General features: G+C 35.6%; 1 protein-coding gene across 1 annotated transcript; it reads left to right on the top strand.

The window, feature by feature from the left end:
- The first annotated feature begins 16,676 nt into the window (after positions 1 to 16,676).
- Positions 16,677 to 69,581, top strand: LOC149782074 (neprilysin-1-like). Its single transcript, XM_089935059.1, has 19 exons — positions 16,677 to 16,713; positions 23,314 to 23,475; positions 25,542 to 25,625; positions 28,144 to 28,358; positions 31,942 to 32,121; positions 32,427 to 32,542; positions 38,927 to 39,104; positions 41,464 to 41,592; positions 42,972 to 43,070; positions 46,441 to 46,518; positions 49,314 to 49,417; positions 57,733 to 57,791; positions 58,892 to 58,943; positions 60,434 to 60,501; positions 61,542 to 61,672; positions 64,003 to 64,068; positions 64,408 to 64,506; positions 68,368 to 68,444; positions 69,410 to 69,581. Exons 1-19 carry the CDS (start codon positions 16,677 to 16,679, stop codon positions 69,507 to 69,509), a joined length of 2,034 nt encoding a protein of 677 aa, XP_089791185.1. The 3' UTR covers positions 69,510 to 69,581.
- Positions 69,582 to 72,089: the final 2,508 nt, after the last annotated feature.

Below are 72,089 nucleotides of genomic sequence, written 5' to 3'. Positions count from 1 at the left end.
ACAAATATTTGTTTTGTGTCATCGACGTCTTTTGCAAATTTGCCTGGGTCGTGCCTTTGACTTCCAAATCGAGCAGCGAGTTAGTGCGAGCCCTGCAACGGGTGTTGAAACAAAGCGGCCGTCGCCCTCTTCGATGGCAAACGGACAAAGGCACCGAATTTCTGAACCAAGCTTTCCAAAAAGAATTAAAGAAACGTGACATTCATTTTTTTACCACCGAAAATCCCGAAACCAAAGCCAGCATCGTGGAACGTTTTCAACGCACTTTGAAAGAACGCATGTGGAAATATTTTACGCATCACCACACTCTGAAGTACATCGACATCTTACCGCACCTGGTGCAAGCGTACAACCAATCTTACCATCGAAGCATCGGACGTGCCCCGCAAGACGTGACCCCCGAGAACGAAGTGTTGGTGTTTGAGCGCCTGTTCGGTACGTCCCCGACGAGGGCTGTCCCCAAGAAAAGTGGAGAGTTGGCCGTAGGAGATTGGGTGCGCATTGGTAAAACCAAACGCACTTTCGACAAAGGTTACTTACCTAACTGGACGACCGAATTGTTTCGCGTCACTGGACGAGTGCATGGCCGTCATCCTACCGTCTATAAATTGGAAGACATGAACGGAGAAGTACTCAAAGGAACGTTTTATTTGCCCGAGTTACAACGTGTCACCAAAAAAGAAGACGACGTGTACGACATCGAAAGCATTCTCGAACGCAGAACCCGTAAAGTGGGCAAACGACGTGTCAAAGAAGTCAAAGTACGTTGGAAAGGATATCCACCCAGTTTCGATTCTTGGATCGACGCTTCGCAAGTCATCGACTATAAAAAGAAGAAGTGACCATCATGCCCTTTCAAACATCAGACGCAGCTACGTCGACCACTCCTTCTTCCCCTAGTTCTTCTGTGCAAGATTTACAAAAACAACCCTTGTGGGTGTGGTGTGGAGAACGTGTGCCTAAAACGCAAATCGTCTTTTTCTGCCAAATCTTCGTGGTGTATTGTGTCATCGGGGCAGCCATCGCCAATTTGAGTTTGCAACAAGGAGACAAACAATTGTGGACCATTTTGTTGAGCAGTTGCATCGGTTACCTGCTTCCCAACCCCTCCCTGAAATTCTCCTCGAACGGGAACGTTGTGTCCAGTGCCAGTGCCAGTTACCACTCCAACAACAACCACAACCAGAACCCCATTTTGGGCGGAGACACACCTCTGACGTCCAGTAATATCCCCTCGGACAGCCACAGAACTCTAGAATTATGAGTCACCAAAACCAATTTTACTTAACCTTACCCAGTGACAGTTCCATGGAGGTGTTTCCCAACAACACGTTGTGCTGTTACACGGCCAAATTACCTCAAGCCATCCCCTTAGATCACGAAGCCCATTGGGAAGTGGCTTTAGTGGAAATGATTCACCCGACCCAAGTCCTCAATGTCCTTCCCAATCAAAATACTTTTACGGTGGAAGTTTATGACGAGCCATTGCAACAATGGATGGATACCAATAGCAAATATAAGCATAAAATCCCTAACACAAAAAATCCAAAGTGGACCGACTATCACTTGTTCATTCCCCCAGGTTATTATTTTAGTGGCCAACATTTGGTCAACACCATAGCCACCAGGTTTAATGGTGTGTTTGGGAAAGCTTTTGACATTGTCAAGAACAAAAGTGTCACCCTAGAATACCACAAAACAGCTCGTCGCTTCCTGATGAAATTTCCTGAGGGGGATAAAATCATGGGTTTCTATTTCTGTGATGAATTGTTTGACATGTTGGGCGGTAACATGAAGATGAGGAAGAAAATAGAACAAGAAAAAAAGGAATTATCAGTCATTTACAACAACGAGTCTTTTGGCCAGTATTTTCATACCCCGGTAGAACTGAACCAAGGACTGAATTTGATGTTTGTGTATTCCGATGTGGTGGAATACAACGTGGTGGGACACACCTCCGTGCCGTTACTGCGTGTCATTCCTTTCAAAGTGGATTCTGCCGCAAACGCTGACGAGGAAGGTGGAAACACTTACCACGTCCACCGCGAATTTGTCCATCCTCACTATTTACCTGTCAGCAAGTCGTATTTGGACACGGTCAACATTACTATAAAAGGAGATTTGGGACAAAATATTCCATTCACCAAAGGAAAAGTCACGGTGAAACTCCATTTTCGAAAACGGTTCTCTCACGATTCGTAAGTAAGTCATGTATCCAGTGTACCGAGGGGTGGCTCGACAGCGAGGACACGGTTTAGGAGACATGCTGAAATCGGCCTTTCGTTCGGTGGCTCCGGTGTTGAAACCGATGGTGACACGCGGATTGCACGCCTTGAAAGATGCGGCACTGACGCAAGGCAAAGAATTTCTCCAAAATGTCATCATCTACAAACAAAACCCTAAAGAAGCCTTCATGAGGGCAGGCAAAAATGTCTTGCTGCAAACGGGTAAAGACATTTTGGGCCGACGAGACACACCTATAAATGCCCTGCACGCTACCGAATCAGGCATTCAGCAAGGACAAGGCAGAAAGAGACGACGAAGAAAACACCCTTTCACCAGACTTCAAGCGAGAAAGGCCAAGAAAAGAAAAACCGTTCGAGACTTAGACGTTTTCGATTATTGAGGAAGAACAAAAAATGATGCACCGAGAGTCTTGTGCTTGTTCCAAGACGGAACTGGATATGTTTGCCATGCCCCCCACCATGATGACGATGCAAGAATCCCAGTGGGTGGAATTTCATCCCGTCTCCTCATTGACGGAATCAGCTCCCATCGAGTTTGAAATCAAAGGACAGCCCGAAGATTACATCGATCTGAATAGCAGTTACCTGTATTTGAAAGTGAAAGTGATCAAAGCGGCGGACAACAGCAATCCCGGAGCCAATGATAGGGTAGCGCCCGTCAACAATTTCATGCATTCCTTGTTCAGCGAAGTGGACTTGTACTTGAATAACAAACTGGTCAGTAGCAGCATGGATACTTACCCGTATCGCGCCTACCTGGAAAATCTCTTGACGTACGGAAAAGAAGCCAAGAACACTCATCTGGATGCTTGCGTGGTATGGAAACCTGACACGGCCGGTGCAAACACGTTTACCGACACAGCCCTGACAGAAGATGGCAATCTTCACAATGTGGGGTTTAACACACGTAGAACTAAAATTCTGCAAGGGCGAAGTTTAGAACTGATGGATCGTTTGCATTTGGACATGTGGTTACAAGAAAAGTATTTGCTGAACGGGGTGGATGTCCGCCTGAGACTGAATCGTAGCAGTGCCGCTTTCCATTTGATGGCCCATAACAATAAATACAAAACTGTTATCCAAGAAGCCAAGCTCTACGTGCGTCGCGTAGAAGTGTTACCTAAAGTGGGAAACGATATCAGTCAAACGTTAAGCAGAACAACCGCCAAGTATCCCATACGACGCGTAGAAGTAAAAACCTTCACCATTCCTGCTGGACAGCGATCCATGATCGAAGATCATCTGTTCCAAGGACAGTTACCCAAGCGTTTGATTGTTGGTATCGTCAAGAATACAGCCTTCAACGGAGTCCACAACGAAAATCCTTTTGAGTTTAAGCATTACAATGTGTCCAAGATCGAAGTCAGTCGCGATGGCAAGACCTTGTGTACCCGACCTTTCGAGCCTAACTTTGCCCAGAAGAATTACTTGAGATCGTACTTGTCCCTGTACGAAGCCACCGGCCAGTTAGGAACCAACACCAGTCACGGCATTGAGTACGACGATTATGACGGAGGCTATGCTTTGTGGGCTTTCGATTTCACTCCAGACCAAGGCAGCGACGAGGGACATTTCCACCCTATAAAATCTGGCCAGATTCGTGTGGAAATTCAGTTTGCGAGTCCACTGGATGCAGGGAACACAGTGAACGTCATCCTGTACGCCGAATTCGATAATACGATAGAAATCAACAGTTTAAGAGAAGTCATCCTAGATTACTAGAAGCCATGGAAGACTGTTATCCCTCTTTAGCTAGTGGAGAAACTTTGGAGATGGAATGTAAGGAGACCGTGGAAAAAGAAGAAGAAGTGATCATGATGAAATCGAGATGGCCAGAACAAGAAGCCCATTTAGTCTCCTGTTTTGCCAAACATTTGGTCGACAAAATGACGGAATTGATCAAGAAAAATTGTTATGGATGTCAAAACGATCATCCCAGTCAAATTCAACACGATAAATGCCTGATGTTAAGTCAAGAAGAAAAATTGGACGAGTATCTGGACGAAGCTTGGAGTCTCATCTCGAACAAAGACGTGTTGCACCAGTGGTATAAAGACTTGCGTGAACATTCTTGTCCACCATTAACCACTCAAGAGATCCATCGTATCGAAGCTCTCCTGAATCAGAGTGAGGAAACAGAACGAATAACCGTTTATTCGTCAGACATTTTCAAGCAAAAAGTCAGGATCGAATTGACGACTTATTATTACCTGTGAAGAAGAAAAAAACACACAAAACAATGGATACCTGGGAACTTTATTACCTTTTGAACCACAGTTCGTATACAGCTTCTTGGAATCCCGTCGTCTGTGCTAAAGATGAACTCCCTCATCGTAAACCTAAAGACCATCAAGCTTACGTGATCAACACGGACGACAGTCATCTCCCAGGAACCCACTGGGTAGCCGTCTACTTTCCTCAAGAAGGATGTGTGGAATACTTTGATTCGTATGGATTGCCCCCTTTGGAAGACGATATCATCGACTTTATGAGAAGAAATGCTCAGACCACCCGATTCAATAATGTGAAATTACAAGGCACAGATTCCTTGGTGTGTGGACAATATTGTGTGTATTTTCTGCATCATCGCAGCCTGGGCTATTCCTTAGAACATTTAGTGACTCATTTCGATCCTCGTTCTTCTGCTAGAAATGATGTGAAAGTAGATCGATGGTTCTGTGACCATTATGCTTATCTTTTGTCTCAAGCTAGGAAACGTAGTGTCCATCAATGGCCTAATGATTTCCAACAGTGGAAATCACAATTTCATTCACAACGTTGTCAGCCTTGTTTAAAGTAGATTGTATTTGAAGAAAAAAATTGTTTGTGATTTGAAGAAAAAAAATTGTTTGATGTTATAATGTTGGATTATTGTTAAAAATGTTGATGTTTAGTGTTAAGTGATTTTTTGAATAAAAAATGTTGTGTTTAGAAAAAAATGACTTTGTTTATTTTGTTTAGGTATAAGAATGTTGGATTGATGCTCTTTCATTTCTTACTATCCCTCTCATGAACGTTGCGGCTCGAAAACCGTGTGGGGGATGTTTTCCTTCACGTCCGCGCTTTCACTTTAAGAACCGGGTTGTTCCCAGTCTAGCCATCCATTGTCGACTCATCCTCCTAAGAAGATGTGCTCCAAACTAGCTAAGCTCAACGAAGCCTACGTGAATCTGCATAGGGTCAGACACAGTCTGATACCGAAACCAGAAGAAATAGAGAATGTGAGAATGTTAAAAATCACTGAAGACCTGATAGAAGAGCTCTTCAGAGAAGAAATGAACAGGGAGAAAGAAGAATGGACAGAGAAGTACAGACTTCAGAGACAGCAGCAACATCAGCAACAGCAGCAGCAACAACAGCAACAGCAGCAGCAACCTGAAGCTGACAGAGGCTTTGTCGATTGTCGTATCGACACCAAAGAATTCTTCTTCTCTTTCCGAAGAAGCAGACCTATCGCCAGAAAGTCTATCCTCAGAGGACATCGCATTCTTAGAAACTAAAAAAGAATGCCATAGCAAAACAAAAAACAGCCCTTTTCAGGGCTACCCAATACTCTAGAAAAGAAATAACTATTAATTTGCCAATGTGTGTAGGTAGAGTAGTGTGAAAATAAACACTAACTCTTTCTTTAAAAAATGTGAGGGTATGAGTTAGTGTGATTGTGTTAGTAAGTGATAAAGTAGGTTGGTGTGGATAGTAGATTAAAATGATGTTTGTTTTTTGGGCTGTTTGAGGTGTATATTTTGGGTTAGATTGGATTGCTTTGCGTATGTGGATAGTCTATTGAAGTGATGGGTAGCATAAAAAAGTGAGCGAGTGTTTCTTTTAGGTCCGCGCGTTGTTGTTGTTGTTTTTAGGTCATGATCTAGGTAAGATGAATTTTATGTTTTTAGGGGATGTTTTCCTTCACGTCCGCGCTTTCAGTATAAATTGAAACTCGTTCGGTAGTCCAGCTACCCTTGTTGATTGATCAACAGTAAAAAATGAGCAGAAGACTGACTAAATTGATGGAACTTCAGATGCATCTGGAGTATGCCAGATACCTACTGAACGAGCTGACTGCGGAGGCCCTTGTGGAAGAAGTGAGAATAGAACAGGAGGAGAAGGAGAGAAAAATGAAAGAAGAGAATGAAAGAAAGAGAGCTGAACCACAATCACAACAAAGACAAAGAAGACAGAGGGAAGAAGAAGTGTTCACTATTCCGCAAACGGAGGAGTGGGATAGTGAAGCCACTCACCCGCCGTCTGCTCTTCAAACAAGTCATGTGAATTGGACTAATGATTGGAGTAAACGTTGTGTCTGTGGTGCCAGACCCGGAAGGTGCCACCATTAACCAGGGTCTCTGAAGTTTTTTTAAAAAAACAGCCCTTTTCAGGGCTACCCAATACTCCAGAAAAGAAATAACTATTAATTTGCCAATGTGTGTAGGTAGAGTAGTGTGAAAATAAACACTAACTCTTTATTAATAGTGGAAGTGTATGTGATTGTGTGTTTGTGTTTGTGTTTGTGTTTGTAAGTGATAAGGTAAGTTTGTGTGAATAGTAGATTATGGGTTTCTTTATTGTTTCTTAGCGTATGTGGAGAGTATAGTTTGGGTTTGATTATATGAAATGAGAAAGTAGGGGATGTTTTCCTTCACGTCCGCGCGATGTTTGGTCATGATCTAGGTAAGATCCATTTTATGTTTTAGGGGGATGTTTTCCTTCACGTCCGCGCTTTTCGTATAAGAACCCACAGTATTAGTTGTTCAAACCATTCTGCAAAGAATAAAAAGAAGATGGCATCAAACCACCTTAACAAAATGGAAAAATTGCAAAACGTCATGGACAATTTAGGAATGTTTGAGCAAATGTTGGTTAACCTAAACGAGGATCACTACTCATATAGTCCCCATAGAGTGAAGATGGAGATAAACAATTTACGAAAAATGAAGGTAATCATTAGTGATCTGTTGAAAGAAATAAAGGAGGAAAAGGAGGATGAAGAGGAAAGGATAAGGATGAGAACATGGAATGAAAAAATTGAAAAAGAAGAAGAAAATGAAAAGAGGAAGAAAGAAGAGGAGGAAGAGAAGAAGAAAGAAGAGGAGAAGAAAAAAAAGAAAGAGAAGAAGAGTGTAGGAGATAAAATAAGAACTTGGTGGAGGAAAAGAAGAAATTAGAAGAAGAAGAAGAAGAAAACCCAAAGGCCCTTTTCAGGGCCAGCCATATTTCTCGAAAAGAGATAGTCTTTGAATTGCCTACCCCTTTTTTAAATTTAAATTTAAATTTAAATTTTAAAAAAACTTTTTTAAAAAAAAAAAAAATCCCATGTTCAATTCCCCTTGTACGTAAAGTGTCCCACGATTTTTCTCCATGTTCAATTCCCCTTGTACGTAAAGGGTCCCACGATTTTCTCCATGTTAATTCCCCTTATACGTAAAGTGTCCCACGATTTTTCTCCATGTTAAATTTCCCTTATACGTAAAGTGTCCCAAGGGTGTTTTTAATGCTAATTCCCATTATACGTAAAGTGTCCCCCTTCACTACTTGTGTGTGTGTGTCTGTGTGTGTGATTTGGAATTTTAATGTAGCTTTAAAATCATATCATATATATATATATATATATATATATATATATATATATATATATATATATATATATATATATATATATATATATATATATATCGGGAAATATCTTTCTTTGTTTCGGTTTCATTTCTTTTGTCGACTATATCAAGAAACATTCCATCACCAATTTATAGACGTTTACTGTGGTCGGTAAGAAAATTCGTCATCACACAAATATGAGGTATATTTACTGTGTCATTTGTGTTTAATTATGTAACTATCCAGCCCAAGGAAACGAGTGGTTTAAAAGAAAACGTGTTTAGCAAGTATTACACTAAATTAATTAATTATTAGAAACCTCATTGTAATCCGTTATAAGATCTTTGAAGCGCTTTGGCAAGTTAGAATCTCTGCTTTGCATTATTCTCCACACCAGGTAGTTAGCAATCGTCCTGAAAGTGAATTGTATACATTAGTTAGAAATTGTTCTAAATATGTAATTACATAAAGTAGTTAGTCGTCTTAATGACAGTTTACCCCCTCATTCCACCAGACGTCTGGCTCTGTATGCAAATTTATGAATTAATATCTCTCTTCCCTTGCATTTATCGCCATACATGTTAGTGTCTTAAATTATTTATTTGACCGTGAAAACTGTCATGACTACTCCTAGAATCATATCCTAAAGCTATTTTTTGTGGATATAAGTACACTAGATAAACTAGATTTTAATCATTTTATAAATTGAAACACGCGATAACATTCCGAAGCATCTCTGGATGTTTTAGCAGGGAAAATGGTTTCAGCATCCAAGTCAGTAGAGCTTGGTACCACGAAAACTTTTGTTCTGCGGTAAACAGCTGCATTTAAGAACGTACTGCAATACAAACCACGTTATTAGTGGCAGAAATATTGCCACCGGAGAAGCCATAATTGGGCATTAACACAGTTTTTGGTCAAATTATCCTGTTATTAAGTTGGCGTAAACAAATGTATATTAAACTTTCACTTTACATAAATTGGCTTATTTCTCGCCCTAAGACTGTGGATTTATGATTATGTTAACATATTTGAAAGAACACGTCGGTTTATTTAAGTTAATAAGTGTCAAATGGTTGGCAGAAATCTGTCACCATAAACGGAATTGTTCTAGCACTCTTCATACGCTGTGGAAACACCGCTCGGCATTTTCTGTCAAGTCGATAAATTTCCTCGAATACACTTGTAGGAATGGGTTTGGTAATTCATCCCCGGCGGAGTGCACCCCATTATTCTGACAGAAAATGGTCGACGTTGTTGAGATTGTAGCTTTGTCTCTTTTCGCTGCCATGTTGTACCATATAAATGAAAGTAGTTCCAAATATAGTACTCCCTGATGGCTAATTACATTCAATATGTATTTCTCGACGGAAAAGACAGAGGATCTTCCTTTTGTGTCAAACCTGACAATGTTGTGATATTATGACTGCGCCAGACATTGTTTGTTCGCGGTAAATAGTCGTATTTTTAAAAGGGTCATGGGAATGCACTGTTGGATAAAATCCTGCGTCCTCTGCCAAAAATGGCAGAAAGAGGAACACAATACAACATTATTTATTTCTTTATATGTACGTTTGTCACTAATTGTAGGTCGAGAGCTTAAGTTATGATCATTCAATCAAATGATTTAAAAAATATATATTTCACTCCAGTCTAAATACATATAACAATCAGACCTAGAAATTTCATTCACCATCTTGTTATTTATTTGGTCTAGTGGTAATATGACCACCTGTACTCACATCGCCATTTTATTTCCCATTGTCCCTATATTTTGTTTATCAGTATTGAACCTTTTAGAGCGTACACATCAAAGGTGAATCTAAGGTGAGTCTAAAGTATTTTCAAAGATGAACTCATGGTGAAGTTCTTGTCATAGGTTATCGGGACAATTTTAGTGTGGCATTATTATAAACAAATCAACGTACCATTGGGCAACGATTTCACTTTCGGGCACGCATCAGTGCCTCATTACTCACTGTGTCGGCAACACACACACACACACACACACACACACACACACACTATGCCATTTTCCTAAAGAAAAAAAACAAATTCATTTAGACCAATACCAAGAATACCCAAATCTTACACGAGTATGACCACCAAAAACGAGAAGGAGAGAGAGGAAAAATGTTTTACAAAGAGATCGGAGCTACAGGTCGTTGAGTACTGACCTGAGTCCATCTGTCACGCATGAGAGCCTAGTTAAAATCATATATCAAGTTGATTTTTTTGGGGGGATGATGTGTGCCTTGAATTAGAAAATAGAATTATGTGACCACTGCATCCGTGTAAATATACACAAAACACTGTAGAACATAAGCCCTAAACAGCCGATATTATTGAGTGCGAAACCAGAAGAAATCAGCTACTTCAATCTGTTATACAACAGAAACTAAAAAGAAAATTTGCTTGTTCTGAGCGAATAATGGATATATTTTAATGCGTGGGTGAAAACCTGAGGTATTTTTAATCAATAGATGAGATATATCCGTTTATTCAAGAACATATCATCTATACAACTGGAAGGGTTTTAATCTTTCAGCCGTCGGATGTTATTGTATGTCTATTGATTTCCTTAGGCACGAAAAGAGTAACGGAAACTGCTTTAGTAGTAAATAGGCCATCATTCTCCACATAATCATCATTTAACTTGGTGTAGGGGCAATTTGTTACACCCTTTTGTCACCCTGTTTTGTCTCCGATTCCGTAGATAAGAACTTATAATACTAGTCACATGATTGTCACGTGATATACAGTGTATATATAAAGCTCAATGGCAAATGATTTGGTTGTATTTGGGTCGGTCGTTTGAATTCGGCCCAGTACTAATCTCGTTAAAGTTAACGTTAATTTTCACGTATAATTGACATGAGTTCCAAATTTCAGGAAAGTCAGTTGGAAATAGCTGGTTCCTCGATCAGGTAGGACATTTCATAATTCTATGTTTAAAAAGTTATTTAATAATTATTGAATCAATATTGACATTGTAATACTTGGAATGGCTTTAACTCCTTTTTGTACTGTGATATGCATGTGGTTTTTTTTGTTGTTTTTTTTTTTTTTTTAAACCATAAATACTGTTAGGGTCAAGCCGGCGTGTAATGTTTTCTGTGGTGCATCTCCGGTTTTCCAAGTACATCTGAAGTCAAATATTGTTCTTTTCATTATGAAATCAATGCACTTTCAAAAAAAGATAATGAACATTTTAAAGATTAAAATGACAGCATTTTTACCTCGTGGCTGCAATTGGTGAAATTGAAAAAGGAACGACAATAAAAGCATCGCATCCACCATTACGGATTACCTATTGCTACTTCAATAAAAATACAGCTACCACCACTTTACATACTACTGTTGTTGCTACTGTGGCATCACCACTGCACTTTGTACGATGAGATGATGATGATGATCACCAGCACCACTAATATGATAGTCACCGTTATCATCATCATCATCATCATCATCATCATTCATACGTAAATAAACTGTTTCATCTATCACTAGTTTCGCGAGTAGATCGGTACTCTATATATGCAATTCCAGTTAAATTTAAACTTTTAAGACATGGTGATAACGTTCCGTTAGAAAAAATGGCAGGATTCTTTTCCAAAAATAATATATTTTATTTTTCGTATGAACCTTCCATTCGCAGTCTCTGTCTGTCTGTTTGTCTCTCTCTCTGAGGTTACAGGCTGTTTGTGAGTAGCATACTAACTCGGGAGATTTGGGTAGGGTGATTAGCATGCCCAGCATCACTTTATGTTTTGAACATGTTAGTATATTTATGTATAGAGTTGACTGGTTTCAGACTTTTTTTTACTAACTTATATGCATACTAACCATGATCAAGAACCGATCCGGTGGCCTAGTGGTTAGAGCGCCCGCCTCGGATGCAGGAGGTCGTGGGATCGATGCCCAGTCGAGTCATACCAAAGACTTACCAAAATGGTACTAACAGCTTGGCGCTGATCATTAAGAGGTTAGTGTTAGGACTGGTCGGCCTGGCGTCAAGATAATGTGACTGGGTGGGACATCATGTTACATGACTGCGGCATGATGACCCAGTGCTAGACATCACTATAAACTGTCACACTGCAGACATCGTAGTGATATGACTGAAAAATTGTTAAAGCTACGTTAAAAAATCAAAATCAGAGAGAGAGAGAGAGAGAGAGAGAGAGAGAGAGAGAGGATAAATAGTTTACTTGTGAGGTCACTTCTCCTACATAACCTCAAAAGTAAAAAATCTCCATTAATCAATGGAAGTATACATCTGACCCATGCTTAACCTTTTAATTTGACATGGTTTTCTGCTTGCATTGTGCTTTAACTGCTATAGAGCTATGTCTTTATTTAGCCACAAATCACCAACGGTCTAATGGGGTTCATACATGTTATGATATACAAGGTGACCGGTGAAGGAACCGGTGAAGTTGAACGGACAATAACGTGTAAATAAGAGCAGTGTCACTACAAGTTGATTTATCTTAACGGGTATGTGTACTTTTTTGGTTGATCCTATTTTTGTGACCTAATTGGAAAATAAAATTCTACATATTTACGGCATGTTGTCCAGGTGCTAGACATCACTGTGTTTTAACTGACACACTGCAGGCATCATTGCGATATGACTTAAAATTGTTAAAGCTACGTTCAGAATCCTAAACACACACACACACACACACACACACACACACACATACACACACACACACACACACACACACACGCTTCAAAGCACAGAGTTATATACAAATTACAGCATCATGAAAAGTAGTTCCAAAAGTTTCAGACTATAGCGATCGTCGTCTACCGATGCAAAATATTGGTATGTCGTCCACAAATGGCCTTATATTGGGCTTTGGCTAGTCATATTTTAGCGATAAGGTAATAAATATTTGGACGGATTTATTTTTGTCATTTCATTCAAAAATTGCTAAATCGCTACAGTTTCATCACCACTAAAACCACCCTTTACATGGTATGATCCTCCCAGTTTCGAATAATGCAAACCTAACATGATACTGCATAGCTCCGTCCACTTGTTACTACCAATTACTCGCAATGAACATATCAGTTCAGCTAAATCAGTCCACAGTAAAAAAAAATATACAAAGTAAAAATTATCCGTTATAAGCACTACGAGCAAAGATCCTCTCGAATGGGTCGCACATCTTCCATTAATCGTTGGAACAATCAACAATGAAATTACACGCACGACTGGATTAAAACCAGCTGTTGTGATTCGAGGAAAGACTCACATTTACTCAGAAAATGATCGCACAGCCGGTACCGTTACAACCACTCCGAGACAAGTTTGTTTTGTATCTGCAAGGAACAAGCCAGGAGGGGTAGAAGGTGGACAACGTTACGCTACTAACCCAGTGTGGTCCGTCGATGTACTTACCATCCGGAACAGATACTATTGCCAATCATCCACGAGTATGTGGTTTGATTGACACATCATGGGGGATAGAGGTTGCAGCGACTAGTAAGAACCCAAAATGGACAAAAACGGCATAATGATACTACTTGTTCCGTGTATTAGATGACTCCATATACACCAATCAAATTAATATCATTATCTTAGGATGAAACAAATGTTCCAGTGCTACATCTTGAATCACGCCTGACAAGTAGAAACATCTGCCTAATTTTGTTGACTTGAGTCCCACAACTTCTTCACAAGATTCGTCAGTCAGCTTGTAGGGGAATTCCAAAAACAGAAGCCCTACTTATGCTGGCATGCCCGTCAGCCCACCCATTGATCTTACTTGTAAACACAAGCGCTCTGCGACCCTTACACATAACTGACCCGTCCCGAAAAATGAAGGTCATAATGAGCGACACTTTAAAAGATTTTATATGCTGATCTTTGATCATACTTGAGCAAGTATGTGTTTCATAGATTAAGAATTATCTTGTATAATTTTCTCCTTAACTCTTGAACAGAGTTATAACCCTTCATGGTAACCAGAAATCGTGTATGTGGGATATTGCCTGTGTTCGTGCGTTCGTGAACGAGTTGGATTTCAAACATCCAACATGCTCATTTGGAGGAGTTACGGCCTCTGAACGCTCATTTTCTCCCGACTTTGGTTTCCCATTATACGATCCTCTGTTTTAGACTTTCTTTTCGTGAGGTCATTTGCTATGCGCCCGTCTCAAATGGTTTTAATTTTGGTAATTTGCAAATTGTTTGAAACTTCTTTTAGAAAATCGGACAGCAAAACATTCCACAGTTTAATATTGATTTCAATTTCATTGAATTATCAGGATAATATGTAAACCAGTTTTTCAAATGAGGTAATCGAGATTTATTGTTATTTAATATCAGTTATGCTATAATTAATGAAATTATGGCATATCATCTTTATTTAAGCTTTTCTAAAGGAGGAAAATGGTCGGGCCGTACCACCTTGGAAAGAACCTTGTTAGTTCTTGGGGTAATTCTGCTTCTGGGACTTACCGCTCTCGCAATAGCACTAGGTCTGATTGTGGCAAACAAAAAAGACACTGAAGGTATTTTGCTAATTTCGTATTAAATGTATTCTATATGTATGAATGCAGATAAAAGGACAAGAAGTATATAGGATAATAAGACCGCAACAAATAAACGTTCGCAATCGTATTTATTTATCTGATAATTAAAGATACCCGTGATAATAGGCTGCAATTTGTTGATATAATTTTTAGATTTTCTTTGTTAAACAATGTCCGAGATGTGTTTGAATATTTACTTCTGTAACATAAATATTTTTGTCAGACATTTGAATAACTACTTCTGCAAATCTATCCCATATCATAATCTTTATTATAAATAATATGTAATAAAGATTGGGTTGTACGTATATATTGTGTAATATAGACTCAAATCTACTAAGATCATATATAATGGAAAATATCGTACATATTACAATGAAGTAAGAATTGTTAACCCGCTCCCCGCTCCAAGGAGCACAGAGGGAAGTCTCATATATTGATGTTTTTCAAATGCACACCGTTGTGAATAGTTGACCCTTTCTTTTTCCAGGAAAGAAATTCTTAGGAACAAATGTCAGAACCCCATTAATGTGTATTTTGAAATTTGAAAAATTATGGTTATTCATAGTGTCTCTGGTATAGCATTACATCCTGCCATTGTTGCTAGAATTACTACATATCTGTATTATGTGTACCATACGTTGCACGTTTGCATTACTGTACAGGAAATGGTTACTACTTTGGCTTCATGTGATTATTTGCATGTATTAAGGATACCTTTCATGAAACAGTTTGAAAATATGTTAATATGTTTTCTACATCTGATTGCAACGTTGTCCGTACCTGATTCACTGTAAAGACATCAATGTGATCTACCCTAGTAGTTCCTGTCGCTATTCTTACGGCTTGAACGTTAATTGTTTCACATTCTTATGAATCATTAATTGTGCAATTATTCAATACTGTATTTCAATACAATTACTAATTAATAATTATTCGATAAATAGAAAAGTAAAGAGTCTGTAATAATGAGCGAAACAGAAAAAAATTAGCAGTAGTTACGAAAATATAGCGCTTTTGAGATAATATTAGATAGATCTGCATGGCCTGAGTTGTCTTCAGGAAAGCTGTCTTCAAGAAAATAATCAGCATACGTTGATATCTCCCTATGTGTCTACGTAAGCTAAATGCTGCTAAATATGGCAAAAGCCTCCCCACCTGCTTGGATTATCCAGATTAGTGCTTAAAATTATGAAGGGCAGTGTATATTTGGTCCTAAACTCTAGTTAATTTTCAGTGGTTTTACTCTTGTGTGGAGATACCTTGCTCAACCTATGCCATCCAGTGTAACCCATACACACAGCTTCGTTGATCTTAGCAGACTAGAACCCCATAGCATGGCATTACGAATTTCCGGTGAAAGAAATAACCATTTCAGCAATGCTTCAGCCAGCTCCCGTTCCTATAATTGCAAGACGTTACAAAGATGTCAGCGAATCCATGCTGATTTTACAATATACCACCACTACAAAAAGGAATAAAGCATTTACAAAGAAAATTGAGACAACTAAGAGACAGTTGAATGAAAATGCAAAATCTAACCGAACTCATTGGTGTTAATATTGTCAGCAGTTAAATATGAGAAATCAAGGCTACCTAAAACTCATATTCTGCACGGCTGTAATTTGCCATCGTGTTGTGACCCATGTCTGACAAAGCACATAGCATTTACATTTATGCAAAGTTTGAAGTGCTTCATAGATATTCATATTTGCTTCATTAAATGAAAACCTAGGGTAGTTTGGAAGAGCATCTCTCTCTCTCTCTCTCTCTCTCTCTCTCTCTCTCCTCTGCTTCTTCTTATTCTTCTTACTATTCTGTCGAAAAACATTAGATATTTGCTGGCTGGGTTACAGAAGCTCTCAGCCACATTTTTATAATCTCTGTGTGTGTGTGTGTGTGCATGATCTCGTGTTCCAGGAATTAAATGTTTGTATAACAGAAACGCATGGAACCTTTGCAAAGAGGGAACTATGTTCTGGTCATTATATCTGTAATGTCCTAGCTGTATTGTCTTGATTTATACTTGCTGAATATTTTAAGAATTCGCTGTATTTTAATCACTCGATTTGACAAACCGGCTCCCCCTTTTCTTGTGTTCTATGTCTTCGTGAGCAAACATAAAAATGGCTTTAACTTTCCGTCCATAGTTTTATTAGTTTTATTTTGCCTGGATTGTGACCCACATACATCCAAATATGCTTGCACAAGACGTAAACCGTCTTTTTGTATAAAATATATATTTTTTCTCTCGCATTGAATAAGTACTTTTCTTTTCTTGTTACAGTTATGGAAATTTGCAATTCGCAAGAGTGTACAAGTGCAGGTAAGCACGTAGTTCAATTTTCTATTTATTTTTAATCAGATTAAGTGTGCAACAAAACAGTTCAAATGTCTCTTAATATATAAATAATTGATAGCTTTTTTATAGTTATTATTTAGTAGAAACAGGTTATTATATCTGGCAAAGCATTTCTCAGAGACAGAGAATTAATATCTGTTCAATTGACACAACATAACGACTTTTGTTCGTGAAAATTCATGAATTACTGACATGAAAGGTCTTTGATTCTCTCTTTGGGTAGTTAAAAATATGACGAGTAGACAATGTAAACGTTTTTAGTTCCATTCCATCTTTATTACTAAATCACCCTCTGAGAATATCATTGTATCACATAGTCGGTACTCTTTGCCTACATGGTCTGCAGTTTCATATTTTTGATATTATAACATGGGAACATATCACTTTATGTGATTCTGATTGGTCCAAATAAGGACATGAAATCATTGTGCAGTTTTATTTTTACTGATTCATCGGAAAACTTTTTTAACCCCGCCTTCTGGAATGTTTCGTTTTCAATGAACAATTTGTCGGCAATTTTTCAACTGGAGTCGCGAAAAGAAATTGAGGAAAAATTATCTCGGCTGTCTGAATATGGAAATTTACCCCCACATGAGATTGCTATGTCATGTATAACAATATCATCATAAGAAAAATGTCGTTAAACTCCAAGACTGGAACAACAAGAAGAAGTAAAACAAAGCGTATTGCTCATTTCATAGTGGGTGTGAAAGGGGAGGTTGAGGTGGGGAGTAAACCTGTTGCCTGGAATCCACCCTATACACAACCGTGATTTAAATGTTAACTTACAGAAGTAAATAAACTCACATCTGTTCACAGAAGAACTGGGCCATAAACTGGTCTCCAAACTTAAAGAAGTTTATCCATCCACTGCATATTTACGCGTTAAATATGTAATGCAATACCAACTCAAAATGAAATTTGTTTACATAGACTGTAGTCTGCTGTTCCATTTCAAGCAGTGCAAACATCTTGTCACAAATACATTGCATTAAAATGAGACTTTCTGCATCCAGTGAACCTTCCTTCACAGGAATATTGCAACAATGCAATGTTTAGTTGTGAAAGTGACATGTTTGGTCAGGTAAATAGGGATCTTTTACTGCATTCTAACGGGGTACTGCATCAAACAAAGCGACATCACGCGCATTGGACATTCTGTGTTGAAAATTGATTTTGTCTGTGTACAATGTTCAGTTTATTAGGAAGGACGCTTGTTCTTTGACTTATAGATTGTAAGAAAAGTATAATTTATTTTTAAACGTTAATATTAGTTCAACTTTGTTTGGGAATTTTCTTTACTCGCAACAAATGAAAAGTGCATCGCATGTCAGAATGAACGAAATATCTTTCGTTCTTCTTTCTATCTAAATAATTTCCACTGAAATACAAACTGTGTGATAAAAGGAATCTCAAATGGGTATTTAATTATTATTAAAGTTTTGAAACTCGGTACATAATGTCCAACCTTTGCTCGCCAAGGCTGGCAAAAGCTGGACATTATTCAACTAGTTTCATAAATTTAATATTAAATCATTGCATGTACCTTAGGTATTATTGTCGTGATATTTAATAAAATTTCTAATAAATGCTGAAACATTTGGGTCTGATTTGTCTTTAGATGGATTCAGTGCAGTCTTAAAATTATCAGACCATTACAGATTTGATACCATTTTGGGAATTTCAAGTGAGGTTCTCTGATATATCGAATTTAGAAGATGCAAAAAATAGTTTGCCTTATGATAAACATTCTCAAAGTTATTATAGAGAGCTTTGATCCAACGTTCCTGTTTTATTTCTGCAGGTTTTTTTTGGTTACACTTTCTTCTGAGTTCTAAAATGTTTGACAATTTCTTTTTATAACTGTTATCCTAAACCGCCACAAGTGAGTGTGTTTTTCAAATCCAATCGTTCTAAATGGTACAATATCTTCTCGCTTTTATGTAATGTATAACTGCAAACAGCGCTGAGTCAGATTTACCATCGCATAATGCGTCGGCAGATCAAGGCCTATGTTGTTTGTTTTACTTAGTAGTCGTTACAATCTGCATATACTTTGATATGATGGCGCGTTGTGCGACGGCAGACCTTAATCCATGAATTTTACAATTTTTATTTAACTTATAGGAGCGTATACACGGTATTCATTTTATTTGTTCTCAGCACATAACATCATAAAGTTACGTTTAAAATATGACAATATAATTTTGTATATGTGCAGTTCTATATATTAGGATAAAAGAGACGAGTAAGAGAGATTTATGGACATTAAAACAATCTTGCAAATAATAAATGATTGCATATCTAAACAATTTGTATACGACTATACAATTTAAAAGGAAAAGCAGAAACAAACGCGTATATACTAAGTAAATACAGATGATTTTTTTTTCAAGGATGAGAGCACATCTCATTACAGTTTGACAAAAGTCTTGGCTGAAAATATACTTACAGACGGTGTGATATAAAGAAGAACTATGGAATAAAAATTGTTCTTAGTTTGGGACGTCCAGTAAATAATTCATCTCTAGAATCAGAGTATAAAGGTCAACAAAATAAAGAATGAAATTCATCCTTAACCTGGTGTGTATAAGAATGGGCCCAATCTATTACATTCTGGTATTGATTTATATTGGTCAGTTTCAATTATGACAGGAATAATACCAAATCTCAAGGAACGATCTAAAAATTCAGCGACCAGTTAAAGGGAGATAAACGATTTCGGTGAAAGGTTTGAAAGGGAGATAAACGATTTCGGCGAAACAATTACTTGTATTTGTAATAAGGGCTAAATAATATAAATCTACTTTTTGTAATGTTATTTAGTTTCATGGAGTAAGCAAGATACAATATCAGAAAATATTAATAACTACATAAATTACGGAGAAGGTTGGAACCTTAATCTATTTATTTATCCTGTAGCTGCCAGAATAAGACAAAAACAGAACGAGGACGGTAAAATACCTCCCCACAAAAGAAACCCCGGATAATTCAGTTCAGTAGTTTATTATCACACGCATTTATATTACTATATACCACAAATATTACCTTTAAAAGCATTTCAGTCCTCTTTCTTTTTCCTCCGTTTATAATAAAATACGTTTACAATAAGCGATTTTCAGATAAATGTCTGTGTAATTGAGATGCAATAATTGTTATTTATATTATTCACACAAATAGAAGTTTAAATTTAGCCTTTCTTTTAGAGATTACGTAATTTTTGTAAATATTTTATCTGTTCTATGACATTAAAAGTCGTGCATATTATTGGAATTAGCCAACATTATCTCCCTTGAAATTTTATAAATTCAGTATCTAGAAAAGGTTTATTTCTAAACGTCAACGTCCCTTTACGACATAATGTAACTGAATAAGACAAACAGAGAGTAAGACAAAATAAGACATATTTAGACCAGCTAAGGCAAATTAAAACACAGATTAGACAAGACAAAATAAGTACTAACAGCTGCCTCGCCAGGCGCTCAGCATCAAGAGGTTAATGTTAGGAATGGTCATCCTGATGTCAGGATAATGTGATTGGGTGGGACATCATGCTACATGTCTGCTACATGATCCCAAGTGCTAGACATCACTATAAACTGTCACACGGCAGACATCGTAGCGATATGACTCAAAAATTGTTAAATTTACGTTAAAAGTATAAATCACACACACACACACACACACACACACACACACACTAATACACATATAGAGTAAACAAGATATAATATGACACATTTAGATCAGACAAGACACTAAAATAGCTCAAGTGAACTGCGTGGGTTTAATGTCTAAAATTAGGTTAAAATACGACGTGTTCATATATATTAAATCCTTCTTTGTTTTCGGTATTACCAAAATATTTTTGGCAACGTATCTTGTTTAGTTCTGCTGGTGCCCATACAAAACGTTTGAGCTGGCAAGAGCTGATTTCTGAAAATCAGTATATACACAACTCGAATCTTTATAATGTAAAATCAAAAATAGAAATGAAAATATCATTCCTTTTGTTCTTGAGCATAATCAAAGTAAAGCAAGTGTTGGTGTTGTTTATTTTATAATTTATCAAGAAAAAAGAAAACCTGGACAACAGCATGACATCAACATATGATCCACGTACTAGCAATAGAAAGACTTATTTGAAAACGACAATGGAAAAATTAGCGGAGAAACAGATGAAAAATGGATTACACGCACGCTTTCTTGAAAATTATCTGGAAGACAATCTTGTGCCAAAGGGATTGCATTTGAAACTAAACGTTCATATTGGGAATGATACACCATCAAAGAAGTTTCAATAATCTATTGACTCCCTATTGGAAAAAGTATCGTTGGAAATATTTGAAAGACTAAATGAAGAACATCAGACGAGTGTAATCAAGATAGGCAAAGAACTAGAAGAACATAGAGATGAACTAAAAACGTTGATAAAAGTAAATACTGGCATTTATGATGAATAACTTTTTTTAAAAAAAAAACAGAATCTAAAAAAGACGAACTATTATCAAGTCAACTAGAAATATTACAGAATTTACAGAGAACGAAAAACAGTTTTTCAGGACAACGAGAAATATCAGCATCAAAAGCTACTGTAGAGAAATCAAAGAGATATAATCAGCAACCAAATAAATCAGTAAAGGAAATTAACTTCATCAATGTAAAAAACAAACGTGCAGTAACTAAGAATCACACACGGAATAAACAGCAACTAAGAAATTAAAATGAATTGGAACAAGCATCGACAACAGCAACAATTACCTATCAACCAAATCACACAGAAAAAAATAATAGACCTATTCAAAACAATTGCAAGAATGATCAAGCAATAAAACTTAACAGCCCCAGGCACACAAAAGGCAACCTATGCAGATGCAGAAAAAAAAATGGGGCGAAGAAAACTACACAGGAATACAACATAACCGTTATAGCAACAATACATAGACTAATGGAAACCCTCAAGGATCTGTTGCAAACAACACAAACAGCAGAAAGAATATGACATTTATTAGAATACAAAACAATGACAGATGGAGGAAGAAAGAAAAATGAAAAAAGAAAAGAACAACCCCCCCCCCCAAAAAAAAAAATGAAATCGAAAGAGCAAAAGAAACTTTGTTAAACATTTCTAAGCGAATTCTAACTAATAGTAATTACATTCCTCTAGGTAAGGGGTTATCGTATTGTCCAAAAACCAATTGGCATGATAATATTAATTTAATTTTCAAATACACAAGATCGTTGCCAATAAAATAGTTTTTTCACAATCATGTACAGATTCACAATATGAAAGTAGTTTTCATCTGAAAAAATAAGCCCTTTTTCAATAACAAAAAAAGAATTATGATTTACACCTTCTAGGGGACAAGATAGTTATCTCGATTGCTATACTGAAGCAAATAAACAAGAAATTTTAAATATCAGTCCTAAACGAAAACACCTTACAAACATATCTAAAGAAGAACTAAATTCTTTACGTACCTTATCACAAGACGAAAGTATTATTATTAAAAACGCTGATAAGTCTAGCACCATAGTAATAACGAATATGGAGGATTATATCAAAGAAGTAGAAAGACAATTAAATGATAAAGAATGTTATTCAAAACATTCCTATAATAATTCTGAAGAATTTAAAGAAAAAATAAGCAAATGAATTAATCAAATCTATATACACAACTTGTCCATATATGATGAACTAGATACCTTCCCAAATGAAATACGCACACCGCAGCTTTATATTTTACCAAAAATACATAAAACGGTTGATAAGTCACTACCTTTAGGATATCCAGGTAGACCCATTAGTTCTACATACAACTCAATTAAAAATCATATATCGCAATATATTGATCACATTTTACAACCACTGACGAAATCACTACCTTCATTTGTCAAAGATAATTCTGATTTCATTACCAAATTAAAATCTTTACCGAAACTAACTGAAAATTCCTTCCTAGTTACACTTGATGTGGTTCCACTCTAAACGATTATTCCACACAATGATGGTATCGAAGCGTGTAAATATTATCTTGAAGGGAACGAATATACATATAAACTATCAAAATAATATGTTTGTGATTTGATAAAACTTCTGCTCGAAAATAACTTTTTTCAATTTGGTAATACAAACTATCTCCAAAAAATGGGAACAGCAATGGATAGTCCTATGGCACCTGCTTATGCATCTTTATTTATGGGAAAATTAGAAAATGATTTTCAAAATAAATGCCTCTTAAAATCAGATGTATGGTTAAGATTTGTAGACGATATCCTTATGATGCTTGATTTATTTTTGTTTTAGTCAAGTAATATGTTGCATACAATTTCTTCAAAAGTTTAAGCCAAAAAATTAATTAAAATGTTTTCTTGTTTTTAAATTGACAATATAATTAAATTGGATATATGATTTAAGTAAGTAAGATCATGAATATTTCGCCATGCTCAAGAAAAGCCTTCCGCTCCACACCTTTCTTTCTCTTGAATAACTTTTCTACGATTATCTAGCTATTACGAAATAAATAATTACGATTAAATACATCATTATCATGTATGTTTTAGCTGCACGGATACTAAACTCCTTAGACATGTCTGTGAACCCCTGTGACAATTTCTTCGACTTTGCATGCGGGACGTGGAGAAAAATGAATGTTATACCAGAGGATAAGCACAGCACGAATGTCGTCTTTTCTCTTCGAGAGCAGGTTCAATCCATTCTAAAATGTGAGTAGCAATGTACAACAGAGGGGAGGGGGCGAAGTATCATTGCTATGAAGGATATGTAGTTGCAATGAAGGATATGTAGTTGCTATGAAGAATATGTAGTTGCTATGAATGACATGTAGTTACTATGAAGAATATGTAGTTACTATGTAGGATATGTAGTTGCAATGAAGGATATGTAGTTGCAATGAAGGATTTATAGTTGCTATGAAGGATTTGTAGTTGCTATGAAGGATATGTAGTTGCAATGAAGGATTTATTGTTGCTATGAAGGATTTGTAGTTGCAATGAAGGATTTGTAGTTGCTATGAAGGATATGTAGTTGCAATGAAGGATATGTAGTTGCTATGAAGGACATGTAGTTGACATGAAGGATATGTAGTTGCAATAAAGGATATGTAGTTGCTATGAAGAATATGTAGTTGCAATGACGGATTTGTAGTTGCTATGAAGAATGAGCGTTCGCCGTATGCTTCTTTATACTTTTCTTCGCTTACTATGAAAGCTGTCATACGTTAACATGTGTTCAGTTTGTGTCCGTTTCTCTCTCTCCCTCACTTCCTCTGTCTCTCCAATTTACTTTTATCTGGAAGGGGTTATCTTTCTCAAGATTTTTCAGATATTAGCAATTCTTCACCCTCAACATTATTAGAACATATTGCTTAATCAGAATTACGTAGCCAGGAGTGTGCTGATTAGCCGTTAAGCACTATCAATCCATCCGCTCACCAGTCCATTAATAAGTTTTTCCTACCGTACATACATATTGCAACATGACAGGAGTCATAAAGAAGATAGTATTAATTCACCCCAAGACCGAGTGCAAACACCAATGTCTATCACACTGTGTGAGCTAGGCTTAAGGTTGTTATGCCCTCTGTTTTCATGGAGCTCAAACAAGTTTCCTATATTCGAACTAAGAACAACACACAGTCCAATGAATGGTTCTGATGAGCTAAAAGTTAGATACATTATCGGATATGTCGACAAATACAAATTCTAAATCGTTGCAGGAATAGCTAATTGCACAGACAAATGTGGCATTTAATTTTATGCAAAATAGACAATTTAACGATCAATATAATTCAGCAGTGAAGCTTTCAAAATCCGATTATGAACTTATTTTGTTATATATATATATATATATATATATATATATATATATATATATATATATATATATATATATATATATATATATAATGTGTGTTAATTTGTACGATTATAGATTGTAAGTTTCATCTAGTATGAATTTATGAATTATATTAAACGGTTGATTGCGTCCATCGTGGGTTTTTACTATAAGATAAGGTAATTTTGTTTAGTAAACATGTTATTGTGGCCTTTTAACCTTGTAAGGTGTAGATTAGATCTTGTTTACGAATTTGATGGGATTTGAGTTCAGGTAATTGGTTTCCCCCTAGGAAAACCATGTCACCTGATTCCTGATTGGCTGGCTGTTAAAGGATTTGACCGTGTTGACAAAGAATGATTTGGAAATTAATATTTGACCCTATCCTTGTCCTGAAATTGTGTCTTATTTGTTTATTTACAATTGATGTTTACCTTATAATTAATTATTCCTATCTTAAACAGCATTCTTAATGTAATCCTTTAGTGGTGTTTATTTATTTGTTAGAGAAGATTTATTTAATTCAATTATTCATTGAAATTACAAATTACTCATCAACTTTAAGACTTAGTAACTATTTTGGAATTACTGAGAATTCCTTTAAAGTCATATTTGATTATATCATTGTGATTTGCACATGGAACTATTCCAGACATTGGCAGATCAACACATCGAAATAAGTATTACCGTAGGGACATGTATGATATATTAGGACTTTGATGAAAAACTGTGATGACGTCACGTCACGTCGCTAGATAGATAGATAGATAGATAGATAGATAGATAGATAGATAGATACATAGATGGATGGATGGATGGATGGATGGATGGATATATAGATAGATAGATAGATAGATAGATAGATAGATAGATAGATAGATAGATAGATAGATAGATAGACGTTTAATTCGTGTTATTCTCTGATGTCTTGCAGACCTGTTAGAAGTAAAAAATCGTGCATCGGATTTATCTGCATTCAAGACTGCCAGAGACTTGTACGCGTCCTGTGTTAATGAAGGTAAATTCAAAGTAGCATTGAAATATAAATTTTAGAGTCAAATCAAATCAAATCTACGTGGAACAATTGTGGACATATGTGATATTCATAGATGAGCGCAATTACTATGCACATTTCAATGTCTGCCTAACGTATTTGCTGACAAATGTTTAATTCCTCATTTACTCTCATTTATATACGAAGATGCTTATTTCCTGCCATAAAATGTGCCTTGGAAAAAGTTAGTTGGATAATTGCATCTTAGAAATCAAAAGAACCGCAAATACATTTACATTTGATAAAGGCTGCACGAGCAACCAGAGATGCACGGAATTAAATGGGTGCGGAATATTTCTTGATATGGAGATGGGGGAAAATAATGTACAATAGATAATAGTAGGTTTATAGCTTTTTTGATCGACGGCAAAACATCGTAACATCCTTGATGTTTATGAGTTTTTATCTAAGCTAAAGTGAATCTATCATCACCAGCTGAGACCTTTTGACTGACGTTGTTTAAAGAATATTGATTCATCATTGATCCCAAAACATAATGAATTAGACAAGCTTATTAACAAATTTCATCAAGCTCAATAATCAAATGATTCAAATTTACAATTAAACTCCTTCCGCAATACCCTTAAATAAGCCTATTGCATCACTTGATTAGTAGAGTGAGATAGATTTCCACCTGCCCTTGTATTTCTACTCATCCGTTGTATCCTTTCTCTCTCCTATTTCTCGACCGCTCCGGTGGCCTAGTGGTTAGAGCGTCCGCTTCGAATGCGGGAATTCATGGGTTCGATCCCCAGCCGAGTCATACCAACGACTTACAAAAATGGTACTAACATCTGCCTCGCTTGGCGCTCAGCATTAAGAGGTTAGTGTTAGGACTGGTTGTGCATGGGTGGAACATCTTGCTACATGTCTGCGGCATGATGAACCAGTACTAGACATCACTATAAACTTCCACACTGCAGACATCGTAGCTATATGACTGAAAAATTGTTAATACTACGTTAAAAATCCAAATCACACACACACACACACACACACACACACACACACACAAACACGCGCTCCTATTTCTCCCAATTCCATCTCCTCTTCGTCTCCGACCTTTCTCTGAAATCCTTCTTCTCCTCTTCCTCCTCCTCTTCGATATTCTCTAGACTCCTTTTCCTCATCAGCCATTTTCTCTCCCACGACTAAACTCCTGTCGACTTCGACCGTCTCGGCTACAGTCTCAATTCCGTCTCCAAATCTTGAAGACTTGCGACCCAACTGAACCGGAAGTTCTCTGTCCAATAAAAAGCTTCTTTTCTAGCAGTAAACCTTATTGATCTGCAATCATTCCAGACAAATACTGAATTGCTCGTACGATTTCGGAAGGAATCATTCGGGTCTGTATTGTAATCACGCCCTCTATCTCAATTTTAATTCGATTTCTCTGTGGACCGATCCATTTAAAATTCATCGGACAATGTCACTCTCGCTATCTGTCAACGTGGGAACGGATAAGAACACGCCCCGTTCACCCCGTGAACTTTCCTTTTGATCCTTGAATAAACCTTTAACATATAGTTGTGATAACGGAAAGCCTTTGTTATGTGAGGCGGCCGGTCGCCATTGCCGACTAAAATTTCTGGTCTCTGGATGGTCATGGTAACCTTGCGTAAGAGTTCAACACTAACCCCTCCGCAATCTTTGGAGATCAAACATAAGGCCGCGGTAATATCCCCAAGACAGGTAGATTATAGCTTATACACGACTTAATAGCTGGGGCTTAGCAAACGTGACACACAGTTAAAGCCACAAGCAAGGCATATATTCAATTAACCATAGCAAGTCATGATACCAAAACACAATAATGGAGCCAAGTGTTTAGAACTCCTTTGTTAGACTCATAACTTACATATATGTCCATCAAACTGGTCACCGTATGCGTATGGATAATATATAAAATTGGATAGTGAATTACCAGATAGCGGAAGCCCTTACTTTAGCGGCCATTGTGAAACGTTACTCAAAGGCCTAACATTATTCCTTTTAAATCATAAGGAGGCTTTTTGTGGAAATAGAAACTTGGGGAAAATGTTTTGTAAATAGGACAAATAAATAGCAATTCATTATGTATTCAAATGCTTAAGGACAATTAATTGTAAATTAATTTAAAATATCACTTTGAGAACACAGAGGAGCTCGAAGTAAATGTATACAAATTACAAATTAAAGTAAAATAAACCTTAATATTTGCTGTGAAATACCTAGCAACGACTATCATATTGTATTTTCCCCCATACATTTCCAACCTAGTTGAAATGTTTCTCAATTTTGGACTGAAGTGTTTTTTCCCACAGAAGATGAAGAATACATAAAAAAAAATAACGTTCATGAACATAAAGATCTGTCCATGATAACTCTGGAGTTTTAGTCTGCAGTACTATTGCACTAGCTACTAAATGGAAACTGAATATATTTATAAATTATGTAAATTCCGCATTGCGCTTTATTTCTTCATTTTCTATTCTCATGTCAGATCTAATAGAAACAAGGAATATATCCGTTGCTATTCCTTTGCTGGAAGAGCTAGGAGGATGGCCAGTCCTCGGAAATCAACCTGGGGGTAACTGGAAAGAAGCCGAATTTGACCTCATACAGCTTCTGGTTGGTCTGAAGAAATACTATCACGAACCGCTCATCAACATATACGTCTTTTCCGATCTCAAGGAGAGTAACAAAAGGATAATCTATGTAAGAATAAGGCCCGGTAGAATCAACGACGTGATTCCCACATAATCTCTCTCTCTCTCTCTCTCTGCAAGAGTCGTTTCCTTTTAATGAAAAATTTATTCAACGAGTGGTATATCATCGATACATCGTACATACTATACCTACATTTTATTTATATCACATACAAATACACATATTTGCCTTTTAAATGGAGTTGAGATCGACTACATGTAATTGTTTACTGACTGAGTGAATGAACTCCTCACATTCCTGCCGAGTGTCCGCTACAAAATGAAGTTCTGTGACTTTTGTGCCTATTGACAATCACCTTTGCAAATTGAAAAGTATTTTTTTCTCTTCATTTTTGAGTTTCTATTTTTGTTCACATTGATAAAATTAATATAAGGCACACTTTTGATTTATACACAAAAGATGCTTTAAATGAAGAGAGTAGAGTACTACAAACACATGGTTACCTTTTTGATCACTGAACGCTTAGCAATTTACCGGCTCTCTCTCTCTTTCTGTACGTCTCTGTCTGTCTGTCTCTCGATATATATATATATATATATATATATATATATATATATATATATATATATATATATATATATATAATTATAAAATAAACAACACCAACACGTAGAATGTGTGACCGGTTTCGCTTTAATGCTTCACCAGACTGAATTCAAACTGAATTCAATATCTTGCTTACGTCATTAATATGACATAAACAAGATTACGTCATAGTTTACAGTTTTAACGTAATTTAACGAATAATTTACATGGATATGTGCATATACAGCAAAGATTAATGATATCTTAATACATAAAAATATATAAAACTGGATCTTAAAGATACATATATCTCTACTGATAACTATATAAAAATTTATTAATAAATAGAGATAAACAGTTTTAGTAACATTTATATTATGTATAATGCACACTTATTAGAGGTATAGAAAATAAATCAATAGAAAGTAAAGAAGAAAATAAAGAAATAACATTAATAAGATTTCCTAACTAATTCTAAATTAGAAAAACCATCATATAAAATAGGATCATCAACTAAATGTAATAGACCTAGATGTTCACACTGTTCATTTATTAATGAAAATACTTCTTTCAATAGTAATAATACGAAAGAAACTTTTAATATGCGTTGTGATATTAATTGTGCAACATCAAATGTTATTTATTTGATAACATGCAAAAAATGTGGCATCCAATATGTTGGACAAACCAGTCAACAAATATCTAAACGTATGAACCAACACAGATCAGATATAAAAAATTATATCGATCAATCATTTTCATCTCATGTTGCCGCACATTTTAACAAAAATTCCCATTCATTGCAAGATTTCTCCTTCCAACCTATTGTTAAAACTGATCCTGAAATGGAACGTCTACTATAGGAAACCTATTGGATTCACCGTCTTAATACAGTATATCCAAAAGGTCTAAATTTCATAAACTTTTTTTTTTTTTCTGAATTATGTCCCTTGTGTACAATTAGATATGATTATTCTAGTTTGCAAAAAAAATATAATTGGTAAAAGTAGAATCTAATAATATAAAAATAAGTTTACTAACTATTTAAAAATGAAATTGCAGTTGTAAATTAATTTTCTGTAAATATAATTAATTATTTATAAAATACTTCATAGCAAACGTTATGAACACCATATTTGTTATACATATTTTTATTATATAAATTGAGAGTTCTAATACCCTACTTAATAGCAGAACAAATTATATTAGTATATATATTTATTAATGTTATTTCTTTATTTTCTTCTTTACTGTCTGTTTTCTATTGATTTATTTTCTATACCTCTAATAAGTGTGCATTATACATAATATAAATGTTACTAAAACTGTTTATCTTTATTTATTAATAAATTTTGATATATATATATATTTGCAAAATTATGACCGGGCAAACTTTTTTCTTGGAGGGTGAGCAACCAGCCTGAATACTTTTCACTTTAATGCAGCCTTCTTTAAAGCAAAAGTGCTAACGAACAAGACAAAAAGATGAATACCCCATCCACCCCTACAAATACGTTGAATTGACAAACGTCTATACAGTTAGGGAGCTAAAACTTGATATAGGACTTTTTTTAGTTTGATATCCATCAATATCATGGCAATGTTGTTGGTATTAACCTATAAAAGGAGAAGCAAAAGCGCAGCTATTTCTTAATAGAAAACTATACAGCCGTCGATTACATCCAGGAAAATTCATTGTCTCTTTATTAACAATAATTACAACAGTAACAATAATGCCAACAGGAAATAACGAAAATTAGTTATTATTGGTAATGGAATAAAAAAAAAAAAAAACGAAATCAACCAATTATTGAATCGAAAAGTTTGGGTTCATTTCATTCTATTTTGCTTTGTGTGTGGCCGTTTGGAGTCTTCTTCATTTAAGCATCTTGAATTCAGTGTTTTTAGGCAGCACACAATATTCTTTTGTCTTTAGATGCGTAACTACCATCCAAACAATTGCGCAACTGTTTAGAGGAAGTGAAACAGCTTGTGACCCGAGATTCACATCGAACAACTTAGGCTATTTGGAGGGGTCTTTAAGAAGAAGTTTAAAAGAAATGGTGAATAATTGTTTGCTAAGCCATTGCTTTTCATTCGTGCTTTCAGAGTTTCGGAACTTCAGTGGCGGTTGTGAGCAATTACAGTTAGCATGACGTCATTGAAATTACGATCAAGTGTTAATATTGTTGTTTTGGTACATGCTGATTAAAACAAAATTGTTTATGTGTACATATTTGACCCAGTGTGAACATCTTCAGCCGTCTCCTCCCTGACAGTGTGTAATCTTCATGGTTTTCCATTGATATATTGAAGCAATATAACCAGATTCCAGCGTCCCAAACTGAGATTGAAATACCGTTTTAATTGTTGAACGTATCATATTCATTGTAATCCAAATGCTGGGGAACTTGCCTCTTGTCTGTCCACTTGGAGCAATCGATAGTGTCAGATAGCTGATGCAATTAAAACAATGTGTACAAAGCAGGAAATCGATTAACGACGTAATATAAATCATGCTAGTGATTGAGAACTACTGGGTAGCAAATGAATGGCTTTACAAGCTGTAACGGGGTCCATTCACAACGTGTAGCGGTGCAATGAAGCTGTATCTGAGATCATTAAGAAAATATGAGGGTTCGCAAGCTCTGTCGGCATGTATTGAGTTGAGATACAGCAGGCATATGCATCCTACGGGTTGCGATCTGGTTTAATCTAGTTACATTTACATTATATGGGTACCTTTAAAATTTCGCTATCAGACCAGCGACCTTTATGTAACCGCGCATGCCTGACACAAAGCTATAGAAGCACCACCAATGCCATCTAGGGAGAACAATGAATATCGAGTATGACTTGTACGAGTAATTTATACCACCGACAGAAGAATGGTGCTAAATGAACAATTGCTAAGCGAGAAGACTTTATTATTTATTGATTATCTGTCTTTCTGTCCTTCTCTCTAAACGTTTATATATTCGTCCATTTGACAATTGATATATTTTACTGACTGTTTTCTTTTATGCATTTGCTTCTTTTACCACAGCTCGACCAGCCCGAGTTTGGACTTCCTAGTAGTTCGTATCTTGTGGAACCTCAGTACGAAGACAGAAGAAAAGCTTACAAGAAACTGGCAGTCTGGATCGCAGTGTATTTCGGGGCCAATCCATTTGTGGCGGAAACCGATATGCAACATGTTCTTGAGTTTGAAATCGATATCGCTAATGTAAGGAATTAGGTCCTATTGCACAAAACATCTCATGTATGAGTTTCCTTCCTCCGCCCACAAATTGGGATGTTGTAGTGTTTTGTTTTGGCGTCTGGCAGCAATTTTGATTTTGGATTTGCCATGAAACAGGCACATCATAATAAAGTTCACATATAACGTCCTGCTTTCTTTAAATGAAATTGTTCTTCGTATCTGAGAAAAATTGTAGGACTTCCAAAATGTAATTAATATGGTCATTATACTTTCTTATTGATGGAAAACGTGCACATATTAGAATTTCATCTACTTTTGTCATCTTGCAGATAACCGTGAAACCTGAAGACCTTCGAGATTACGAAAAACGATATAATAAATTGCTGATCTACGAGCTGCCAGACAATATTACAGAACCATCCAAAAACGACACAATTCAGGCACGGTAACAGGGGAACTTTCCATTTCTGTTCTTCTCTTGGGTTGTTTTTCGATACTGTGACTTTTGCGTTAATCACAACCTTGAAATCTTTGCTGTTAAATCTCATTGATTATGTGGCACAGCTGATTATTTCGGAGTTATCTTCCCATTGTTATTCTTTCTATGGCAACCAGATTTAGTTGCTTCTTTTGAAAAGATTATACGCATTCTTTGTTCATTTTGTTGACAGAGAAATCAAGACTGGATTAAAGACAATGCCTATATGTACCGTTTCCTCAGCTCATGACAAATAAAACTACACATATCGCTGCTGCTTTGGGAATTGCACATATTTATGCTAGTCTATAATAATCAAAGTCTTTCTTTATGTTAGTATTCACAAAATTGGGGACATTATATTTAGTTCATTGAATCAGATAGGTATTGATAAAAATGCATTTTTTAAATGTGGTAAATCAGTTATGTGCACACATTTATACATAACTCATGCAAGATACTCTTTTCTGAATCTAAAATCTTGGAGATGTAGGCAACTGAGTGGAAAAAAATTAGAAATAAATAAGTTCATTTGTAAATGAAGAATAAACATATACAATGCTTTGCATATTTGACTTGTGTATTTAGTTAATGTGTAGGTCTAAGGGGGAAATATGTTCAGTCGCATTTCACAAAACGCAGTCAGTAGTTTGATCAAGGATACAACGCATCGTCTGACCGTTCTAACTTGTCTCCTCATGTATGTTTGACATCACGTGACATGCTTTATTTCTGAGTGATAATAAATTAGATGATATTTGTTAGTACGGTTGCTTATCCTTTACATCATGTTTATTATTTCCTAAAACCGTAAAATCACGTATGTGGTAATTTACGATGAAAAATACAGCGAGCGTACTTACTGGTACTTGTGATAATAGTATAAAGAAGTCTACTCTTCCACTGTATCTCTTTCTCCAAGTTAAATAGATTGTCAAAGTGCTAGTTTCAGAACAAAACTACGAACCCCTCAACGAGCAAGTGGTGAGAAGCATAACTGAGACAATGTTGACATGTGCAACTGAGTTCTTTTTAGAAGCAAGGGTTTAAAACAGCGAAATTGTGCTATACACAAGAAAAAGAATATAAAATGTTTCTCTAACGCTAGATCTTTATTTCTCTTCTTTCTTTCAATCTTCCGAGTGGTCTAAAGCGCTTACCGTTACAGATCATTGCCATCTCACCTCTGTCTGCGTGGGTTCGAGTCTCGGCTCAGCCAGCGCGGCAACGTTAGAAAACTTGTCAGTAGCTTCTCGAGGTTCTTCCCGGGGTTTTCACGGGTTCTTCGTACGCCTGTTATTCTGGTAGCCATGTATAGCCTGTCCTGTGCTGCAAAATGACGCTATACCCCATAAAAACAATAATAATATAACTTTTAATCTTCACGTATGAATACTGTTTGCGTACAAGTACTTTTGGATCCTATTTTTGTCCAAACATCGATCAACATTATAGGCTAAACCATCTCATGCTGTGTGAGTGATAATAAGAATACATACCCAATCATTAAAAACATTGTTGTTTTGGAACATATTTTTTCCAAGGAATTTACGTGTAATCCTTTAATTACAGTTCAGCTGGCTGCGTTACATAAAAAGCGTGATGAGCCTCCCAAACGTCTCCATTACCATCAACTCCAGTGAACCTGTTGTGGTACAAGCGCCTCCATATTTTCAGAAATTATTTGCTGTATTTCAGAAGTATGACAAAAGGTAATGTTCGAGGAACCGATATTGTTGCACTTAACTTCATGGGATTTCATCTGCCTGGTCACTTTCGAAACTGTCGAGTTTATACGAACACAGCGATAATATTGGAAGTGAAATAAAATTCTTGAAAGATAAATAGATAACATTGATTAAATAATTATTTTGGGGAAATCATTATATGAAAATATTGTGATTCATTTAGATATGTTAGAGATGTCTCTTTTTGGTATGCGAAAAAGATATTTGAACTATTTATCGTCAAAGTGCTGGCCTGTATTTTGCCATTCAGAATTATGACCTGCATTTCGCCAAAAGAGTTATGGCTTATAGTTTACCATCAGAACTTCTGGCTTTTATTTTTTTCTTCAGAATTTCCGGCCTGTTTTGTCCATCATAATGTTTAGCTTGCGTTATGCCAACAATTCATATGGTCAGCAATTTTACCGTCACAACTTCTGGACTGCATTATACATTCAGAACTCTACTTTTCCATCAAAATTCATGTCTGGACGTTGACTTAAACTTAAAATAGAGCATTCGGATTGGGTGAAATTTAAATCAGACTTAAAACTAACCAACCATGTGCATAATCACAGATTTAAATCAAAGACGGGTCTAATATTAATAGTGGATCGAGTGGGGCTTTGTAGACATTTTTTTCTGATACTAGTACTGGATCGAATGGGGCTTGGTAGACATTTATTTTGATACAAGTACTGTTTTAAATGGGTTTTGGTAGACATTTCTTCTAATATTATTAGTGGATCAAATGGGGCTTGGTAAACATTTATTTTGATACTGGTAGTTGATCAAATGAGGCTTGATATACATTTTTTCTGATACTAGTAGTGGATCAAATGGAACTGGTAGAAATTGCTTCTGATACTAGTAGCGGATCAAATGGGGCTTCGTAGACATTTGTTCTGATACTAGTAGTGGGTCAAGTGGGGCTTGGTAGACATTTGTTTTGATACTAGTACTGTATCAAAAGGTGCTTGTTATATATTTTTCTGATACTAGTACTTGATGAAATGGATCTTGGAAGACATTTTGTTTCTGATATTAATGCTGGATCAAATGGGGCTTTGTAGACATTTTTTCTGATACTAGCACTGGATCAATTGGATTTGGTAGACATTTCTTCTGATACTAGTACTGGATCCAATGGGGCTTGGTAGACATTTTTCTGATGCCATTACTGGATGAAATGGAGTGTTGGTAGACATTTATTCTGATACTATTAGCGGATCAAATGGGGGATGGAAGACATTTTTTCTGATATTGTACTGGATCAAATGGGGCTTTGTAGACGTTTTTTCTGATGCTAGCACTGGATCAAATGGGGGATGGAAGATATTTTTTCTGATACTATTAGTGGATCAAATGGGGGATGGAAGACATTTTTTCTGATATTGTACTGGATCAAATGGGGCTTTGTAGACGTTTTTTCTGATGCTAGCACTGGATCAAATGGGGGATGGAAGATATTTTTTCTGATACTATTAGTGGATCAAATGGGGGATGGAAGACATTTTTTCTGATATTGTACTGGATCAAATGGGGCTTTGTAGACGTTTTTTCTGATGCTAGCACTGGATCAAATGGGGGATGGAAGATATTTTTTCTGATACTATTAGTGGATCAAATGGGGGATGGAAGACATTTTTTCTGATATTGTACTGGATCAAATGGGGCTTTGTAGACGTTTTTTCTGATGCTAGCACTGGATCAAATGGGGGATGGAAGATATTTTTTCTGATACTATTAGTGGATCAAATGGGGGATGGAAGACATTTTTTTCTGCTACTAGTACTGGATCAAATGGGGCTTTGTAGACGTTTTTTCTGATGCTAGCACTGGATCAAATGGGGGATGGAAGATATTTTTTCTGATACTATTAGTGGATCAAATGGGGGATGGAAGACATTTTTTTCTGCTACTAGTACTGGATCCAATGGGGCTAGGTAGATATTTTTTTTCTGATGCTAATAATGGATTGAATGGGGCTTGGTAGACATTTTTTTCTGATACTAGTACTGGATCCAATGGGGCTTGGTAGAAATTTTTTCTAACACTATTAATGGACCAAATGTGGCTTGGAAGACATGTTTTCTGATACTAGTACTGGATAAAATGGGGCTTGCTAGATATTTCTTCTGATACTAATATTGCATCAATGGGACTTGGTAGACATTTTTCTGATACTTATACTGGATCAATGGGGCTAGGTGGACATTTCCTCCGATACTATTACTGGATCAAATGGGGCTTGGTAGACATTTCTTCTGATACTGGTTATGGATCACATCGGGGCTTGGTAGACATTTCTTCTGATACTGGTTATGGATCACATCGGGACTTGGTAGACATTTCTTCTGATACTAGTAGTGGGTCTACTGGGGCTGGTTAGACATTTTGTTTGATACTAGTACTGGATCAAATGGGACTGGTTAGACATTTTGTCTGATACTAGTACTGGATCAGTGGGGCTTGGTAAATATTTCTTCTGATACTAGTAGTGTGTCAAATGGGGCTTGGTAGACATTTCTTCTGATACTAGTTCTGGATCAATGGGACTTGGTAGACATTTCGTTTAATGCTAGTACTGGATCAATGGGACTTGGTAGACATTTCTTCTGATACTAGTAGTGGATCAAATGGGGCTGGTTAGACATTTCTTTTGATGCTAGTACTGGATCAAATGGGGCTGGTTAGACATTTCTTTTGATACTAGTAGTGGGTCTAATGGGTCTGGTTAGGCATTTTGTTTGATACTAGTACTGGATCAAATGGGACTGGTTTGACAATTTGTCTGATACTAGTATTGGATCAATGGGGCTTGGTAGACATTTCTTCTGATACTAGTAGTGGGTCAAATGGGGCTTGGTAGACATGTCTTCTGATACTAGTTTTGGATCAATGGGACTTGGTAGACATTTGGTTTAATGGTAGTACTGGATCAAAGGGACTTGGTAGACATTTCTTCTGATACTAGTACTGGATCAGATGCGGCTTGGTAGACATTTCTTTTGATGCTAGTACTGGATCAATGGGACATGGTAGACATTTCTTCGGATACTATTAGTGGATAAAATGGGGCTTGGTAGACATATCTTCTGATACTAGTATCGGATCAAATGGGTCTTGGTATATATTTCCTCTCATACTAGTAGTGGATCAAATGGGGCTTGGTCAACATTTATTCTGATACCTGTTTTGAATTAAATGGGGCTTGGTAGACAATTATTCTGATACTAGTATCGTAACAAATGGTGTTTGGTAGACATTTCTTCTGCTACTAGTACTGGATCATATGGGGCTTGGTAGACATTTCTTCTGCTACTAGTACTGGATCATATGGGGCTTGGTAGACATTTCTTCTTATACTAGTATCGGATCATATGGGGCTTGGTAGACATTTCTTCTGATACTAGTATCGGATCATATGGGGCTTGGTAGACATTTCTTCTGCTACTAGTATCGGATCATATGGGGCTTGGTAGACATTTCTTCTGCTACTAGTATCGGATCATATGGGGCTTGGTAGACATTTCTTCTGCTACTAGTACTGGATCATATGGGGCTTGGTAGACATTTCTTCTGATACTAGTATCGGATCATATGGGGCTTGGTAGACATTTCTTCTGATACTAGTATCGGATCATATGGGGCTTGGTAGACATTTCTTCTGATACTAGTATCGGATCATATGGGGCTTGGTAGACATTTCTTCTGCTACTAGTATCGGATCATATGGGGCTTGGTAGACATTTCTTCTGATACTAGTATCGGATCATATGGGGCTTGGTAGACATTTCTTCTGCTACTAGTACTGGATCATATGGGGCTTGGTAGACATTTCTTCTGATACTAGTATCGGATCATATGGGGCTTGGTAGACATTTCTTCTGATACTAGTATCGGATCATATGGGGCTTGGTAGACATTTCTTCTGATACTAGTATCGGATCATATGGGGCTTGGTAGACATTTCTTCTGCTACTAGTATCGGATCATATGGGGCTTGGTAGACATTTCTTCTGCTACTAGTATTGGATCAAATGGGGATTTGTAGACATTTCTTCAAGCAACGATTGCTTAGAGCTGCATTTTCATAGCACTTAATTTTGTACTAGGTACCTGTTTCAAAGCTTCGGATTCTTAGAAAGAAATTTGCAGTAGTACTTCTCCACCTAACTGTATTGACAAAAACTCTTATCCAAACTGAATTAGAAATTATTGTTGCTGAAAAAATAAAATATATATGCAGTTGTGTCAAAGTAATTTATATAGTGTGAATCAAAGGCTGATTGTCAGATAACAATTTAAGGGCAAATGACATATTTACACCTGAAAACGATTGCTAATTACACATTCAGAACGATAACTAACTACCGTTTGTAACTACATTTTCAGAACTATTACTAGCTATTGAATATGTACCTGTTTCAAAGCTTCGGATTCTTACAAAGACTTTTGCAATAGCGCTACTTCACTTAATATGTACTAGACTCCTTTCCGAGAAATACATTCAACATCAGCATAATCTTTATAGATTTCAAAAATGCTTTTGATAGGGTATGGCACGCAGCCGTTTAGGCAACTATGAAGAAAGTATAACATCAACTCAAACCTGGTGCAGGTTGTTGAGCATCTCTATGACAAAGCCACCAGCGCTGTTCTCATCAATGGCAACAGAGGAGATTGGTTTCGTGCAACAGTTAGAGACAGACAGGAATATTGATGGTTTAGTAGGAGATGAAAAAGAACTGGTTGACTTGGTTGAGCGCATCGACACGAACTCCACAGCTTATGGTATGGTGATTAGCGCTGAAATAAACAAACTGATGACAGACAACACGATCGGCATAAGTACATAAATAAAGGTCAGTGGACAGAAGAGTCACAGGCTTCAAAAACATGGGATCAACTATCGCAAATGAGGGCTCCAAACCAGAACTACTTTGTAGTATTACAATTGTATACTCATTATTCCCACTATGAAAGCAAAGTCATATGGACAACGTTCTTTTGCATACCAGGGCAAAGCAGCAAGGATGGAATTGCCCACTGAACTTAGACACAAAGACAGTAGTCCCATTCAAGAGTGCTCTTAAAACTCACGTATTTCGACTGCAAGAACAAACTTATAGCCCAATGATTTCTACCTTAAATGTTTTCAGCATGTTTATTTATGTTTTCTAACTTCATGGTGTTTGTTCTTTGTAATCATATCCTTATATATGTTTTTTATGTTATAGGTGTTATCTAATGTTGTAAAGCGCTTAGAGCTTCTAAAGATTAATAAATCCTTATTATTATTATTATTACCCAGATAACAGCAGCAATAACATGGTTGAAACCAATAGTGAAAGATACCAACATTGCGTTTGGTTCCAACATAAGTCTAATGCGCTCTATTGTCATATCCATCTTTCTAAATGCTTGTGAAACATGGACGCTCACATCAGATATACAAAGAAATGAAATGATACCGCAAGATCTTGAACATCTTATACATTGAACATGCAACCAACTAAGAAGTCCACACCAGGATCCAAAGAGCCATCTGATCCTATGAAGACCTCTTGACCACTGTAAAACAAAGCGTAAACTGAAGTGGCACGGTCATGTCTCAAGATCATCTGAACTGGCAAAAACAATTTAAAAAGGCACAGTGCGCGGGTGCAGAAGAAGAGGCAGACAGAAAAAGAGGTGGGAAGACCACATTAACGAGTGGATAGGCATTGGATTTGTAGATTCCCAGAGGGCAGTAGAGAACAATGAAAGATGGAAAGAACTGGTTGTAAAGTCAAATGTGGTGCCCTAACGACCTCTTGGGTTAAGGGTTTGATGATGACGATGCTAATGATGAATGCGTAATTACACTTTGAAGACGATAGCTAAAATACTGTATATAATTATACTTTCAGAACGATTCGTAGCTATTGTGTGTAATAATATTGTCAGGAAGGTTGCTAAAAGCTGTATGTGCTCAAACATCAGGATCTTTGATTACTACTGTATGTAATTACACTTTAAATACAATTGATAACTACTGTATGTAATTACACTTTAAAGACACTTGATAACTACTGTATGTAATCACACTTTAAAGACAATTGATAACTTCTGTATGTAATTAATGTAATTACACTTTCAGGACGATTGCTAAATATTGCACGCAATCCTACTTTAAGGACGATTGCTAACTACGTTTTATAATTAGACTTTCAGGAAGGTAACGAACTACTGTATATAATAACACTTTCAGAACGAGTATTAACTACTGTATGCAATTATAATTTTAGGACGATCGCTAACTACTTGGTGTGGAGAATAATGCAAACTATGGCTTCTAATTTGCCGACGCGCTTCAAAGAGCTTATAACAGAATTCAGGGAGGTATGTACTAATTACTCATTGTAGTAAGCAACATTGTCATACACTTATTGTCCAAACCTATTTTAAACTTAGCTTTTAAAAATTATTGAATGAAATGGAATTTACATAAAGTTTACCTTACGTTTAACGATAATGAACTCCAAAATGAGGGTCAAGTTCTATACATGAGATGGTTTCTTTAATCTAGATATCGATAAAAACAATTCTGTATACATAAATAATCATTGTATATAATTAACTTGAGAAATGCATATATAATATGTACTAGCAATCTTTGTTCAGTGTATGATTGTTAACGTGCAATGAATCTCTCATTCCTCGCATTGTAAACCGATATCATTTTTTATATAGAAAAGATGTATGATTCTAACGTATCATCTTTCTTGTCATAAGTGACGATTTGTTATGAAGTCCACGCTTTTGCCAGGACGTAGTGCGCAGTTATTTTCATTGCGAAACTACTTCCTCATTTGAGAGTTGAAAGAGAGTGAAAGTCTTCCGCGAACTTGACAAATCCTAGCCATAATCTGGTATTGAAAAATCGTTTCGTTGAGATCAGTTTAGTTTGAAATGTCCGTAACATGTTGCAAGAACATTTTTGACATCGTAAACTTTTTTTATCACTTTAAATAAGACCATAGGTTTAGCCTCGTACGGATGAATCTGACGTCATGAATACCCGAATTGATAGAATCTTACCTATTATGGCGCATAATTCAAAGGGTCTCAAGTGAGTTTGCTTAAGCGAGACTGATTTTCTCCTGTATATCGCAGGTAATTTATGGGACGACCAATCCTCAAGCAAGATGGAAGGAGTGTGTAAATTATGTCAACGATGAGATGGGCAACTCAGTGGGAAGGCTTTTCATTGATGAAACATTTCATGAGAGTGCGAAAGGTTCTGTAAGTACCTTACTGAATTTAATTTGTGTAACTTTTGACGTGTCTGTACACGTAAATTACAGGTATAAACAACCATACTTTTCAGATGACGTTCTTATATGAAAATCTAGAGACCACTATCATAAGATCAGACCAAAACATATATTTTCAATGTATTATGTCCAGTTTGAATATCTTGTGATCTCCATTTGTTTATATTCAACATTATTCGCTATAACAAAAGTATATTTCAGTTCAAAATTGTGAGGAACTAAACAACACTAGTCATCTCTTTATCTGTACAAGTATTTATCATGAAAACAATCTGGCAGCACAGTAAATGGATGATGCAGAACACTATACCTCTTTAAGTGATATTATGTAATCTTATGTGGAGACTTTCATGGTTACACACGCCGTCATTTAAACATGTTTAACTTCACCTTATATGCTGTTCGCAATGTTTGGAGTTACTTTTTGACATGTTTGTATGATTTCCAATTATTAAAAGATTGTATTGTTTACTTTTTTTTCTTTAGTACACTATTCGGGATTTGCTAAGATGAGATACATTTATGTTTCATTTCAAATGGATACATATTTCCATGTATTTCTCTGAAAGGATGATGATACGTCTATATTGTCTTAAACTATGTAAGAGAAAGAAGCAAAACCAACAAATTTAGTAAAATCAACAAAGATCGTTTTTCCATGAATACAAATCGTAAATTCAAAAGCCACTTATGGTATTGCGAATAATAATCCCATATAATCCTAGATGTTCGTTCACAAGTTCAAATGTATAGAATGTTCCGAATGAATTCCAATACTCTTGAATATCTTGATGTACCAAGAGTCTTGAACATGCACGAGGACCATATTGATAGAGTCCGGAATGTCTTTTGAATATGTGTTCTATAATCCCAACGTAGTGTTTAAGTTCAAGACGTCAATGAGCACTTTGTAATTCCAATATTTAATTTAAATAAACTATTCCTCTTAAACTAATTGGAAACTGCGAAACTAAGCCGGAATGAATAACAGCTTTCTGGATCCTTTATATATATGCTTCATTTGACCAATGTAGCACTAGAGAGTTCTGGAAAATTCACTCTTCTTATTGAAAATAACACAAAATTGTAAACAAGTTCGCTTGCAGAACGTTCTAAGCGTGTAAGCAAGGTTAGGTCTTGAACTCAAATTTTTGATCAATATATGTTTTTTCATTTTAGAATCATGAACAAATTTCAGGCAAGCAAAACCCTTCAAACATGGACAAAAAAGTACACAATATAAATTTTACATGACGCTTAAATTGAAACACCAGCGTGTGAAATAGATTCCAAATTATCCTAAAGAAAAAGGAAAGACAATCAGTGTATAAATTTGAACTTTTTTAGGCCTTGGCCATGATTAGCGACATTCGACAGGCTTTCAATGAAATCCTAGATGAACTTGACTGGATGGATAATACAACGAGGAAACTTGCCGAAGAAAAGGTACGTCAGGCCGCACATTTAGCTGGGTAAACACACCCTCCTCCAGTTCAACAGTCATTCAGTCCGTCATCTTTACCTTGAAAGCCAGTTAATACATGTTCTCAGAACCGCTTTATGTGGACAAATTAAATTGATATGAGTGTTCATTTGTTACACACACTTATTTCACACTTCAAAAAGCTATACAATGCAGACAATAGTATGTCTTACACTCCAAAACCCCGTAATTTTACGCACATTCAAACAAATGTATTTTAATGTCAAAACTGATATAGTACACACATTTACATAATTTCTTTAGCACTTCAACAATCCATCCATCATATATATTCAAACGTGTATTTTGCACTTACACGGTTCGTACATCAAACACATTCAAACTCGTGTATTGTACACCACAAAAGTTGTATATTAATACTATCAAAGACATTCACTTCACACTTATTCAAACACACGTATTTTACACTTCAAAACCCCATATATCATACACAATGAAACACATTTATTTTACACTTCAAAACCCCATACATCATACACGGTGAAACACGTGTATTTTGCACTTCAAAAATCCATATATGTCAAACACTGGAAAATACTTTTTACACTTCAAAAATCCTTGGATTACACACACTATTAGACGCATTTTATACTTTAAAACCAAAATATTACACACACTGAACACATGTATTTTACACTTTAAAAACCCGTGCATTACACACATTCTAAGATGCAGTTTATACTTCAAACCCATAATATTGCACACACTGAACACACGTATTTTACACTTCAGAAGTATATGCATTACACAAATTCAAGGATGGATTTTACACTTCTAAACCCATACATTGACTCACATTTAAGATGCATTTTATACTTCAAACCCATAATATTACACACACTGAACACATGTTGTTTACACTTCAAAATTCCGTGCATTACACAAATTCTAATATGCATTTACATTTAAAAACCCATACAATACATGTGTTCAACACAAAGTTGACACTTCAAAAATACTTGCATTTTATTACACATATTCTAAGACATTTATACTTCAAAACGTCATGCATCATACACATTCAACATATGTATTTTGCACTTTAAAAGTCATACATCACCAATTTCAACAAACGTATTTTGTACTTCAAAACTATATATTACATACATTCAAAGGCATGTGTTTTACACTTTCAAAGCACGTGCATCACACAAAACTTGTATTTCACATTTCAAAAGCAATATTTCACATACAATCGAAAAGAGCTAATTTACAATTAACAAAAGCCCATACCTATTTATAGGCATTTATTTTACACACATTAAAACACGTTTGTTTTGCACCTTAAAACACCTTGCATCGTGTATATTTGTATATATAATCTATGTATGTATGTATGAATGTATGTATGTATGTACGTACGTATGTATGTATGTATGTATACCACCGTGTCTGCCTATTCTGTGCGTAGAGTAATTCTGCGCAACGATACATCATTTCTGTAAACATTAGATTAGGTTTAGTTTTTCGTCGAAAATCTCATTTGTATTAAGAAAGAGTGATCGTTCTTTAATAAAGGAAAGTGTTGCTCATAAAGTGTACAAAAATATCTCACATTTCTTTTCTAAATGCATATGAAAATATGATTTCTAAATGTCAGCATGAAGACCCACTCCATCACCTTTTTGAACTTGTAACCCAGAAATTCATATTTACTATGTATCTTTTAGAATCATACAAATAAATATATTATATAAAAGATGGAAATTTATATCTTAAAACAATACTGCATTTTAATCCAAGTTTCCAATTTTGCAAGAAAATGTAACACACGTACAAAATCGTCTGATATGCAAAATGTCAACTTGCCGCTAGAACGGGATTCTCAAGAAATTCTCAGGGTATAGTCTGTTTCTAACTTCTTTAGAAAGTATTCCCATAAAAGAGACGTTGTAAACGCATTGCATCATATTCATTGTTGTTTCTCTTGAACACAATTGCTTATTCTTTTTAAATAAAATGTTGAACTTTACTAACGTTTTACAAGATATGTTTAATTTTGTAATATCTCTTGCCATTTATTGGCATTGTTACGTTCAATTTTGTACAAGCAGCTGTAAACTTGACCTAATTTCTCGACTGAAATGCTGACATAAGCAGTCCAAAGTAATGTAGTTCATTTCCATAGCTCATTAGATAAACATTACATCATTTCAAAGCTATAAGTAGAATAGGCCGACATATCGCGAGTCATGAAAACACGGGGTGGTATCCCGTGTGTCCAAAATTAATATTATTTTGAACAAAATATTCTGGTGAGTGACGATTGTCATTTTTCTAATGATAAGTATTCCAGTATTTTATTTTTGTACATTGGTCCAATTCAGTATACGTTTTTCTTTAATATTGGTGATCGGTGTCTTACGTGAGCAGAAATGCCACAGAGCAATATATATATATATATATATATATATATATATATATATATATATATATATATATATATATATATATATATATATTGAAGCTTATATATGTTACACTTCAAAACCCATACATCACACATAGCGAAAACATGTATTTTCAACTTTAAAATTAATGCATCACATATTCCAAAGATGTAATTTGAACATCCAAGCAAATACATCTCACTTATTCAAACGTGTATGTTTACTCTTCACAGCCCATACATGATGCACGTTCAAACATGTGTATTGTATACTTCAAAGACCCATAGATCACAGACATTCAAGAACATTCACACACTTCAAAAAACCCATATGTCACCCTCATTCCACACATATTCACTGGAGAGATAATGTTTGGAAAGTGAACATTCAGCTAAAGAATACTCTACCAGCAGCAGGATTAAACAAGCAAACATCAATGTGTGTTTTGATATATGTGCCTCATACTTCTTGATTTCGGATCTAATTTCTTGTAATTTCCGGAAATGTACATTGTTAGCTCCCACAAGGATTGTCTGTATAGAATATATATATATATATATATATATATATATATATATATATATATATATATATATATATATATATATATATATCTGGTTGTATGGATTTTAACCTACCTTTAAAATGTAGTAGGCGCAGCGTAGGTATTGAATTATGCAACATTTGCATACTTGTAAAGGAATTGCTAGAAAAAGTGTGAACCGCATGCACACACCCCTCCCCACACACACATATATATATGCAAGCATACATACATACATACATACATACATACATACATACATACATATGCTGCTAACATGATTATACAAAAGAACCTTTATGTGGCCTGATTACACCCAGGCGAAATGAAAATATGTATGGATATATTTCATCATACTTTGGAAACACTTTTTTTTAGGCGATGTCAATAAAGGAATTTATAGGATATCCAGATGAAGTAGTCAACAATACTCGTCTGGAAAGACTGTATGAAAATGTAAGTATGTTTGCATGATTTCTTTCTTCCTTATTACCTTTCTTTCATGTTATCCTTTGTGGCCACTAGGTAACATGGGAGATAAACTCCGAGAAGCCTTTCTCAGTACTCATTTATTATTTGCGTGTTGTATAAGAAGGGATAGTTTTAAGAAATCAAATCGTGTGCGAGTGGGAGAAGCAATTACATCAACGAAAACAATAATATAAAAGCACACAAAAGAAAATATGCAGTTGGGTCTCACCAAATATGTAGATGATGACGACTAGCATATTTCGTAGGTGCATAGACATAACAACGTACGGACAGCATATGAATGTAGACATTACACTGTACATGTAACATAATCATAGACATTGCCCTGTACGGATAGCATATGATCATAGACATTACACTGTACATATAACATATTATCACAGACATTACACTGTACGTGTATGATATGAATACAGACGTCACACTAGACTGATAGAATATGATCGTGGACATTACACTGTACAGATATCATATCATCAAAGACACTACACTGTACGTGTATCTTATGATCACTATAATACGCTGTACGTATAACATACAATCATAATACATTGTATGTATAGCAAATGGTATTATATTACTTTGTACGTATAACATACAATTATAGACAATACATGGTACGTATAGCATATGACTATAGATATTAGACTGTAACCTTATCATATGATCATAGATATTACAATGTACAGAAAGCATACGATTACACTTTATGCTCAAAAGAAACAATTTAGGATCAAAATATCGAAGATTCCATATCTAAGTTTTGAATATTAATGACTTAAATTATTCTATGTGCGATACAGTTATTAGCGTTCGACAATGTGAAGTCATGTTTGCTATACTTTACCACTTTGTTATCCTAATGTTTCATTATTATCATTATTTTCCTTGCTGCCGGTCATTTATGCATTTTGTCATGACTGATTATATTTGTCCACTGCGTCCACAAAACATGGTAATCTGTCTATCAGTTAAACTATTTAAATTTAATTATATATCCAACATTTGATCTCAGTGCTTCAATGTGTGTGTGTGTGTGTGTGCTCTCTTTATCTCTGTTTCTCGCTCTGTATATATATATATATATATATATATATATATATATATATATATATATATATATATAATGCATCACATATTCCAAAACTGTAATTTATATATCTGGGTGTGTTTGTGTTCTTAAATACTCACATACAATGATACGGTTGCTTAAATGTGTATTGAGAACTACTACATTTTATAATGAACAAGACTAATACGAAAATAAATTCATTGACATTTCCTGTAAAAGGGGATTTATCCTTTATGTTTACTATATGGTGACGTATCTATGTTTCTCAATTTCATATAGTAATTTTATAATCCGTAGCGTTATTTGTTAATCCAAAAATTATTTTACTGTTTACTGCATTAAAACTATATTAACTGGATATTACTAACTGAATTCGAATTTATATTGTAATTCTCGATGAAGGAAAGTTAATACAGCTCTCACACTTCAACTATGAATTATCTTAAACCTCAAGTAAATAGTGGGTGGGTGAGGTATGGAGAGAGAGAGAGAGAGAGAGAGGGAGAGGCAGAGAAAGTGATGGTCAAAACGTATAATAAAAGAAAATAAAAGCTTTGAAATAAATTTTGAAGAAACTTGTATTAGTATTATTGCTTAAGCAAAATAGTATAGGTGAGTTTATGTTTAAGAAAGTGTATATATAGATGCACATAACTGCTATTACGTGTTCTTTGTTACTTCTGGATCTCTGCCTTTTCCTTTTATTGAAATATCGTATTCTCTTGCACTTCCTTAGGTTTGTAGCCCCTGACCGATTTTAAAAATGAAAAATGTCAAAGATGTAAATAATGTTCATTTATGAATTTAAAATTTCTAACCTGATTGTCTAATCATATTGATTGCATTGCAAACCAAACGGACGCTGTCGTTGTAAATAACCACACGGACTGCCCACTGTCCTTTTCAGATTTCGTGACCAGTCCCTTTTCCGCTTAAGCTGTCTTTGCATACAATATTTGCAATGTCTAGCTTTAATACGTCTAAAAAGAATTAAACAAAACTTTTACGCAAATGTGTTTTAAGAGATGTAACTTAAGGAATTATTACGAACTTATCGATGACGGCGAACTATATATATTGTCTGAAAAGAAAGATGCCGTGTTAGTAATGAAACCCTTGTTTTGTTTGAAACTCGCTGAAGATGAAAATTTTAAGGACCCCAGGTACTGTTTATTTTAATTTTATTGTAATGCAACTACCCTAAGGTATTGTTTTGTATAAATTTGGAGAATTTTATTTTTTAAATCCGAAGGGTAATACAAACAAACGGTAGGGTAATCGAAAACTACAATACCCCATCGAGCTTTGTATACTCTATCCACAATCCTTTCGACTGGTATACCCTTCAACACGGATTTGAAACAGACACTCCGGATCCGAAATGTAGAACGGAGAACCTCAGCTGTTAAGGAATGTTGATTTGCTTCGTGACATATTTCCTTCTAAAATGGAATTTATCTTTGCTTTTAACGCTAATTGTGATAGCTACAAATATTTATAATCATTATCAATGGTGCGATATAATTTATGAACAACAATTGCATATTCATTAAGAATTTGAGCTGACGAATGTGGCAAATGTCGATAACACGGTTGAATAGACAGCACATAATGAGGTTCCGCAAGGGACAAAAATGTATTGAATAAGGGCTGTTACAAAATATATTGCTGAGTTTGTAAATTACAGGTGGCAGTGGATCGAAATACATATTTTGAGAATGTTTTACAAAATCTTAAAAGGACTGCAGTAGCTGAGCTGAGCAATCTCCGAGAAGCGTATGATAAGAACGAGTAAGTAAGGTGTATTTCAGTTTGTTGTATTCAACATTCACTTTTATGCTGCTCTACAATTGATGGGAACATAGTGTAAGCCTTGTTCGTCTCTCTTTGTGTTCGGCGAAGTTTACAAGTTAGTTCTGGTTGTCATACCTTTTCCATTAACCCATTTTCGTGCTTTCCATAAGCCAGTTTATTCTTCTTGATTCCAAAGCTTACAAAGAATACAGTCGATTTATATACTAGTATAATTATAAGGCTTTTGGAATTTTCAGTCATATACGTCAAAGAATTCTGTACCCTATGTATAATTTACACGAACTCGCAATGGGCCTAGGAGCTAGAGAAGTTATTGTTCTTAGTGACACAGTTAGGGCAATACTAAGCTGTAGTTGCCTATGACTATGATTATTGATCACAGCTCTGCTGCATAAAATATATTAAGCAGAAATTGTTTTCTCTGTGTGGACATATAGCTGGCAGAATATATTATTATTGGTCATGACTATACTATATATTTTAATGCGAATGTTTCCTTTGTGAGGTAATATTGTATATTGATTGTGGCTATATTTCTAGACAAGTATTACAGTATCATAAAAAAGATAAACACAATTTTTCGCTTAATTGGATCATACAGATTTGTCAGAGGGGCTCAAAAATGTTTGATTCATCAAATACGTATCCGGGCTATCTTGATAAAGTAATCGAGTTAGAAATTAATTTTGAACAGCAACGATGGAAACATGGTCAAGTGTTATGCATTGACCTCGGTACTCCACTAATAAATAAACGTGAATTCGGAGTAACAATCAGCTTTGCATACATGCGGATCTGTCCCAGACTATTATCGTGCACGCTGACAAAACTCGCCATCTTACCAAATATTGAACCAGTTGTTATAGAAATACCTGACAATATTAACACAGTGAAGGAAAAAGTCAACAGTCAATGAAATAATAGCCTAGACTAAACTGATTGCATTTTCTGGTCCTGGTAAAGAATAAGTTTTGAAAATATGAATTGATGGAAGGTCTAGTATATAAAAGCATGCCCACCGTGATTCGACAAAGGCAACTACTGTGGGAGCATAGATTGTAAATAACAAATGGTATGCGAAAAGTATAAGCAATATTGCAGTTAATTTGATTCGTTAATGACTCACGGCAGGTTGTACAATAACATCCACCATAAACCACAGCTGGTTACATCAATTGTAAATTAATTTTTGAAAAACAATCTCGGCAAGAAAGTGCATTAAGAACACCAAGATGCGCAAGAAAAGCAGATTTGCTTGCGTTATTAGGTCTCAGTGGAATCGCGTCAGACTGTGAAAAAGCTTTGCGTGAAAGAGGCACAATTAAATATCAACATTCCTTTGCAGGCCAAGCAGATGGAAATTGCGCGCATTGCTGAGGATCAATAAAATCGCTGCCGCATCTCATCTACTATAGCCGCTGACCAATAAAAATAATTCAAGCTGAACATGCGCTCTTGCCGTTACCGGGTGATTATCTCAAGCAGATATTAATCAAACAGAGAAGATATAAAACTTCTATTAAACATGGGTATGGGAATTGTATCAGCTTTACAGCAGGTGGGTGATACGGATTCAAGGTCGACTTTGTTCTCAATTTAGAATTTACCAATTCGGAAGATGTAGTCAGCGATGTTTTTGCACCATTAATTACACCACAGTCATGGTTTCATAATGGTGCTGATGTAATCTTGAACCATAAAGACACTGACACAGTTAATAGTGAAATTAGTGAAAATTATGAAAGGATCCTGGAGAAGGATTAAACTATTCCAGAGTAGGTTCAGGATTTGACGCTTTCCGGATGCTTGGAGGTTGCGCTTGATATTTCCCTTTGTAGACCGTGATCTGGGTCGAGTTACATACCTATAGGAAAAGTATTCTCCATGGAAAATGATAAACGTAGAAGCATTTTGAATGGGCAATCTTATACGTGTTGCGCGTCTGGAGCGGTAAAAAGGACCAACCTAGAAACAAACACACCAGGCCTAACATAATCTTGGTAACATTGACTTTCCTGTAAAAGTCACTGATATTAGTACGTTTGGGTGACTCAGCTTTGGACATGTAGACTATCCACAACTATATAGTCCACGCACAAATCTTCGAAAACGAATTTACGTTGATCTTGTTTGGGATAGTCCCAAAACACCAACAAAAAGGTGGTTGGTACATTCAAGTATGATTGCTCGGGTAAGCTTATTTAGGGATAATTGGGACCGCGACCCAAAATCTTAATTGTAGTTGGCTCAAGTAAAATATCAAAAGGGCGAAAGGAATGTCTCGGGTTGTTGTCCCAAAAGATCTCAGATTCACCGTGTATGTGAAATGTATTCATGAGCGACTCGAATTCGAACACAGAAATTCTGATCATGTCAAAGAAACATTTCATGGGTGTGCGTTGTTTCACCAAGGTGAGCTTGTCCCTGCTTGGAGCCAAGCGATGGATATTCACCAATGAAATAATCACTTACACATACGGTCAGGTCGCGATTATGAATCAACTTCCGATTTCAGAATAGATCTTTTTGGTAATCCCGTATCCCAAGGAATGCCTTGCAATTACTCTCGCAGAAATAATCAGCTTGGTGGCTTTGTTGCTTGTTCTTCCTTAGGCGCAAAACGGTAACGCTTTGGTTATCAATCCGGTTTGAAATTGTAAATGCATCGATGAACCATACTGGGTCAGTAGCTCGATGATGTCTGCATTCTAACTCCCCTACATACAGCAAACTCAATTGTTTCACAGTGAGGTTAATACGGTTAGTAGCAAAAATAATTTATGGGCAACAGTGACAGTATTCTGCCGAATCGCTTCACCATGTTTTAACAAATCTCGCGATTTCATTATAAATCCCTGCTATGAATGAGCAAAGCTGTGTTACCCACTCGCGAGATCCCTCTAAAGGACTAACTCCGGATAAGATTCATTAAACATTCCTTCGCACACTTATTTTCAAATAATCGTTCCTCATCTGTATGGTTATCAGTGGCCATGCTGAATTCGGAAAACACAACTGTTGTTGAATCTGATCACAGGATGTTTAACTTAGTACCTGATTGCGCCGTTGGCGTACGTCTGCGAATTTCTACTTTACGGAAGCGCTTCAGTAGTCCAAGGGACTTCGTCACCTACTATTTATTTATTTTCAACAATCTGTGAAGTCACTGCTACTGACGACCTTGATATGAATGCAAATGTTCTTGTCATGTATGATGATGCAATGCTTGAACACCAAGAAAAGCTCGCGATACTTTTCTCCCGAGGTCGACGCAGAACATCAACGCTATATATTGTAACACAACGATACACTTTCGCACCTAAAGTGATCCAAGACTGCCTTATGTTCATGATATTTCGTGATACTGAAGCGCAAAATCCAAGCAAACATTAATTGGACGGACCTGGTGTGCCATGGATTGCTCGTAGGATGAGTTTCAGAATGTGCTTTTGCGGGTCACTCGAGACCCTTAGAATTTTCTCACTATTGATTTGCCTAGAATCTCTGCTTTACCGGGGGAAAATATCGTACAAGTTTGGACGCAAGCGTCTGACAAAGCTTTTAAAAACTATAATAAAGATATAGAACGACGAAATCCATCTGAGATGCCATAGCAGAGGCTGCTGATCGACATATCAAAGCAACGCGTAATCAACAGGACGGTTATCTCAAATATATGCTTGGATGCTCGCAAACGAATCAAAGATATGTTACAGTCGCGACAGCTTGCACAGCAAGACCTCACACTGTGCTTAGAACAAGCGTTTGCACTGCTGATTGCACCAAAGAGATTGTAACCAAGACTTCGGAATCCAATGAATAGGTAAGAAAAGTCGCAGAAACCACCTCAATGATGGGAACAAAAAATAAACCGGGCCCATTTTAGTGATCTGTCATTCCGATTGAATCTGCACCGTATGCGGTTGGCTCAAACTATCGTCGATAAGACCTATTCTCGCTAGGCCTAAAGAGACTGACATTGCCAGGATTACTTCAAAGATTCAGATCAATTTAAGCAGTGACGCTCTCAGTGGCAGTTATGAAAGCTGAGCCTTCACAAGCCGACCTGCTCAGAGTAACATACTGTTTGTCTTTTTCCCAATCGATGGAAGCAAATTATTTGATACTGATTAATTCAACGTCTTTCTTTTATCGTCTTTGCCACAATCGCTGTTGACGAATCTTCGTTTTATCCTTGTGGACCAGGCTAAGCACGTGTTGACAGTACTAATATGAATTTAAAATATACTTACTTCATATTTATTAAGTGATTATCGTTCGTTGATGTGTGATAGCTGTGGGTGTTGTTAACGTGCGAAAACCGGTTTACATGACATTTTACGGAAATGGCCTTAATGATGTTGAACTGAAGTTGTTCACAGAAGCCCCAAAGGAGTTCGCGGCTTTGCCTTTGCGCGCCGCACAGATCACTAAACAAATTACGATGCAAGTTGTTCATTGTATCAAAAATGTTGCTGCGGATTGGTCGAAATTCTTGGATTGCGAATGGCTCAGTCAATTCAAGATCAACAGCCACAATTGGTGACTGTAGCAACGGGAGTAGTATCAAAGTCGATTACACTTCCAAGAACTGTAAGAAGGCCTATGCAAGTCACTATATCACCAATGAAACTGTTTCGACAATGTCTAAGCGATTGGATAATTCCAGATACGGCAGTGAGAAGCGGATTACGGTTGTGAAATAAGCATAAATGCGAGTAGTTAAGCCACCAAAAATGTATTAGACGAAACCAATAATGTATAAATAAGGATAAAATTTGAAGAGGTATCCGATCCCTCATTTGGCATGGAAATGCATTTGAAAATAGATCAAAGTAAAAACGCGTTGCAGTATTCGTACCTGGCTAGAGATATTAGTACAAAACACCAAACTGAGCGCTAATCGCATGATACGTTTCGGTGTTTTCTTCCATGTGAGGCTTTCTTAAATGGAAAACGTATACAAAGCGACGATATTAATTAACTCGTGACGTTAAAGTTTTATTTGTTAACATGGGTATTATGGCGTTGTTCAGCAGCTCACAATATTTTCATTGTTGGGAAGGAAATTGAAGCACGTATGAGCAACGTTCATATTGCTTGGAAAATTCTCAGACTCGATCGATTGTCACGATTACGCAAATTCCATCTATGACGTTTCTCAAAGATCCTTCAATGCAGATATGTACAAAATAAGTCAGAAACGCGGCATGAACTGCTTGAACACTGACTGTTACTGGCACTAATCCTCGTAGAAATATGGATTCCCAAGGCGTTAAGTAGGCGTGATTCCTCTTAGTCATAAATCTGGGTTTAGCACAGATGTTTGCAAGGCTATGTTCGGAGCAAATCACTGTCACATTCTACCAAAAGGGTCTTCACATCGATGCAGTTTGGCAGGACGCAGGCGTTCGTCATTGTAGAGTTATGTTGCCAAAATTAATATTGAGAATGCATTTACTATTCCATTAAATGGCTACAGAAACATGTTTGTAATCGTTAATGACTTCCGGAGGTACATCACCACTGTAACCACTGTAATTTCAGTCTTACCATAGACTCAGTGAAAGCCAGCGTTCTGCAGGAAATATCTCAGGTGCACGGCGGACAGCTCGCTAATAAAATAAAATTTGACCGGTTAGGAATGTCATAGGTTTATTTGCTTTTCAATGGTCACCAGTAACCAATTTAAGAAATTGTGTTTGACTTGCTTGTCGTTTATGGGCCGAAACCGAAACATTCACATGGGACTCCAGATTAAGTAGAAAGACTTTATTCATTTTTTATATACCCGATTGACAACTATTCTTGGAACATCTAGAGTTGTACTGACAGTCTGTGCTCAACATGCATGTATAAATCGGGTCCCTGCACTCACCTTCTAGTCCCTTTCCGGTCACAAATGTTCTGCTGTAATGCTCCCTGTTACAGTGTTGTTAATGGAATTCGCCGATGGTCTGAATTAAGATTATTGAGATGCCTTTCTACTGCCTGTATTTGTCTTGATTCTTGGAATTGAACAGCATAATCAAAAACATAGTCACATCACGAAGTTTAGATTCACCTTAGCCTAATCAGTTTTCTAAAATGAGGGGCGCAATACAAACCATTTCAGTGTCACATTGAGGTTTATAACGACAGTGCTAACTGGAATTGTCTCATGTAGTTGTCCCAGAAAACGACTTGGTCAGTCATTTCTAGATCTCTCAGCGGCTGTGGCTATTGTAGCTGCAAAATCAGCTCCATGAGAAGTCGCAGGAACTGCATCAATAGTGACAATGAAAACGGTGGTCGGTGGAAAAATCCGCAGAGTGTTTGGTACACGAATAAACAAGTAAAATGTCTTGAACAATCCGGGAGGGCTCTCAGAATACCTTCTGGCGGAGGTCTTCCACTACCAGACACAATTCGCAATTGAACTCGCTGCTAATGGGTGCGAAGCTGCTCGCGTGCCCACTGAGCAATCTTGACTTACTAGCAGCGTCAAAGTCAGTTTATCATTTCCGTGGTACATTTTAAGGAACGCATTGTCGCAGTGATCCCACCCTCAAGGAAACAGGAATCTGCCTGGATTCATCAAAAGAACCTGGGGAATGAACGAGTTGTAACACCTCAACATCACGTTTATTTTGACTCGTACTGGATTGAACCGTTACTTGAAAGTTTTCATTATTTAGCTCGAGGTGGTAGACATCATCTATTGTTTTATTCGACTCTGCCTTTGCAAGCCCGCTTGGTGGAGCAAATGTGTGCATATAGTGTTATTAAAGATTTGCGTGCACTCAAACATTCACATAAATCACGTGGGCTTATTGATACTAATTGTTGACGTTGACCCAGGCGAGCTTGTGATTTTCGAAGACCAAGCTGAAAAATTTAAACTGTTTAACGCAGACATTTAAGATCTTGTTTTGAAGATGTGAGACTGTGTCCGAAATTATCCTGACAGAAACCAAAGAAGTCGGGCTTAATCAGAGAGTTTGCCTTGCCAATTGCTTATATCAAAGACTACTCCGTTACTGCTACTACAGAGATGCAACGATCGCAGAGGTGCCTTAGCAATAGCATGGGGACCGATGAATGAAATAGTAGCCACCGAATGAATAATATCCAGTTAATGTACAATAAATGGTCGATTTATTTCGCATATATTCTGGGTGATTTGGACAGTTTAGCTCCTTTTTATGATAGACCAAAACGTACTATCTAATATATGCTTCAGTTTGGATCGGACTTATTCATTATAAGAGAATTTAATCATGGGTGAGGTGTAATAATAATAAATATTGATACATGATGCCTGTTTGATTTACCGTCTTTAACAAATACCGGAGGTGATAATGCTAAAATATCGTTTAGAGATGCAATAGCAGTAAAATTAGTTGCCTTAGATGTAGTTCAGTTCGAAGGGCTAAACATTTGTCCAGACTGGTACTAAGACCCTCTTTGGTGTTTGTGGTTAAAATTAGATTTATCATTGCATATAACTGATGTATCTGACGTAGAATAGTGATGAAGCTATTTGCTAATTGACCTACATTCGTACCTTTTATGCTGGAAAGATAATTGAAGCAACCAATAGACGTATGTTAGATCAGAGTCATAGTTTTCCCAGAACGATTAAACGACTCAGACAAATAAAGAAAACCATGCATTGCAATAACGTATTCTAACCAATCGAATGGCTGTATTAGATAAAACAAACATATATTTTTAGGAAGTGCGTGTGTGTGTGTGTGTTTGTGTGTGTTTGTATTTGTGTGTGTGTTTGTATGAAAGTCATGTTCGAGCCGATTTTGTGGAAGAGAAAAGTGATTCTTGAATAGGTAAAGTTCAATGCCAATCAAAAATCCGTTTGTGTTGTCATCACTGTTTATGTTAGTTTTGTAAACGTCTGGGTGTTCTTACGGTTTTAAAAGTTGCAGAATTATAGTATCTTGAAATTGCAGTTGATAATAGCTTACTGTGACTCGAAAACTAATTATTTTGGATGAAATTGCTCCATTATAGTTTTCCAGTAGCAGACTTTTTTGGATACCATCAACTTCGCTCCATCTGTTCAGCATTACGGTCCCTGTTATCAATTATTAGAGGGAGCATGTGCACTTCTAAGTTTGTACAGGTGTACTAGCGCACCAATGAAAAGGTTTCAATTTCTCAGACAAATATTTACATATAACAAGCCATTAACATATTCTCTTCCCACCTCGAAAAAAGAGAAACACAGCATATATGTATTGAGCAAAATACACCCATATTTAATAATTTTCAACAATACTATTTTATTTCAGATGGGGTTTGACACCAGCAATTGTAAATGCTTTCTACAGTTCAGTTCAGAATTCGATAAGTAAGCATACAGAATTATTGTACGTTTTGCTCCCTCCCGATTATAGAACGGGTATGGTATTTTTATTCATCATTTCTATGAAATGTTAAACCTTGAGTCCTAAGTCGGTTTATTGTCTAGACATTCCCATTGATATGTTATTCTCATATTCTCATTGAGTACCTTGGACATACGAGAAATATGTCGTAGGTAGTAAGATGGCTTTGTGTGTGATCGTGTATGCATATAGGTACATGTAACACACAGCCCTAAATGTAATAAAAAGTAAACATACTTCAATATATAAAGAATTAATATATTAAACGATGGAAATGTACATTTAGAGGAGTTTTATTTAAGGGATTTGGAAGACTTTATTTGGTGAGTGCTACAGCTTCCAGCATCGTTAAGTGATCACTCTTTAGGGATTTTGCGAACTTGCCTTGATAACTAAAACACCTCCCTGTACACTTAAGAGATTTTTGCCTTGAGATTTTGCAGATTTTAGTTGGTAGCCACCATAGCTTCCTGGAAAGATAAAAAGTGTCCTTCATTTAACGCTTCATTGACTTCGTGTTTACCGGGTATTGATGTTTGTTGACAGGTTTCAGTTTGTGAAGCAAGTGATCATAATGGTAAAATGTCAGGTAGGAGAACATGCTTGACTTTTAAATCTGAATTGAAACAACTGAGCGTATGTTTCGGAGTTATGCAAAGATTTGTACTTTTTGCCGTATTCACTAAGTACTAGTGTTTAGAAGCACTCCAGGGCTTATTAATCATGGCTTAAAGCTAGAGAATGTAATTTTTCAGGTGCTGCAGTTGAAATCAATAATTAACAATCATTCCATATAATTTAAAAATAAAAAAAAATAGTTTTACACTATCTACTAAAATTAGACGAGTTCAATAAAATAAAGAAACAGCATACAAGTGATGATATTTCGATACTGTCGACAAATAAAACGATGTTTATAGTTTTTTCTACTTTATTTTTCTATTCATGAGAATAGCATTGGCTTCCTTTTTGTCTTTCTTTCTTTGCCTCCATTTAGTTTGGATTAAAATATCATATCTACTTCTTCATGAATCTCTTTAAAATTTCACGGTTATATTTTCAGCGTTTCCCGCAGGATTTCTGCAACCGCCACTTTATGCCATGAACCAACCGAAGTATGATGCAACATTTTATCAATATGTTTGGTATCGATTTTTTAAACGAATATAAGCAATGCAAATTAGAATAGTGTTATGTATATTTGACTTAATTTATATTTGATTTAATTTAACTGTTTTAGTTTCATTATGTGTCAAAATAATGTAATTTTGTTTTTAAGAATTTCTATATTTTCCAGAAATTAGTTTGACCTTAGAGTTAATCGTGAACACCAGACTCTGTATCTTATACTGACCTAGTTCCCGACCTTAATTCAGAAATCACCGAGACAAGTAAACAACTTTTTATTTTTATCTTATTCTTATAGAGTAAAATGATTGCGTTTTGTCAAGGTCATACTGGGACTACGTGCTTTTAGACGTAAATATTTATCGAAAATATTAGAGAGTTGACCCTCATCCGGGAATCTGTTTTGTGTTTCAAGTTACTGTATAACCTTTGTTTATAGAGATATTTCTCGGTTGGGACTTTTTCTTAACACTGGAAAGTGTGTGTTTGTGACAGGTTTGAGACTTACGTTTTAATTTTTATTCGAATTATTTAGATTCTAAAAGATTAATTATTTTTCCTGGAAATATTTGAGTGCTCACACAGAATTCTTGGACAAAGACAATTATTTAAATTTATTTCGGAAATTCAAACACGAAACATTATTGTTTGTGGATTTAAATAGGAATGTACACATCAGCTCTATACTGACTACCTTTAGACGTCATTGCCTTCCACTTCGGATTTTTATTTGGGACTAGAACTTGAATTCATTAGAACATTTCATTCATAGGACTTCTAAAATTGAATTGGTGGATTATGTTTGGATTAATTTTGGATTTGATTCTTACAAACGTAACTATATTAAAAAATATTCATATTGTATTGTCTGTCAAAGACAAACAATCTGTAAATTTGGCACAATTGTAACAGACCAAAAAATGGGTAAACATAATAAATTAAGATAATGTCTTTCTGTCTATTTTAGCGCAGTGTTTTAATTATTGGTAGATTATACATCTGTAAAATAAATTTGTTTGTAGTTTAATTAACATTATTAATCTAAGTACACGATTTATTTACATCTTATCACTGATATGTAGCTTCATACCATTAAAATCACGTAGTTCCCATGCTGCAGATTTAATACAAAAAAGAATAATGCAATACAAAGTGTAAGCATAATGACCGAGGCGAACGAAAGCATTTCGATTTGTACAGCATAAGATATATTTTTCGGCTGTTTATTAGCAAAAACATTTTAACCATACGATCAATATAAGCATACACTAATTTTTTCTGATGTATTATTTATCATGTCAATATAGTAGCTATAGAGGCTGGAGAAAAACGGGTATCACTCCAATCGTTTGATAATTTAATTATATAATATGAAAATACAAGATAATCTATTACAAACCATTTTTCTTCTTCCTCATCCCGATCCCCCCGTCTTTATAATTCCTACTTAACAGCATATCATGCATCTGCATTTCAGATCCATGAACTACGGAGGTATAGGAGTCATAATCGGTCATGAAATAACACACGGATTTGATGACAGAGGTACATTGTATGGTTGCTTCCTTACCATTTAAATGGCAATCCATCAATCATTAGGCAACCTGGCACAGTGACCATGTTTAGAATCCATGACAACTTTGAAAACAGCAAAAGAGAAAACGGTTCTTTCTAGTTAAAATTACGTCGAAAACAATACCAATATCATTAAGAAATCAACGATCTCCAGCACAAATAGGTGTAAATATATCTAAAATAATTGATAGAGCTTGTTGCATTTATAACTGCATTCATGTAAAATAAATTTAAAATTGTTACTTTGAAAAAGTATAAACATTAAAACTTCTAGACGCTAACTCTTGAAGAATTAAACCTTCAGGAGACGTGACATTGCACATGTTTCTTCATTACTTTGTCTACGAAATTTTACAAATGGTACGAAATAATTCACAAATTAATGTGTGTGTGTGTGGGTGTGTGGATTCGGATGTTTAACGTGGCTTTAACAATTTCTCATTCATATCGCTACGATATTTGCAGCGTGGCAGTTTATAGTGATTTCTAGCACTGGGGCATCATGCCGCAGACATGTTGGATAATGTCTCACTCAGCCACATTACCCTGACACCAGGCCGATCAGTCTTAACACTAACCTCTTAATTCCGAGCGTCTAGCGAGGCTGGTGTTAGTATCATTTTTATAAGTCTTTGGTATGACCCGGCTGGGTTCAAACCCACGACCTCCAGCATCCAAAGCGGATGCTCTAACCACTAGGCCGTCAGACCGGTCCACCAATTGACTTCATCACCTATCTATGGCATCAAGTTTGCAATTCTCTGTCAGGATTATTTCTCTTGTGTTGCAAATTATTTTTATCATCTACGTGTCTCATCAGTTAGGTATCTTGCAATGATTTTTCTTGATATCCAGAAATCACTAAGAGTTTCATTTTTGATACTTCCAAAAAGGATATATCTTTTATCAATTAGGGATTGTTCAAACTTTCCTTTACATTTAAAACCTTGCTTTTCAAGCTGTCCGTAAACAAAGAACAACTAGAATATCTTCGTATCTTTTTAATGCAGGCCGACAATTTAATAAGGACGGTAACCTACAACAATGGTGGTCAGATGACGTCATCAAAAGATTTACGGCAAAGGCTAAGTGTATAGTAGACCAGTATGGCAGCTACCATCTTCCAGAAGCAAATATGACGGTAACACTTTAGTAGTTTAACTTTTCCTGACAATTCTTACGTTTTAAACTAAAAAAAATTATTATGATTCGATAATATTAACAGTAAGTCATGGCTACACGTCTAATACATAAATTAGGACAAATAGTATCCATATTTACTTCTGCTGGGTTGCACTGTTACATTAAGGAGAAATAATAAGAATAACGACATATTATTATTCTTATTATTATTATTCCTGTCATACACATACATTTTGCAGACTATTTCAAGCTGCTTGAATTGATCTACTTTTATGGGCTAATCATTTCATGAGTCGGACACAGTGTTAGTACTGTAAATAGCAGTGTAGCCTTATTTCACCGTTCTTGCTTTAATGCCATTCTTGTATTTCTCCGGTATTTGTTAAGTTTGTACATTATAACTTTTGGTACTTAAACCACAATTTCCAAACCTTTCCAAATTTTGTGGCCGTGTAATTGTTTTTCAATTTTTTAGAAAAAAACTTCTTCGTATACTTAGCAATACCTTGACTGGTACTGTAATGCCTAAGATGTCGCGCTGCACTATGTCTGTCCTCCTGTGACGCATTCTACGATCAGTCAGGATGTTGAAGTCGCATGATTTTTGCCTTTCAGTTCCCAACAACGTTGTCTTTCTTGTAATCACACAACATTTTAGTGCACTTGTATTTATTAAATAGTTGTCAGTGTACCGGAAGGGTTTGTTTGTCATGCCGATTTACTTACGCATTCTGGCTTGTTTGCCATACCCAAATATCAGATGATTGGCAGTCTCAACTTTACTTGCGTTCTACACAATGGCATGGTCTATTGATCCGCTGGTCTGTTACAATGGCGTTTAATCTTGTTACCTACGGGTGTCTGAATTGCAGTGGCATTACCATTACTTCTGTTTTTTTTCTTTCTTTATTTACTAATGTATATTGAAGCCGTCTTCAGATTCCATTAGAGCTCTTTAATTATTTCCTTGAACAACATCAATCTATTGCCTTTTCCATCTATTATGTTTCACTATGTGCTTGTTCTATTGGTAAACTTCATTTCTCTTATTTTTCTTTGTTTGATTTTACTCTGAGGTCTATGATCCTGAACAAAGGATAAAAACTCTACATATTTCCATAATATACTCTTTTAGGTTAGTTCTTTTATGCCCTAAGACCTTTTCACTTGTCATTCATGTTCCCCTGATCTGTCTGACTAGCTACAATCTTTTCACAGCAGCTCTTGGACCTAATGCCGAGAATTTTTACATTATCTATGTAGTCTTTCAGTTCATGTCGCCTATCTCTTTTCGGTGTTCTTTTCTATTTATTTTTTTGGTTCCTTTTGTATTAAAGATGGCTATCGGAAACTGGAGACTGTTCGGCTATTGATGGCTGCAATTTCATTGCCTCTATTCAGCGTGAAGACCAGTACTTTCTCCACCATCTAAATAGACTCATTCCTAGCGTTACCTCTAATTTCTTCAATTTTCATGCCTTTTCTTTTCAAAATCATTAGTCATTTGCAGCCTTCGCCCGTCTTAATTATTGTCAGATTGTTTGAGAGCATCACGCATCTTTAGTTTACTCCGTTTGATGCTAGAACCTTGCACGTCTCGATTCCAAATCAAAGAAATGAATGGAATCACACAGGCTATGTAAGATGCTTCTCTCGGAGTTTGAAACTTACCAGTGAGTTAGATTTATAGGACATCTCGTTGGCTCTGAGTTTAATTACGTTTTACCTCTGCAAACTAGATCCAGACCATCCACTGTCTAGAAGTGGGTTATTGTGTCATTGATTGCTTTGTACTCGATCTGCGCTATAGACGTTTTCCCTTCATTTATTTCTGCAGAATTGAAGCAAAGCACATTTTTATCGATATCCGCTGGTCTTTTGTCACTATTTTCTTTCACGGTTATTCTGCTCTGCGTTCAGTAGTATTTTGAGGTGTACGTTTTCATGTCTACAATTATTCTACTTGAAACACTATTTACGAGTTCGGCGCAAGTTATAGGCGTATAATTAGCTACGGTTGCAGGGACGGTGCTGAGATTCATGCAGCCCTATGGTTTGCCTGCTAATCTATAACGGATGCTTGTGATCTTCTTTAGCCAGAATCGATGATCCTCCATATGGGAGAGAAACTTTCTAACTGAGTATTTTCGGTAACGTTTTCAGAGGGATTCTTTTCTTATTATAGAATTTCCTTATTGTTCAATGTCCCCGCTCTCATCGTTCACTTTATATAGACACTACATCGCCATTATGTTTAATTGGTTTTCCAGAAATGATTTTCTATAAATGATATTATTGCTCTTAATATCATAACGGATATCGTTTCAGTTGGATGGTATCAACACTCAGGGCGAAAATATTGCTGATAACGGAGGACTTAAGCAGAGTTTTAGAGTAAGTCTCTGTACGATTACCATTACTCTTATAACAAAAGTTCCGCTCATATACCTTAAAAGGAGTGCATAAGCGCCAGAGAATCAAATAAAACCAATAAACGAAAACTAGAAAATATTTAAAACGTTAGCTAATTATGCATGCAACATCTAAATTCTTCGGGAAATAGACGGTCATCTGTAAGCTATGGTTAAAAACACCTTAGGTTTTGTCAGATGCATTCTGGGTTTTTATCAGATGACCCAATCATAAGCATTATATTAAAGTTTGAATTGTTTTCTACACATAATATCAGTAGTACTATTTGATCATATGGTTTTATATGTTGTTTTTACAAAGGCCTATAGAAGCTGGGTAAAGAAGAGGGGCAAAGAAGAACCTAGACTTCCTGGACTAAACTTCAATCACAATCAACTTTTCTTTATTAGTTATGCTCAGGTAAGCCATGATGCTGTATTAAGTTTACTCAGTATGTCAGTATATCTTTTAAGTTATGGAGCTTGATACTGTTGGGTGCTGTGGTTTCCAGACACACAATTTTAGTATTGTATAATGTCTACTGACAATATTATCAAATTTTGTAATCCAAGAATAAATGCAAAATGAAAACAAGTAAGTAGTAATCATAAAACAAAATCTGACAAAGTTGATAGTATATGTGACCATCGTTCTCGCCAAGCCCACGCGACTTCGAGACCATATCTCCTGAAGCAATTATTTGATTCCAAATCAGACAAAGAACTGACCCAGACAACCTTTGTCCCACACAGCCCACACGGCCTTTTCTTTTCAGAGACAGAATAACACGATTAAGCAAAAATTTAAAATAACGCAAGGTCCAACCTGCGATATTTCAATTATTTTGCTTGGTGATATACATATTTACTACATAATTTTATAAACGATGTTCGTTGTGATGTATATGCACTAAAGCATTGCTATAAAAGATGTTCTGTGTGTTATGCATACATTTACTAAATATTATTGTAAATGTTGCTATGTGTAATGTATTTATGTACTAAATATTAGTGTAAAAGATGTTCTGTTTGAGTATATCTGTACAAAATATTGGCGATGATGTATATCTGTGCTAAATATTGATTTAAAAGATGTTTCGTGTGATGTGTATATATATTAAATATTGGTTTAAAAGATGTTTCGTGTGATGTGTATATGTACTAAATATTGGTTTAAAATATGTTATTGTGATGTGTATATGTACTAAATATTGGGTTAATTGATGTTCCGTGCTAGGTATATTTATACTAAATTTTGGCTTAAAATATGTTCGGTGTGAAATATATGTGTACTAAATAATAGTTTTAAAGATGTTCCGTGTGAGGAATATCTGTAATATGTATTGGTTTAAAAGGTGTTCTGTGTGATGTGTGGATGTACTAAATATTAGTTTAAAATATGTTCCGTGTGATGTGTGGATGTACTAAATATTGGTTTAAAATATGTTATGAATGACGTATGTATATATTAAATATTAATGTCAAATAAGTCCCATGTGATATACATCTGTACTAAATTTTGGTTTGTAAACTGGTAAGAAGCAGTCAAAATAATTAGCTTTAAATGAACATTACCTAGATGGTATGCATGTGTCACTTACTTAAAGGACTTTAAAATATATGAATCGTCTAGCTCGAGAATTTCAATTCTTAATTGCCTAATTAATTAAGCTGATTACTGTTCAATCTGCTAAATTTTCATTATATTACGTAGACTTGGTCAAACGGTTTTCGTACATGCTATGTAGAACTGCATCACAAGAATAACAAATACATTGCCGAGTAGGTGTCACTAACATTCATTCATAAAACACATTAGATTTTATAAATTCTGTAAGAAAACAGTGCAATGGACCCTGATCTTCCTAATGCCAGGTTTGTGGTCACGTAACTGCATTCAGTCCGTTCTGAAATAAAATAAACTCTTTTGGAGTTTTGTCCACATCGTTTAGTAGAATGTTTCATAGGCTGCGCGATACCTATGAGGCTGGGTGGGACTGGATCTATCGAAAACATTAAACATAGATACAGTAATTAAATGTTTATTTATTATACATTCGAATGATGAATAAATCTGACACCATACTCATGCGCATACCTTCGAACAAAGGACATAACAAATTTATGTTCACAACGTTCAACAATGGATATAAGAAAATGATATTGTTCCTGCATGGAACAAAGCAAAACATAGAATTTCAACAAATAGTCAGAAACGATCGCATATATGAGCGGATATGATCGACGTATTTACAAATGTGATTAATATATGTAATTGTAAACATTTTTGACATGTGAATCTATCAACATGATATGATCTTTGTATGACATTTATAAAGAAGCATGATTGACATATGGTTCATAACAAGTATGACTTCGTGTATAACTTCAATTTAACTTACGCAGTGAAATTAAATTTTATTCTCAAACATATAGTAACACTGTATTTGAGTTTCACACATATCGTGATAATGAATCAGACTGATCCCAATGTGGATCATTTGGTGTTATCTATCTCGTGGCATCCAGTCGATCATCACGAGACCTTTCCGATTACACGTCTCCTGTTCAATTGTGAAGGAGCGGCCTAGCGTGGACCGCTCTTCTCTGGCTCCCAAAGGATCCCTCGAGAGTCTCCATATCCAAAAGACCCTTTTGGTCCAGAACCTTGGCCCCTCACATTGATCATTTGGGACTCGTCCTTCGAGCCAACATCAACATCGACTGCATCATTCGCGTTCCATAAAACATCAGAGTTTGATGACTCCACTTGAACAACTCTACAGCTGAATATTGCTTCAGTGTCTTATCGTTAATACACAGAGAGAACCTTGAAATCTACTGCCAGAGAACTCGAGGTACCTGTAGCAGTGGGCAAACTTCACTTACTATTTTTGAATAGCGAATGATGAAACTCTGCACCTTGGGTAAAGTTGTACGCGGCAACGAAACCATTTAAATTTTTGCTTACACATTAAAAAAATGTATTTTAGAATACAAAACTTCGTGGTACTTTGTGCATTTATATATTTTAAAATTTAAACTCTGTTCTGCGCTGTTAAATGCTAAATACATCGAACATTACTTAAATTTATTACTAAGTAAGTTAAGAATGTATTACTTAGTTTTACATCCCCTTGCTCGTGAAATTGGCCATATAACATCTTACCTTTCATTCGTGTGTTTGCTCTTTCGCTTTCGTCATATTACTTCGTTATTTCCCAGTATCCCAGACCCTATGTTAACCGTACTTATGACAATTGGTATGTAGGTACATATTAGGAAGAGTAAATCCTCTGTCCTAAAACTAATTCACTATGACATACTTTACACATCGAAGTTACTTTAGCATTTTCGTTCTTTGCACGCTAAGTATATATTTATTAACGTTTGCATGTAGATATCTCTCGACAATAGTACCTCAACCATACCAAAACTTTGTCTCTGTTACATAATTTGCACTCTTGAATGACGTTTATATTTTCTGTTGATCTTTCCTTATAGTCTCAAAATCTTAAACCTTGTTTCATATACACTTATGGAAACTGGATTGTAAATGCATGATCAAATACATACTCACTGAACACTGTACCAATATGATCTAATTTGTACGCTTGAGTGACTTCGTACTTCAATTATTCGTTTGTTACACCCTTAATAGTGTGAACCCCACCTCACCAACGGTCATGATAACTGATATGTGTTTAGTTCTCGAAGAAGCAAAACATAAACATAGCAGTGAGTTATGTCTTCACGTCTGAGTGATCTTTTTAAAATTTTGTTCTTTACAACCTAAATATGTCGGTCCGTCTTTCACCCACATTGGCATGTGGACGTATCACAAAAAAAATGGCTCAGCTATACCAACACTAGGTTACTGTAACAATAAATGTCTGCACAACATCTAAAATTGCAGCGGGGATGCATATCAAGGCCAATAATCCTGCCATATCATAACAAGGGCATCGTGACGTAATTATGATGCTCTAGTGACTTCAGGTAACAATTAATTACACCCTGAATATGTGGAACCTATTTTACCTAGATTCCTGAAACTTGGTATGTCCGTGTATCTCAAAGAGTAACCGAATCATTTGAATGTCGGGCAAAGTCACCTAATTATCAGACTTGAATGACTATGTTACCTTTTATTTATACCAGTCTGTACGTTGTTAACTATTCCAAATGTGCTCGTGTTTGTCAGGAAATTTGTGTGGACAAGTAAACATCTTGCTACGTTTTTGCTTATCCTTTATTATGCTAATGCTGTCATTTTCCACAGCTTTGGTGTGAAAATCTCAGGCAGCAGGCGGCAATCGATAGAATATTGACAGCCTCACACAGTCCAGGTAGATTTAGGTCAGTATCCTTTCCTGGCATTATCTATTTAGTTGATTGGTGTGTACCGGTACATTAGAAACTCTGACACTGAAGTGAATTGCGTTGCCTAAAGATAAGTATTTTAGGCGTCATTTTATTGAATGTGAAAATTATTATTATTATTATAATTATTTTAATTATTGTTGTTATTATTATTATTATTGTTAATATTATTATTATTATTATTATTATTATTAGTAGTAGTAGTAGTAGTAGTAGCAGTATTTACATGACTGGTTTGAACTTACAAAACTACCTTTATGTTGCATGTAGTCCTACAGAACGTGTACACATTTACTAAAATAACGTATATTTCAAAATATAAAAATTAATTGCCAAGGAAATCAAAGATATCTAAATATACTGCAGCGTATTCGATGCTGTGTAGACTTTTGTAAAGAATGAATTCATTTGACAAATAAATTAAGTTTTCAGTTTCTAAAGCGTTACCTAAAATTGTATAAAATATAAACATTCGTTGTTTGACTTGACCGTTTAAACGCTTGGTGGTAAAGTTGTGGTTACTAAACCGTAACGTCAATAGCCAACGGTGTTTGATTACATAAGCACTATATTGTGGAAAGTCTGGTTTACTGTACATTTATGGGTGTCGTTTGAAAATGTCGTCGAAATTGTTTGGATGCTTGGTAAATTTAGATGAAGTTTTGGAAACGAATAATAGGGAAATTGTTTTAGCGACAGTGAACTATATACTTTAACCTAGGTTCACTTACAGAGATGGAAATCGTATCAGATAGATTTAATTGTAATGTTTATATTATAATACGCTCATTTCAAGTGGTATGGATAAAAATACATGGTGTAATTGCCATAAAGGGAACATACACATGTTATGCAGTTAGAATCTACATCTTTTGCTTTACAGAAGCGCATACTGGATTCTAAAAATGACTCGTATTGTTTTCTTATTACGGTTATTCCAGGGTAATTGGACCACTTCAGAACTCCAGAGACTTCGCAGAGTCTTTTGGCTGCAAGCGAACAGATTACATGAACCCGGTCGAGAAATGCAATGTGTGGTGACAAGATACTGAAATTAATTTTTCGAGTTAATTATGTCCATATATGAATTTGTAAACTGTTTACAAATGTTGACTAAGTCTCTTTAATTTGAATGTATTGATGATTTTGCATTTATCATGAGAGTGTTTTTTCAATTTGTTTTAGGAATTCTAATGCCCAACCATTACTATTTTGTTACTCATGAATTTAATTATGAGTTAGATAGGTACGTATAAAATAAATAAATTTGTGAACAAGAATGTTTTTAATCGATATTATATAAATAACTTAATTACTTATCCTGCTAATTTATTCTCATGTTTTCCCAAAAATGCGCAAAATGCACTATAAAATTTAAAAAATTGAGCCTTAAACGATTACATTTTGAACTATTAATTTCTAAATTGTAATCATTTGAACCATCGAATTCAACTCAACAATGACGTCAATAGCAGCTAGAAAGAGGTTTACTCCAAGTGATCAAATTTTATATCCAGTCAGTGACATTGTATACCAAAGTCAACTTGAGAGCAGTTTTCCGTGATTAACATTATTTTTATTTAATTAAATAAGTACTTCTTGTCATGCGGTCCTTGGTAACATACACGTGTCCATTTGAAATTAAATTGACGAAATTTGTCTTAAGGTTTGCAAAAGATATACAATGAAGAAAAAAAATCATTCATTTCAATGGAAATTTGTCCTCATTTAAGATTTATATTTTTTGGTCCTTCTTGCTTAGATCTTCAGCTTTCTTGCTTTTTTATTTCTTTTATTTTTTTAAATATTTTTTATAAAGAAAACGTCTTGCTGGCATAAGCCTAGCTTTCACTGGTTGCTAAATCTGCTTATATTACGGTCTGTACTCTAATGTTGGATCTACAATCATTTAAGATATATATATATATATATATATATATATATATATATATATATATATATATATATATATATATATATATATATTACGAAATACTTAAGATTTAGGAACACACATACTGTGGAATGTGCAATCCGTAGATCGTATATGGGGACGTGTGATATTATGAAAAGAAGTAATATATGCTACAAAATATTATTTATGCCCGTAGTCTTTTCTTTCTTCATTATGTAGCCACATCGTTGGGGGAATATATGCTTAGGTGGGACAGAATGGAGTTGTACACAACTGAAATCCTAAACTGGATTTCTGGTTTCGGCCCACATCGTCTTGCATGTATTCTCTAGCTTTATATCCTCAGCACTAAGTTCATAACCCTCCCCTCAGCCAGTACCCCCGAGAAAAAGATGAAATTTCGTTGTCCACAGTGTCTCCCCATTCCTATGGCATGAAGCCATAGTGCTTGACATCACTATAAACTGTCAAACTAAAGACATCGTAGCGATATGACTGAAATTCTTTTACAGATGTTACGAATCCAAATTACACACACACACACACACACACACACACACACACGCACCATTCCTCTAACAGAAGTCAAGGCATATAAAAGTGGATACAGAAGCTACAAATTGTACTGCAAGACCGAGTGGAACGTACTACCTCTGGAGTCTACATGCATATGCCTTTTATTATGAAGTGAAATTATATATGCAAATAAATTATATTATCATGCAGGTTAGGTAAAAAATTTAAACTCGTCTTCCGACGAGATTCGAGGGTGTCAGCACCAGCCGTTTGCAATTCACAAGTAAAACAAGAAATACACGCAACCACCGCTTTTATCAAAGTCACAACACAAGACAAAACAAGAAATAAAAAATGGATTTTGAAATAGTGGCGACAAAATAGAAACATTTGTTTTATATAATGTAATAACTTAGAAAGGAAAATACACATTTTTGGGTAGAAGCAACAAAACCATACGATTTAATATAAGCTGAGACATATTCCAGTCATACGTATGTTATATGATATGTTGTGTTGAGGAAGAATAACTCCTGATGACATACTCCAATCACACATAAATTTAAGTATTTTTTGTACTCTGAATTGACATTTTACAAATGATTTCAGTTATAATGTGACTTTGAAATGACATAGTACATATGCTTTTCTGTACATCGTATATGATATTTTTTCCAAACAAACAGAAATATTGTTCTTAGAACAAAATTGACGTGCTGATATGGTCTGCATTTGTTCCGTTTGATCAGTACCAACTTGTACCTTAGAGAAAGAGTTTTTATTTTCTCTTTAATTACTCTTGAATGATAATTACAAGTATCCAATATAAAGAAAACCCGTAAGAATCAAGAATTATAATAAACAGGATATTTTCTTGACAAAGAAATGCTTTTATTTTATTTTATATTACATTCAAAATAGAAAAACTCATGGGGATACCTCATAAATTAAAGCATACGAAACAGTGTATGCCATGATACAAAAAATGGTTCACGCAAATATCTAGCAATCAACTTATTTTAGTGTATCATTATTTTCTTCTGCACCACACCCCAAAACGAATTTCTATTTATCTTAAAACGTTTCAGAACAAAGAATGTGATATTCTCTCATACCTTTCAATGAAATGCCAAACATCATCATCTAATATACGTCATTTGTATTGTTGCAAACTTTAAAATACTTTTCAA

Source organism: Sinohyriopsis cumingii, chromosome 15 (genome assembly GCF_028554795.1).
Source record: "Sinohyriopsis cumingii isolate HCF-2022 chromosome 15, ASM2855479v2, whole genome shotgun sequence".
Classification (NCBI taxonomy): Eukaryota; Metazoa; Mollusca; class Bivalvia; order Unionida; family Unionidae; genus Sinohyriopsis; species Sinohyriopsis cumingii.
This window is presented reverse-complemented; position numbering and strand designations above follow the sequence as displayed.

Coding starts and splice junctions, on each gene's coding strand:
- LOC149782074 (XM_089935059.1), top strand. CDS start 16,677: ATGGAAATTTGCAATTCGCAAGAGTGTACAAGTGCAG. Junction 49,418..57,732: donor GAAGCGTATGATAAGAACGA/GTAAGTAAGGTG, acceptor ATTTTATTTCAG/ATGGGGTTTGACACCAGCAA. Junction 57,792..58,891: donor TTCAGTTCAGAATTCGATAA/GTAAGCATACAG, acceptor TTATATTTTCAG/CGTTTCCCGCAGGATTTCTG.